This window comes from Heteronotia binoei, chromosome 1, assembly GCF_032191835.1.
Source record: "Heteronotia binoei isolate CCM8104 ecotype False Entrance Well chromosome 1, APGP_CSIRO_Hbin_v1, whole genome shotgun sequence".
In the NCBI taxonomy this organism is placed as follows: domain Eukaryota; kingdom Metazoa; phylum Chordata; class Lepidosauria; order Squamata; family Gekkonidae; genus Heteronotia; species Heteronotia binoei.
In genome coordinates this window covers 153,354,746-153,424,083 of record NC_083223.1, presented here as the reverse complement: position 1 = coordinate 153,424,083, position 69,338 = coordinate 153,354,746, and the positions used below count along the sequence as shown (strand labels likewise).

The 69,338-nt window shown below is 42.9% G+C and overlaps 1 protein-coding gene across 1 annotated transcript; it reads left to right on the top strand.

The window, feature by feature from the left end:
• Nucleotides 1-23,810: 23,810 nt before the first annotated feature.
• COG2 (component of oligomeric golgi complex 2) lies at nucleotides 23,811-69,132 on the top strand. Its single transcript, XM_060242779.1, has 18 exons — nucleotides 23,811-24,039; nucleotides 29,806-29,967; nucleotides 30,900-30,965; nucleotides 31,777-31,857; nucleotides 36,169-36,272; nucleotides 37,234-37,342; nucleotides 40,037-40,216; nucleotides 40,691-40,815; nucleotides 46,564-46,690; nucleotides 53,273-53,412; nucleotides 58,821-58,882; nucleotides 60,325-60,476; nucleotides 60,607-60,807; nucleotides 61,631-61,703; nucleotides 62,597-62,739; nucleotides 65,108-65,247; nucleotides 66,976-67,156; nucleotides 68,660-69,132. Exons 1-18 carry the CDS (start codon nucleotides 23,968-23,970, stop codon nucleotides 68,759-68,761), a joined length of 2,220 nt encoding a protein of 739 aa, XP_060098762.1. The 5' UTR covers nucleotides 23,811-23,967; the 3' UTR covers nucleotides 68,762-69,132.
• Nucleotides 69,133-69,338: the final 206 nt, after the last annotated feature.

Genomic DNA, 69,338 nt, shown 5'->3' with positions numbered 1-69,338 from the left:
CAGGGTTATGGGCCCAGCACGCTTCCGCTGCGCCTAGAACCTGAGACCTGAGAGAGAGGTGGTAAAAGAAAGGATGCTGACTTGCTCCAGAGGCTGCCTAGGAGGTGAGACCAGCAGTGGCTGAAAGGAGTCTGAGCAGAATGGCTACAGCAGCAGCTACAGTGCTGGTGGATAAGCTCACCACTACCAACTACAACACCTGGTCGCTGAGGTTAGAGCATTTCCTGAAGAAAGAGGGGCTTTGGGTCTGTGTGTCAGTTCCTCCAGCTAATCCCACAGCGGCAGAGGCCGTCAAGGATCAAAAAGCTCTAGCCAACATCATCCTAAGTGTTGCAGACGACCAGCTGGTGCATGTCCGTGGGCACCAGAAAGCAAAGGAGGCTTGGGAAGCTCTCAAGGCTGTGTATGTGCAGAAGTCAGCAGGCACGCTGATATCCCTATGGAGGAGGCTCTACAGGAAACGTATGCTGGCCGGGGAGTCGATGAGGGACCACCTCGACGGTATGTCTAATTGTTTCCAAGACCTTGAAGCAAGAGGGAAGGCCGTGGCTGAGGAAGATAAGGTGTACATCTTATTGAGCTCTCTGGACGAGAGATATGACATGCTGGTGTTAGCATTTGAAGGACAGGATGCTGATAAGCTAACTTTGCCTTATGTGACCGGCAAACTCCTGGCTGAAGAGCAGAGGCAGCTGGAAAGCAAGAGAGAGCAGACTCGAGCCAAGGAAAAAGAGAAGCCGAGGTCTGTCGGGGCTGGTTCCAGCTGGCAAGCCAAGGAGGAGGAAAAAGCCTTACAGGTGCGGAGGAGACGCTGTTATCTGTGTAATCAGCTCGGACATTTACAAAGATTTTGTCCCCAGCAACAGAGGAAGAGCCGGCAGCAGTCTTCAAGGACTCCCCAGGTGACTCTAGTAAGAACTGGTCCGGGACTGCAGAGTCAGCCTTGGGTTGTGGATTCTGGGGCTACTCAGATATTCTGCTGCTGTGAAGAGGAGCTGCAAGACTGCAAGCCAGCTGAGCAGAAGACTGTCAGCTTAGCTGATGGGAGACAAGCTAGTGTTCTTTGCCAAGGTGCAGTCTATTTTCCGGGACTTAAACACAGGTTTGAAAATGTGCTATGTGTCCCCGAGCTAGAAACTAACTTGTTAAGTGTCTCTGTTCTGGCAAAAGCTGGGTTTACCGTAGTTTTTGATAAGCAGGGCTGTGCAATTTTGAAACAGGGTAAACAGCTGGCTAAAGGCACTCTAAAAGCCAATGTGTATGAGCTCATGCAAAGTGTGGGAAAAGCTCATACTGTGTGGAATAGGCAGCCACACAACAGGTGCATACATAGGTTGCATAGAAGGCTGGGTCACGCCAGCTATAATACAATAAACAAAACTCTAGAAATATTAGAGGGAGTGAAGGTTGACAAATGCAATGCCTTTTTAGATTGCAATGTTTGTAAAGAAGCCAAATCAAGGGCAGTTCCATCGACCAGAAGGAGTGAACGAGTGTCGGAGAGACCACTCCAGTTAGTACATGCCGACCTGGTGGGGCCGTATGCACCCAGCGTTTCTAAAAATAGGTTTGGCTTAATTTTGGTTGATGACCACAGCAGGTTTGCGTGGGTATATGCCATTAAACACAAAAGTGATGTCTGTGCCACCTTCAAATACTGGGCAAAGAGAGTGCAAAAACAGCTGAATGCTAAAATTGCCTCAATTCAGACTGACCAGGGGGGTGAGTTCCTGAATAAAGAGTTTGCCAACTATTTGAGGCAAGAGGGCATAGAGCACAGGGTGGCCAATGTTTCCTCTCCGTGGGAAAATGGGATTCTGGAACGGAGAGCTGGAGTACTCCAAAGTATTTGCCATGCTTTGTTGCAAGATAGTGGTCTCAGGCAGGCATATTGGGGTGAAGCCTTAAAGGTGTCCTGTTATATTTCCAACCGTTTGTGGACAGAGGCTATAGACGATATACCCTACAGGGTTTTGTATGGGAGAAAGCCATCCCTAGATCACCTCAGAATATTTGGCTCAAAGGCTTGGGTGAACATCCCTCTGGATAAGAGAAGAAAGGGAAGTCCCAAAGCCAGAAAGCTTGTGTTTATAGGGTACCAAAATGGCATGAAGTCCTGGAGGTTTGTGGACAATAATGATTTAATTAGGCTGAGTAGGTCTGCCTCGTTTTGCGATGATGAAAACTGGTCAAAGATACATGCCAATGAAATGCCTGGGGAAAATAAACTGCAACTGTCTTTAAGGAGTGAGGAGGGGCAAAAGTCAGAAAGCTCACTGAAGCAGGAGGAAGACAGTGACAGCAGGGCAGGCAGCAGTCAACAGCAAGAGACATCTGAGGCTGTAAAAAGGGAGCCGGTCAGAGTCTCTGCAAGGAAAAACAAGGGTGTGCCGCCAAAAAGGTATGGGGTTGACACTGATGTGAATTATCTGGGCAAGGGAAATAGTTTGCCAGATGGAAAGCCAAGGGGCTGTGTAAGTGCACCAGAGGTACATGTGGATACTTCCTTCACTAGGGAGGAAAATGGTTATACCTATGTATACGATGACCATCCTAAAGCATATCCCAGTGTGTTGGAACTGTTAAATGAGATGTCTCTTGGAGAGGAAGGAGACACATGAGCAAAGCCTGCAAGGAGAGGCTGTAAGCAATAACTGAATTAAAGGGTGCAATGTACAATGAATAGGTGCTGAAAACAATGCTGTAATGTTAAACAAACTTACTGTTTGAATGTATGTATTAAGCTGTAACTGAAAATGATTGTTTGTAAAAACTGAGCTGAGATGTAACAATTTCAAAACTGTAAATGTCATGCTATGTGTAAAAGCTGTGTTCTGTAAAAAGTCTGTAAGAAATGTAAATGTCCATCTACATGAAACTCCACAGTAATGTATGTTACTAACAAGTCTGGGAAACAAGCCAGCAAAAAGATAAGGCAAGTGCTCAGTCTGGGCAGAGAGCCAACTGAGGAGATATGGTCAGTCTGGGCAGAGCGCCAACTGATAACAATGTGCTTGCAGGTTAATTGGCAAGCGGAGAAAAATGTGTGTGTGTCCAGGAAGAGTAAAAGTAACTGAACTGTAATGTATATATGGAAAGCTATGTAATCAATGTATTGATGGAAGAATTAATCAATATGTATAAGCAATGTTGCAATGGATGGATGTCAGCACCGCTATAACCTGAGGAGGGGTGTCACTATTATGTGTAAACAGACAGCTTATAGCATGTGCTGCAAAACAGAAAGTAGATCTGAGAGGCTTAGATGATCTACCTGACAGCTGGTGGCTGGCTGCCAGAAGGATTGCATCAGCCAAGCAGAGTCAGCATGACACAGCAAGTTGGCTGTCCCATGTATAAATGTACAGAGCAACTGTGGTGATTGTGGGATAAAGGAGTTGGAGTGCAGCGGAGCGTTTTGTCAGTCAGGAGAGTGAGTTGGTGTAAATAAATGTATATAGTGGTTTTACAGCTACTGTGTACAGCCTTCATTCTTGCGTCACTAAGCATCACCCTCTGGGTCTCTCTACGCGCATCGACAGGGCAACCCCCCCCCCCAATCAGTGGCCTCTCCGAGGGAATGCCTGGGAGGGTGGGCAGACTTGGTTTTGGGTGGGTACGGTTTATGAGCCGCCACGCTGCCCCATGTGGCTGGACAAGGGAGGGGAGTGTTGCCTCTCAGCCTGCCTGGGCTGAGAGCCTGCCCAACCCCACAGGGCTGTTGTGTGCAGAGCACTAAGGGGAGGCTGATGAAGTGGACTCAGAGTTCTGCGGCTGATGCACTCGCACTCTGAGTTCTGCAGCCCCCAGGGGAGGTGTTCCGTGCACACGGCAGGGGGCGTCAGGACAAAACAGGGGGTCTCTGGGTTGGGGGGGTGTCTGCTGCTGGGCTGCTCACTCCCATACACACATTCCAACTGCTGTCTATGACAGCGAACTCCTGTACTTGACACTTCCTGCTGTCTGCCTGCCATTGGCAGAGTCTCTGACAGCTGGAGGGTGTGAGGGGATTGACGGCTTCTCTGAGGTCCCGTGCAGGCCTGTCTCGCCCCCACCCCTGCCTTGCCACCAAACCAGGCTTCTCGTGTGCACATGCCCAGCATCACTCCTGTTCCCTCCCCGTGTTGGTGGGACGTCTCTCCTTTGCCTTTGATGGTCTGCCCATCACTGGCTTCGTTCTCTGTTTGGGGACGGGTTGGGGATGTCTATCAGCCTCTCTGGGGCCGCCTCTCCCCATCCCTGACTGTCATGAGCCGCGGCGCATGAGCCAGGACTGGCCAATGGGGGGGTGGGCTGGCCCTCCCCTCTGGCTGCCTCCGCCTCCCTTGCATGCCTACGCCAGCGGCATTGCCATGGCAACCGTCTCCCTCAAGGCAAGCTATGCCTCTCCCCTCCCCATACTCCAGTGTGCCAAAGTCCTCAGGAAGTCTATTAGCTATGCCACGGCCGGCCACCACCTATGTCTGGATTGGGCTGCCCATGGTGCAGTGGCAAATGAAGAGGCTGTAGGAAACAATTGTTGCTAGCTAGCAAATGAGCTAAAATTGTTTTACAGCTTTCCTGCACAAAGTGATAAGGCAACAAATAATAGGGAAGCTTCAAGACACAATTCATATTAAATGGGAGGTTAGCAGACTGTTTGCTATTAGAATGGGCAGGAATGGTCCCAAAGCAATGCATATGAGAATTTTAGCAGAATACATATTAACTGCTGGCCCAGAATAACAAACAGAACAGAAAAAGGAATATGGTGTCTACAGCGGCTTTCATCTATCTGCACCTTCTCACAGGGTATGCATTACAGTTTAACCATTATAGTAATGTCTAGATCCCACATTTTTATGGGTCCATTAAGAGGACACCTTTTTCTTTCAAAGTGTTGCACGGAGCAACTCTGGTGAGTGCCAATTCAGATGACTAGATGAAGTTACAATCTATCAAGTTAAATATAAGGCATGGAATAATTAGCCAAAAAAAATGAGGCAGTGAATAGAGTATGAATAACCTTCCTTAGATAAGAGGCTCTGACCAATTTTCAGTCTGTTTCCATAGCTGTCTTTTGGAGCAAAGTAATCAATACAGCAAGTTCAGGGATTATTAGATGACACATCTGTCCTTGGTCCATTTCAGTCTAGTCTGAGCCTTGGTTTGGGGACAGAGAATATTTGATCACTTTGACAAATAGTCTCCACTCACAAACTGAAGGGGGATAACACATCTTTTCTAGTCCTGCTTGATTTATCTGCAATCTTTGACACAGTAGACCAGGGGTCCCCAACCCCCTGGTCGCAGACCAGTAAGGGTAAGTGGCCTGTTAGCAACCGGGCGGTGGAGCAGGGCAGAGGTGCTTTACTGCTCTTTTCACCTGCCTGGAACATGAGTGGATGAAAGAGGCAGCACGACCTCACTCCAAAGCACCACTTCTTTCATCTGCCCAAGTCCTGGGCAGGCAGAAGAGGCAGCATGGCAGCAACATTTGCCTACCCCTCATTTAAAGACCCCCATGGGGGGCAGGGACAGGGCAGGGGGCAGCCTGGAGTGGCAAAAACCCTACCACCACCAGTCCATGGAAAAATTGTCTTCCACAAAACCAGTCCCTGGTGCCAGAAAGGTTGGGAGCCACTGCAACAGACCACTCCAGGTCTACTGCAGGAGGTCAGGAGGCTATCTTCAACCTCCCTCCTCCCAGCACAGCGCTGTTACTTGAACTGAAAAGTTCTGAAGATCAAAGATTTCAGGTTTTCACGGCTGGTAACATCATTAGGGTTTGTAGAATCTTTCGGGATCAAGTGCCGTGTTCTACTGGAGAAAGTTTTCCTTCCAGACGTTTCGTTCTCAGCTGCGGAGAACATCCTCAGTGGCGTTGCAGCCGGAGCAGGCGCTCAGACCTTCTTGGCTGCTGTGCATTGAGTGGGGCCAGGGCTGCTGGAGAGCTGCTATTTCTAGGCTGGAGGGGGTGTGATGAAAGGGCAATTGGTTTGTGGATGTGCCCATTGTTAGGTGGGGCTTCCTGGAAGGGTAGTGATAAGGAAACTGGCTGTTGAATGTGACCATTGTTCTGTGTTAATTGCTGGGAGGGTTGGAAGGGGTTTGAAGATAAGGAAGATGGTTGTTGACTGTGCTGATTGTTCTGTGGCATTTGCTGGTTATTCTGAGACTTTCTGCAATTTATAGTCTGTAGGGTGTTTTGCACAGCTGTGTACCAAGATTCTGAAGATCACTATTTGGTCTAGGAATGGACATGAACCGGCTCATGAATTAAAGTTTGTGATGAATTTTGGCCAGTTTGTGGTTCACAAAATGAAGTTTGTTGCGGGTCAACCATCACGAACTTTCCATGAACTTTCAAGCTGTTTGGGGCAGTTCATGAATGGATACTTTTCTAGACTCTGTTCAATCTAAATGTTTACCAAACTTCAAAATAAGACAGAGGGGACTTGGATGTAGAAGAACATCTAGGGGGTTCCCTGCAATATTCCCTCTAAGTTGCAGAGTCTTGTGAGCAGAAATTCTACTTTGTAAGCTACTGGCCTTAAAGTTGTGAGCTACTTAATAAATTCGTGTGCTCTGGGGTCATCTTTCCTGAGCTAAGACAAAAATGTGTGAGCTGGAGGCTAAAAAGCTAGCTCACACTAACTCAGCTCAGAGGGAACACTGGTCCCCTGCAACTTTGTCTCTAGCTTGCATAGAACCCATTCTATACACTCCTGAACCTGTGCCTGTCATTTCCTTAGAAAGCACTTTCCTAGAAACACATAGCATAAGAGTTGCCATGCTGAACAAGGCCAATGGTCCATCTAGTCCAACACTGTGTCACATAGTGGTCAAAACCCTAGTGCCATCAGGAGGTCCACCAGCAGGGTCAGAACTCCAGAAGCCCTCCAACCATTGCCCTGAAGCACCAAGAATACAGAGCATTACTTCATGGAGCTTAGTATGGCATGCATAATTTTCCTTCTTCCCCTTTTATACTCACAATAGCCCTGTGAGGTAGAAAGGGCTGAGAGAGAACCTCTGAGAGAGGGTCTCCTAGCAAGCTTTATGGCTGCACTTGGGTCTCTCAGATACTAGTTCAGCACTGTAACTACTGTGCCATGCTGGCTTTGAATACAGCACTTTTGTTTTGAATGCTTATAGTTGTCAGCTTGCCATGCAGGTGCAGTAACCACAATATCAGTTGTGTTCACCACAAAGACTGAGATGCTCTAACATACAAACTTGTAAACTTGTTTCATGCTACACTTATTTCATTATGATGCTTAGTAGAAGTCTCTGTATCTTAAATATATCTCTGTATCTATTTCCACTGCATGAACCACAGCAGGCCTGCTCCTGAAATCACCAAGTACTCTTTTTTTTTGTGGGGGGAAGGGACATGTCAGGAGAAACCCTTTGAAATAGACTAGAAGAAAAAGGGGGGAGGTTGGCAGTCTAACTTAAATAATATATTTTGGAGGGAGAATATTTCAGAGAGAGTAGATTACTCACTGGAATTTGTCAAGGGAATGTCAAGCATCAATATTTCTCAATAATCAGTCTTTTGTTATTAAATCAAAAATTGCTTTATTGTAGAAACTGCATAGCTTTATCAAGGACAAAAGCCTTGGAAGTAATGATGTGTACAGACTCACATAGTTACTTTATAGGATAGCTTCAAAGGATAACATACAGATGCAATTTGAGTCACGAGTTCAAAGGTTACTACTATGTATCTTTTTTATGTTAAGGAATGCAAGTAATAGAAACATCTCCCTTTCTCACACTGTCTGTGTGAATCTGGGGAAGAGACATATCACACTGTTACCAGCTAAGTTAACCTAAACATCCTTGAGCCACATGGATTTATTATTGCCCTTAGGTTGTAAAGGAAGGGGGGGCAGGAGAGCTTGGTGTCCTGTTCTTTGTCTGAGGAGCTACAACGGTACTCAGAAATATGCATGCTTGACATACTGCCCTCCCTAAAACCCTTACCAGGGCTTATTGGGATGTTCAGCATAGAATTCCTTAATTAATGCTGGTGCAGTTCTGGTCGCAGTGCTCGACCCACTCATCATGTGCTATAGAAAAGTGTTTCCATCTAACTAGAAAATACAATACACCTTGCTTCAGTTTTGCATCTAAAATTTCTTTTACTTCATGGTGATTCTGATCCCCAACTGGAATAGGCTCTGGAACTTGGGGTCGAGGATGCCAAGGCGTAGCTCCAGGGTCCCTCCAGAGTAAACTGCAATGAAAGATGGGGTGTATCTTACTAAACATTTTAGGCAAAACGAGTTCTACTGTCACTTTATTGATTACCTGTTTAATACGGAATGGTCCCAAAAACGTGTAGGTCAATTTTTTAGAAGAACATAAGAACATAAGAGAAGCCATGTTGGATCAGGCCAACGGCCCATCAAGTCCAACACTCTGTGTCACACAGTGGCAAAAAATTTTATATACACACATACACTGTGGCTAATAGCCACTGATGGACCTGTGCTCCATATATTTATCTAAACCCTTCTTGAAGGTGGCTATACTTGTGGCCGCCACCACCTCCTGTGGCAGTGAATTCCACATGTTAATCACCCTTTGGGTGAAGAAGTACTTCCTTTTATCCGTTTTAACCTTTCTGCTCAGCAATTTCATCGAATGCCCACGACTTCTTGTATTGTGAGAAATGGAGAAAAGTACTTCTTTCTCTACTTTCTCCATCCCATGCATTATCTTGTAAACTTCTATCATGTCACCCCTCAGTCGACCTTTCTCCAAGCTAAAGAGTCCCAAGCGTTTCAACCTTTCCTCATAGGGAAAGTGCTCCAGCCCTTTAATCATTCTAGTTGCCCTTCTCTGGACTTTCTCCAATGCTATAATATCCTTTTTGAGGTGCGGCGACCAGAACTGCACACAGTACTCCAAATGAGACCGCACCATCGATTTATACAGGGGCATTATGATACTGGCTGATTTGTTTTCAATTCCCTTCCTAATAATTCCCAGCATGGCATTGGCCTTTTTTATTGCAGACGCAAACTGTCTTGACATTTTCAGTGAGTTATCTACCACTGTGTTGTGGTAATGTTAAGTTCTTGGTCAATAGAAATTCGGTGTCTCCCACTTTAAAATCCCAAGCAGGGGTATGGCTCTTGTCATAATGTTTTTCATATGTCTCTTTGGCCACTTCCAGGTTCTCTTGGATATTTTTCCATGTTTTCCCTAGCTTTCCCCATCATTGTTCAAGTGATAAAGGTATTTCAGGCAAGCTTCCCCCCGGTAGGAGGGGGAATGGTTTTCCTTCATAACCATTTACTACTAGAAAAGGAGAAGTCTTTGTGGAGCTGTGCACACTGTTATTATATCCATACTCGGCAAAGGGGAGAAGGTCTGCCCAATTAGATTGTTGGTAGTTTACAAAGCATCTTAAATATTGTTCTACCAAGGTGTTTATCCTTTCCGTCTGTCCGTCCGTCTGGGGGGTGGTACGCGGAGCTTAATCCTTGTTCAATTCCAGTTAGTTTACAAAACTCCTGCCAGAAAGTGGCAATGAACTGTGGGCCCTGGTCGCTAATCTGTCCGGAAACGAGTGTAATTTTCCCATGTGTTGGAAAAACAACTGTGCCAATTTTTTAGCCGTTGGTATTTGTGCACAGGAAACAAAATGAGCTTGCTTAGAAATAGTGTCCACTACTACTAGTATTATGGTTTTTCCCTGGGAGGGTGGCAGCTCCACGATGAAATCTAGTGAGACTACTGACCATGGCCTGGTGGTCATTTCTAAAGGTTGCAACAGTCCGGGAGATTTCCCTCCCCTCCTTTTAGCCGTTATACATATTGGTCAAGAGGCAACGTAGTTGGAAAAGTCTCTTTTCATAAATGGCCACCAAAATTGTCTGCTTACTAAATGTAGGGTTTTTACATAGCCAAAATGCCCTAAGATCTTGCTGTCGTGAAAAAATTGGAGCACTTCTTTTTGGAGACTTTCTGGCATGTACAGTTTACCGTCTTTATACCAGAATCCTCCTTCACCTTTTACTACTCCTTCAGGTCTGGCTTCTCCTTCTTTTTCTACTTCCTTGAATAGTCTCTCTCCCTTCCATCTCTTTGCTAATTGTTCGCACTTTGCTTTCGAGCGTGTAATCACAGCTCCCCCCAATTGATTTGGAGATATGATAGAATCGATCACCTCCTCCTTTTGGCTGTTGTGCTGAGGGAGTCTTGACAATGTGTCTGCTAGGAAGTTCTTGGACCCCGGGGGGGTATGCTTCAATGTATAATCAAATTTGGCAAAAAATCCCACCCACCGGATTTGTCTCTCAGTTAGTTTCCTGCGCCCAGTTAGGGCTTCCAGGTTTTTATGATCTGTCCATATTTTGAACGGTACCCTTGCCCCTTCCAACCAGGATCTCCAAGTTTTTAGCGCAAAAGTCACTGCAAAAGCCTCTTTGTCCCATACTGACCAATTTCTCTGTTCATGGGAGAATTTCTTGGAAATGTAAGCACAGGGTTTCAAGGCCCCCTCCTCATCAGGTTGCATCAGAATTGCCCCCACAGTGATGTCACTGGCGTCACATTGAACCACAAAGGGTTTTAATTCATTGGGGTGAATTAGGATGGGTTAGGGTGACCATAATGTCTGAAGGCCAGCCAGGGACACCTTGGGGGGGGGTGGAAGGTAGGGATGCGCGCGCGCCGCCGGAAACAGGAAGTGACGTCACTTCTGGTGACGTCATGCCACCGCCGGAAACAGGAAGTGACACCACTTCCTGTGACATCATTTCCCCGCGTCACCTGCCGGAAACGGGAAGTGACATCACTTCCGGTGATGTCATGCCACCGCCGGAAACAGGAAGTGACACCACTTCCGGTGACATCATTTCCCCGTGTCACCTGCCGGAAACAGGAAGTGACATCACTTCCGGTGACGGCACTTCCGGTGACGTCATGCCACCGCCGGAAACAGGAAGTGACACCACTTCCTGTGACATCATTTCCCCGCGTCACCTGCCGGAAACGGGAAGTGACATCACTTCCTGTGACATCACTTCCCCAAATGACATCATTTCCCCCAAATGCCACTGCCGGAAACAGGAAGTGACTTCACAGCACTTCCTGTGACGTCCCCAAAAATCCCCCAAATATCACCGCCGGAAACAATTTTGTTCTCAAATCCTGTATATACTTCATCAGTATATGGGATAAGGCACTTTCTCAACTGTGCTGCATAATGCAGCCTATTTATTTTGTCCTGTTTGCTCTGTTGGCTCTATCTGCTCCACCTTCATCACTTTCGGTGTGTGGATCCCCCAGTGGGGTGGTCTCGCGACTCCCTCTGCCAGCTGTTTCTGATAGCCCTGCGCCCCCTCTTTCATTTGATATATGTCCCGTGCGGATGCCACCCTCCCGCCAGGAGATGCCGCAAAATGAGCCCCCTTGAGGCTTATGGCGGCAGGGCTCGGGGGAAGCGAGCTAGACTGCTGTTCTTTTGAGGGGTTATAGAGTGTTTCGAGCCCGTCCCTGTGGCATCGGTCCCATCATTGTGGGACCCAGGGGGCCGGCGCAGCAGCACGCCGAAGCAGCCTGTCACAGGTCGAGATGCAGGACAGGAACCCGGAAGTGACCGACAGGCTGCTTCAGCGTGCCGCTGCGCCGGCCCCCTGGGCCCCACAATGATGGGACCGATGCCACAGGGACGGGCTCGAAACACTCTATGACCCCTCAAAAGAACAGCAGTCTAGCTCGCTTCCCCCAAGCCCTGCCGCCATAAGCCTCAAGGGGGCTCATTTTGCAGCATCTCCCGGCGGGAGGGTGGCATCAGCACGGGACACATATCAAATGAAAGAGGGGGTGCAGGGCTATCAGAAACAGCCGGCGGAGGGAGTCGCGAGACCACCCCACTGGGGGATCCACACCCCGAAAGTGATGAAGGTGGCGCAGATAGAGCCAACAGAGCAAACAGGACAAAATAAATAGGCTGCATTATGCAGCACAGTTGAGAAAGTGCCTTATCCCATATACTGATGAAGTAAATACAGGATCTGAGAACAAAATTGCACCAGAAGACACAAACACAAAGCTCCCGTACACTCAATCAGTGCTTGGGTCCACCAAAGTCAGTATTGTCTACTCCAGTCACAAACACAAAGCTCCCTTACACTGAATCAGTGCTTGGGTCCACCAAAGTCAGTATTGTCCACTCCAGTCACAAACACAAAGCTCCCTTACACTGAATCAGTGCTTGGGTCCACCAAAGTCAGTATTGTCCACTCCAGTCACAAACACAAAGCTCCCTTACACTGAATCAGTGCTTGGGTCCACCAAAGTCAGTATTGTCTACTCCAGTCACAAACACAAAGCTCCCTTACATTGAATCAGTGCTTGGGTCCACCAAAGTCAGTATTGTCTACTCCAGTCACAAACACAAAGCTCCCTTACACTGAATCAGTGCTTGGGTCCACCAAAGTCAGTATTGTCCACTCCAGTCACAAACACAAAGCTCCCTTACACTGAATCAGTGCTTGGGTCCACCAAAGTCAGTATTGTCACATAAGAACATAAGAGAAGCCCTGTTGGATCAGGCCAGTGGCCCATCCAGTCCAACACACTGTGTCACATAAGAACATAAGAGAAGCCCTGTTGGATCAGGCCAGTGGCCCATCCAGTCCAACACACTGTGTCACATAAGAACATAAGAGAAGCCCTGTTGGATCAGGCCAGTGGCCCATTCAGTCAGGAAGGGAGGAGGGAGGGAGGGAAGGAAGGGAGGGAGGGAAGGAAGGAAGAAAGGAAGGAAGGAAGGAAGGGAGGAGGGAGGGAGGGAGGGAAGGGAGGGAGGGAAGGGAAGGAAGGAAGGAAGGAAGGAAGGAAGGAAGGAAGGAAGGAAGGAAGGAAGGAAGGAAGGAAGGAAGGAAGGAAGGAAGGAAGGAAGGAAGGAAGGAAGGGAGGGAGGGAGGAGGAGGGAGGGAAGGAAGGAAGGAAGGAAGGGGAGGGAGGGAGGGAGGGAGGGAGGGAGGAAGGAAGGAAGGAAGGAAGGAAGGAAGGGAGGGAGGGAGGGAGGGAGGGAGGAAGGAAGGAAGGAAGGGAGGGAGGGAGGGAGGGAGGGAGGGAGGAGGAGGGAGGAGGGAGGGAGGGAGGGAGGGAGGAGGGAGGGAGGAGGGAGGGAGGAGGGAAGGAGGAAGGGAGGAAGGGAGGGAGGGAAGGAGGGAAGGAAGGAAGGAAGAAAGGAGGGAGGGAGGGAGGAAGGAGGGAGGGAGGGAAGGGAAAGAAGGAAGGCCCCCGCCAGCTGCCCCCCCCCCGCTTTTGGCTTACCTGGATCCAGGGCGGTGGCGGCCTCTCCTCCGGGCTGCTGGCGGGGCTGGCGGCGGCTGCGGAGGCCGGAGAGGCCGGCGCTGGTCTCTGGAGGCCTCCAGGGACCAGCGCTGGCCTCTCCACGATGCCTCCGCTGGCCTCTGGAGGCCTCCAGGGACCAGCGGAGGACTCTCCACGAAACCTCCGCTGGCCTCTGGAGGCCTCCAGGGACCAGCGCCGGCCTCTCCACGAAGCCTCCGCTGACCTCTGGAGGCCCCCAGGGACCAGCGCCGGCCTCTCCACGAAGCCTCCGCTGGCCTCTGGAGGCCTCTCCACGAAGGCGGGGAGTGAGGCAGCCAGCGTCCCTGCGCGTGCGCACACCGCTGTGCGCACGCGCAGGGACGCTGGCTGCCTCACTCCCCGCCTTCCCAGCCCGCCGGCTCCCCGCTGGCTATACCGGGACTTTGTAATGGTCCCGGTATAGGCAGCCCGGGAGCCGGGAATTGGTGGCCAGAACCGGGAAAGTCCCGGGAGACCGGGACGGTCTGGCCACCCTAGGATGGGTTCACTAGTAAACAGTCTTTTCAGTTTATTGAACGCGTCTTGGCATTGGGCAGTCCATTCTAATTTTGCCCCAGGTTGTTTAGCCTCTGGACCTTTCCCTTTTGTTTTCAGGAGGTCCATTAATGGAAGCATAGTGTGGGCAAACCCCTGTATAAAATTATGATAAAAATGCACAAATCCGATAAATGATTGGAGTTGTCTACATGTCCTCGGGGGTTCCCATTCTACTACTGCCTGGATTTTGGCTGGATCCATGGCCAACCCCTTTCTCGACACTCAATAGCCTAGGTAATCCAATTCCGACTTATGGAATTCATATTTGGATAGTTTGGCATACAATTGGTTGTCATAGGGGGTCTTTAGGACTTCTCTAACCAATTTCACGTGAGATGGTAGATCCTCCGAATAGATAATGATGTCATCCAGGTATACCACCACCCCTTTGTACAAATACTTCCATAGCACTTCATTTATGAAATTCATGAAAACTCCTGGGGCCCCTTGTAATCCAAAAGGCATGACTAAATATTCAAACTGTCCCATCGGTGTGTTAAATGCCATCTTCCATTCATCTCCCTCTTTTATGCGTACCTGGAAGTAAGCATCTCGTAAGTCTAATTTCATGAAAATATTTCCTTCTGACTAAGAAAGACTAAGTAAGTCTTTTATTAGTGGTATGGGGTACGCATTGGAAGTCGAAATCACATTAATCCCCCTAAAATCCATGTAAAGCCTAAGTCCCCTGTCTTTCTTTTTTCTGAAAAGGCAGTGTGGGGGGTGGGTCGTGGCTGGCCTTATGAAACCCCGTTTCAAATTTTTGTCCAGAAATTTGCATATTTCGGATTTTTCTGCCGATCCCATGGGATATAGTTTGGCTCGTGGTAGGTCCTGGGATTAGTTCGATCGCACAATCAGTGCCCCTATGAGGTGGGAGCTCATTTGCTTCTTCCTCACTGAACACCCGTTTTAGGTCTCTATACTCCTCGGGGATAAATTTTACTTCTTCTATGGTCAGACACAGTTTCTCATTCACTGGGGGAGGTTCCGGACCCCAATCCATGTTCCAGTGGTGCTGCTCACACCTCCTGTCTCTGAAATCTATTATCTGATCTCCCCACCTTAAATTGGGTTCATGCTTAGCTAACCATCCGACCCCCAAACCGATGTCAAAGGATGAGGATGGGGCTTTTACAAATAATTCAGTGTCCCAATGGTCTTCTATTCCCATTGGTACCGCTTGTGTTTGTTCAGTATAGGGTTCCCCTCTCATGACAGTTCCATCCATTGTATTGGATGCGGTAGTGGGCTCTTAGGGAGTCCCAATGCTTCCACCAATTTGAGGGTGATTATGTCTCTAGTGCACCCCAAATCTAGTAAGGCTCTAGCATGTATAAAACGTTTCAGGCTGGGGTTTAATAAAGTCAATGGGATGAAAAACAAAATTCCTGTTATTCTCACCCGCAATGGTGCCGTTAATTCCACGACCTGCTGCTCGACACCTCTCAGTGCAGGTCGTCCCCGTTTCCCGATGGTTCATTCTCCCAGTCGTTTTCTCCCATCTCATCCACTACGATAATCTCCTCCTCTCTTGGAGCTGCCGACGCAGAACTACCTTTCGCGGGCTCTTTCGTTCGTCCTTCCGTCTTCTTCGCTTTGGGTACGCTGGAGCAAGGAGGGGGCCTCGAGGTCATTCTGGGCAGTCAGCCGCCAAGTGGTTTGGGTCGCCGCATCGAAAGCAGGCTCAGGGGGGTAGCCAGTTTGGTAGCTCCCCCAGTTTGGCTTGCTTTCTTCCCTTCAGGTTTTGCCCCTGACTGAAACTCACCCCCTTACTCCCTTGCTGCTGTTGATGCTGGAGAGCCACTCGCTTCATATTAGTTTCAACTTCGCCTGCTAGTTGCACCCACCCTACCAACGTGGTAGGGCTAGCTTGTTGAATGGCTCGATCCAGTACGCTCGCATTTAGACCTCGCTGGAATTGCTCTATCTTCATTTGCTCACTCCATCCTCGTACTTTTTTCGCATTGGCTCTGAAGTCAGCTGCATATTCTCTTAACATTTTGGACCCTTGTTGTAGGTCTCGCAGTGTAATGAGGGCTCTTGTTTCTTGCAGGGGGTCTTCATACTGAATCAGTATGGCCCTCAGGAACGCTGCTACATTGTCTAACTCAGGGCTCCTGGTCTCATACAGGCTCACGTACCACCGCTTAGCCGCTCCCTTCAGTTTCGACCCCAAATAGTCCACTCTGCTGAACTCGTCGAGGAAGGTGTTCCCCCAGTAATACATAAAGCTATTCGCTTGTATGGAGAAGTACTCTACCTCTTCTGGGTCCCCTTCAAAGGTAGCATCCAAGTCTCAACCCCTCCCATAGTCGCGTGGTAGCTGTAACGGTGGCGGGGGTTGCAGCTGTGGCACTATTGGGAGCGGCGGGTGAAGGAGCAATTCCCCTCTTGGAGCAGGTGGTTGCAGTGCTCTCTCCAACTGCCTTCTCACCTCTTGGAACATGAAGGTGGTATTGGTTTGCATTTCATCTTGCGGTCCTTTGGCCATCTCTGCCATCTCAAACCTCGCTGTTTGGAGGAGATCCCGGGCGTCGGGATTTGGTTCTTCCTCTTCCTCCTCTTCTGGGTCTGGGTCTGGACATGGCCGTTCTCTGTCATCCTGGCCATCTCCCCCGCTCGCCTCCGAAGTGCCCTGGTCACTATCCTCTCCCATTCTTGCACGTTCGGGGGGCAGTGCCAGGATTGCTTCTCTCCGGGTGGGTGCTCCGTCCAAGAGGGTGGTGGACTTCCGAGGGACCCACACCTTGGGAATGATGAACAGCCACTGGATGTGTAGCAGAGACCCTCTCCCTGCCGCTCTTCTTGCGGTGAGGATGTGCCACGGAGGAGTTTGTAGGCTGGCAGCTTCTCCTTACTCTTTGTCTAACAGCTGCTTTAACTTGTTTGGAACGTCTCCGTTGTCTGGAGCTCTCTCTGCCATAGGGTTAGAAAGTTGCCAGTTCGGTTACGTCCCTCAGTAAGATTACTTCCAAAATGTCAAGCATTGATATTTCTCAATAATCAGTCTTTTGTTATTAAATCAAAAGTTGCTTTACTGTAGAAATGGCATAGCTTTATCAAGGACAAAAGCCTTGGAAGTAATGATGTGTACAGACTTTATAGGATAGCTTCAAAGGATAATATACAGATGCAATTTGAGTCACGAGTTCAACGGTTACTACTATGTATCTCTTTTATGTTAAGGAATGCAAGTAATAGAAACATCTCCCTTTCTCACATTTTCTCTGCAAGTAGATAAGACTGCCTGTGTGAATCTGGGGGAGAGGCATATCACACTGTTACCAGCTAAGTTAACCTAACATCCTTGAGCCAGATGGATTTATTATTGCCCTTAGGTTGTAAAGGAAGGGGGGGGGCAGGAGAGCTTGGTGTCCTGTTTTTTGTCTGAGGAGCTACAATAGTACTCAGAAATACGCATGCTTGACAGGGAAAGATTATTCCATTATTAAGAGAAGAGTAACTTTATAACATCAAGGTAGATATACTGAGTTACTGATGAAGAACTATTATATCTTGCAGTAGCAGTTCACAGACTTTGCAAACCTCTCCAGTCTTTCACAGAATTTGGTAACACTTCTGCCACAATAAAATAATTTTATTGCTCCAATTGTGGTTTTCCCAAGGGCTTCTACAGGGACAGGTATCTATTAATCCAGTGTCATCCAAGGAAAGTAGGCCAAGCACCTGAAAAGTCCCCTGAGAGCTAATTAAAAACACAGTTTTGAATTTTCTGTTTTGAAAGGAGTTTGTGAGAGATCTCTCCATAAACTGCAGCTGGACTTTTGCGTCGCAAATGTAAACTGGTTTTTGGCGGTTTACATTTGCAATGCAAAAGCCGCGGGACTTTACGGCTCTTCCGGGTTCTGCGGAGCAATTGGTGCGAAATCCGCACAGACGCTGTGCGGTGAAAAGGGACGTCGCTCCAGAGTAAGGTCAGTGCGAAAATGCCCTAAGTATCTATTGGGTGAGTACAGAAGTAGGAAACCCACTTGCCAATCCTTCCATTGCCCCATGGATGCAGCAAATAAGGTGATACAGAACCCAAAGGTACACATCTGAGGTTATCTCTCAATGTTACACAGAGTCCAAATCAAGGGCACAGCATGACTCCACAGTATGCCAACATTTTCATGAAAGATCTAGAACAGAGTTTTCTGAACTCCTACCCACCGGCACCTCTCCTTTACTTGAGATTCATTGATGACACTTCCATTGTCTGAACCCATGGAAAAGAAGCCTTTGAGAGGTTTCACTAGGCTTTCTACAACTTTCACCTCACCATTAGTCTATACTTTACTCTACACAAGGAATAAACTTCCTGGACACCACAGTAAGGCTACCAGAAACTGATAGATTAGAAAACATATCTATATCTCCAGCTACCACTCCAACCATTTCAAACAATCCATTGTCTATAGCCAAGCCCTGCACTACAATTGAAGAAGACTGTAGATTTATACCCCACCCTTCTCTCTGAATCAGAGTCTCAGAGCGGCTTACAATCTCCTTTATCTTCTTCCCCCACAACAGACACCCTGTGAGGTATGTGGGGCTGAGAGAGCTCTTCTAGAAGCTGCCCTTTCAAGGACAACTCCTGCGAGAGCAATGGCTGACCCAAGGCTATTCCAGCAGCTGTAAGTGGAGGTGTGGGGAATCAAACCCAGTTCTTCCAGGTAAGAGTCCACACACTTAACCACCACACCAAACTGGCTCTCTGTTCCAACCCTGCAGGCAAAGATACTCACTTGAAGGATCCACAGCAGACTTTTTTTTAACTACAATCAGGGCTTTTTTTGAGCAGGAATGCAGTTCTGGCTGGCTTGGTGTCAGGGGGTGTGGCCTAATATGCAAATAAGTTCATGCTGGGCTTTTTCTGCAAAAAAGCCCTTTGCAAAACCATGGTGCCATTAGGGGATGTGGCCTAATATGTAAATGATTCCTGCTGTTTTTTTTCTACCAAAAAAGCCCTGACTACAATATTCTCCTACTATGATGAGAAAGATTACTGGAAAGGCCAGAATGATGCCCAGGGAAGCTTTCTACAAGACAGACCCAAAGAAGAGGACTACAGAATGCCACTGGTGGTCACATACAGCTCACAACACATGCCAGTTCAACATATTATTAACAACTTTAACCCAGGGGTTGTTTTGTAGAAAAATAGGTGGTGGAGCTCATCCAGGGATTGTTATGCAGCTGCACCTACTATTCAATGCACAAGGTGGGAAGGAGGAGGTGGAACTCTCAGAAAAGTTCAGGAGCTGTGCTCCTGTGAGCTCCCCCTGAATCTGAGGCCTGCCTAAGCCCATCTTGAATAGTTACACTTTCCCAGGGCTTTTTTTGAGCAGAAGAGCACAGGAACGCAGTTCTGGCTGGCTTGATGTCAGGGGGTGTGGCCTAAAATGAAAATGAATTCCAGCTGAGCTTTTTCTACAAAAAAATCCATGCACAAAATGGTGACATAAGGGGTTTTGCCTAATATGCAAATGAGTTCCTTCTGGGCTTTTCTACAAAAAAAGCCCTGCATTCCCTCATGCAGGCACTGGGCTCCCCGACCTCTTCTTGCTTACAGACAGCTTGCTAACCTAAAGCCATGCCTGGCACATGTGAGTAGGCCAAGTAGGTAGCTGACTCAGGTGCCACCTGGCCTAAGCTGTTCCACCAGGCATCCCTTCAACCCACGTGCGGCATGTGTGCTCCTTGGAGCCTGCCTTCCCCAATGGAAAACAGGCTCCAAGGAGCACACACGCCACTGAGCTGCTTTCGCTTTCCCCGGGTCTGAATGCAAAAGCAGGCGACACCTGTTCAGGCTGCTTTTGCTTTCTCTGTAGCACAGACCCAGGGAATGTGAAGGCCTCAGGAAGGCTGAGCAAGGTTGGCGAGGCACCTCAGGAGTGGGCGCACTCAGAGCCTGGCTCTGAGCACGCCCACTGCTGCCCTGACCTTGCTCAGCTTTCCCGAGTTCCAGGAAGCCTGAGCAGGATCAGGGTGGCAGTGAGCATGCTCGGAGCCTGGCTCCAAATGCACCTGCTGCTGCCTTGCCCCAGCTTCTCGGGTCCCAGGAAGGCTGGTCGGGGTCGAGGGGGGTGCAATATCAGGTGCGCTCAGAGCCAGGCTCGGAGCATGCCCGCTGCAGCCACAACTGTGCTCAGCCCTCCAAGGACCCAGGAAAGCTGAGTGAGGTTGGAGGGGTGGCAATGGCAGCCAAGCTCTGAGTAGCCTGCTGCCGCACCTTCACCCCAGAAGTCAGGGGGTGGGGCTCTGCCTGGGATGGCTGAACCCCCAGCACCAGTACTGTTTAAAGCAACAACTCATATGCAATGATAAACTACTTAACAGAAACATGCACTCTGGTACCAAAGCCTGCAACAACGCAAGGTGCCAACTTTGCTCTCATATAGATCGTAGCTGTGGACCCAGCAACATCAGCCATACCATCTCAGGTTCCTACTCCAGCTCATCCTCTAATGTAATTTATGCCATCACATGTCCGCAGTGCCATTCCACCCTCTACATTAGACAAACAGGCCAGCCCTTTCAACAAAGAATAAATGGACATAAGTCTGACACTCAGTTCAGTTTTACTATTATAGTCATTGACCATAACATTTTAGTCTTTTAAACTTAGAAGTACCTTTAAAAAGTCCCACCAAGAATCTGCATGTTAACATTTGATAATTTAACGGTTATGCCTGTAAAGGAGAATAAATAAGATTACCATTTATCCTTGAAACCATTTAAAAGTCACTTTAAAATTTGTTAAGAGATTACAGCTTGACTTATTTGCCTTGCTTTTTGCATTCCTTATAAACCTGAGAACAGAACCTAGCCGTCTGTCTTAGTCTGACACTGGAAACCACAACATTAAAAAAAAAAAAGTGGGGGAACATTTTAACCTTCCAGGACATTCAGCTGCTGACCTAAGAGTAGCAGTTCTCTTACAAAGGAATTTCAAAGGGAGATTATAAAAAAGACTGCTGAATTGTAATTGATAATGAAGCTCAAGACAATGTATCCTCCTGGACTGAATCAAGACCTAGGTTTCCTGCCTCATTACCAGTGATTTCTCCACATACACTACCCCTCTGAATATCACATGTAATCCAATTGCGCCTGCTATTGTCATTCAGCATTTGAAATCGTTCTACTCTCTAATTATAAGGATATTATAAGGGGCTTACATTCTAGCTGTATCTGTTCTACAATATAGTTTTTTCTGTTCTACAATATAGTTCTTGAATGTCTGTGATGCATGCTAGTTTTTTTTTGTGGCAGCCCTGGTTGTTTGATGCCCGTTCTGGGCTGTTCTGGGATGATCCGGAGGCCTTTTGCCCCAGAACGGGGTAATAAGGACATGTGAGTTCTGCTTTTGCTGTTCTAGAATATTGTTTTCGGGTGCCTGTGAGGCATCAAGTGTTTCTTGTAGCAGCCCAGGTTGCTTGATGCCCGTTCCAGGCTGTTCTGGGGTGTTCTGGAGGCATTTTGGCCTGGAACGGGGTAACAAGGACATGTGAGCTCCGCTTTTTCTGTTCTAGACTATTGTTCTCAAGTGTCTGTAATGCATGCCAGTTTTTTTTGTGGCAGCCCAGGTTGTTTGATGCCCGTTCCAGGCTGTTCTGGGGTGTTCTGGAGGCATTTTGGCCTGGAACGGGGTAATAAGGACATGTGAGTTCTGCTTTTTTCTGTTCTAGACTATAGTTCTCAAGTGTCTGTGATGCATGCCAGGTTTTTTTGTGTCAGCCATGGTTGTTCGATGCCCGTTCCAGCCTGTTCTGGGGTGTTCCGGAGGCATTTTGGCCTGGAACTAGCGTTGCCAAGTCCAATTTAAGAAATATCTGGGGACTTTGGGGGTGGAGCCAGGAGACTTTGGGAGTGGAGCCAGGAGACTTTAGGGGTGGAGCCAGGATCAAGGCTGTGACAAGCATAATTGAACTCCAAAGGGAGTTCTGGCCCTCACATTTAAAGGGACGGAACACCTTTTCAATGTCTTCCTTCCATAGGAAGTAATGAAGGATAGGGGCACCTTCTTTTGGGGCTCACAGAATTGGACCCCCTGGTCCAATCGTTTTGAAACTTGAGGGATATTTTGGGGGAAGGCACTAGATGCTGTACTTAAAATTTGGTGCCTCTACCTCAAAAAACAGCCCCCCCCAGAGCCCCAGATACCTGCGGATCAATTCTCCATGATTTTCTCTGGGAATAAATCTCCATAGGGAATAATAGAGTTCCCAGCAGACATTTCCTTCCCCTCCCCCCACTTTCTGACGACCCTGAAGCGGGGGGAGGGTCTCCAAACCGGGGGATCCCCTGCCCCCACCTGGGGATTGGCAACCCTACCTGGAACGGGGTGATAAGGACATGTGAGCTCCGCTTTTTCTGTTCTAGAATATAGTTCTTGAGTGTGATGCATGCCAGTTTTTTTTTTTTTGGCAGCCCAGGTTGTTTGATGCCTGTTCCGGGCTGTTCTGGGGTGTTCCTGAGGCGTTTTGCCCAAGAACGAGGTAATAAGGACATGTGAGTTCCGTTTTTTCTGTTGTAGAATATAGTTCTTGAGTGTCTGTGACGCATGCCAGTTTTTTTTGTGGCAGCCCAGGTTGTTTGATGCCCTTTCCGGGCTGTTCTGGAGGCCTTTTGCCCCAGAAGGGGGTAATAAGAACGTGTGAGTTCCGCTTTTTCTGTTCTAGAATATTGTTTTCGGGTGTCTGTGAGGCATCGTGTTTCTTGTAGCAGCCCAGGTTGCTTGATGCCCGTTCCGGGCTGTTCTGGGGTATTCCAGAGGCATTTAGGCCTATTACGGGGTAATAAGGACATGTGAGTTCTGCTTTTTCTGTTCTAGACTATTGTTCTCAATAGTCTAGTAATGCATGCCAGTTTTTTTTGTGGCAGCCCTGGTTGTTTGATGCCCGTTCCAGGCTGTTCTGGGGTGTTCCAGAGGCATTTTGGCCTGGAACGGGGTAACAAGGACATTTGAGTTCCGTTTTTTCTGTTCTAGAATATTGTTCTCGAGTGTCTGTGATGCATGCCAGTTTTTTTTGTGGCAACCCTGGTTGTTTGATGCCCGTTCCAGGCTGTTCTGGAGGCATTTTGGCCTGGAACGGGGCAATAAGGATGTGTGAGTTCTGCTTTTTCTGTTCTAGAATATTGTTCTCGAGTGTCTGCGATGCATTCCAGTGTTTTCTGTGACAGTCCATGTAGTTTTATGCCCATTTCGGCTTTTACCCTGTCCCCAAATTAGTAGTGCCCAGCGCAAATAAGAGTTGAGGTAAGCACTGAACGCACTACAGGGTTATTTCTTCTATATCAACCCTAGTGAGTTCCAACAACAGCAGTGACCTGTACTTAAAAGCAGCAAGACTTTTAATGTGAGAAGTAAGTAAATATGGAAGCTTCGTCTCAGAAGGGAAATTATAATGGGCAGCCACGGTAACTCTTAACTGGGTGTTTTGTGCCAGTGAAATGGTAAGAACGCCTTCCATGTTGTTTCCAGGATTCTCTGAAGACAGCCTATATAAAGGAAAGCCTCTACCGTGAACGCACTCTAGCGTCTTTAATCCCCACTTGGGAATCTTCCAGCTCTCACCAACCTCTTTCTAACCGCACTTTTCTGTCAGACCTCCCCTTCCCACCACCCCTCAGGAACACGGCAACAGTTTCTTAGGTCAGAGCCATGGGCTGTTGGGAGATGTAGTTCCTCACAATTCCCACTACAAGGCATCCGCCACCCTCTTTTCCAGGCAGCCCGTAGCGATTTTCTAATACTCTGGATCTGAGATCTCGTTTGTAAATCAGAGTTCGGGTCGGGTCTGGGCGTTTCCCCCCGCTTTACGCCTGCGAGGCGGGACCGGAAAGTTCCTCGCGAGGGGCCTGAGGCACTGAATGACGCTGACTCCCCTGCCGTCCTCTCTCAGCAGAGTCTGCAGCAAAACAGGTGGCCGCTGGAGGCCGCACTCGAGCGGAGGCTGCGTCTGATGCCGGGCTCGTTGGCGGAAGCGGTGCTCGCGTACATTTTGTGTCAACTGTGCAGCAGTCGAAGTTGAGGGGGAGACGTGGCTGCTGGGTAGGCTTTTGCCTGCAGTTATGGAGGCGCGGAACATGAACCTGCCTCGGGGACCCGAGAACCTGTGCTTCGACAAGGACGAGTTCATGAAGGTGAGGGAGCACGGCTGGATGGGCTCTGGGCTATAGCTGCTTCCCGGAGGAGGGGCAGAAGCGGTGTGGGGGAAGCAGGGGCGACAGTGCCCTGTGGTGTAGAGAGTGGGGAGGAGGGGGTGACGGTCTGAGATCGCCGAATATGGGGCTAGGGATTGAACTTGTTAGAAGTTGCTCCTCTTTTTTCCTTAGTAGTGTTCCAGTTGCCAGATGTACGTGTGTATTGCTGTTTGGGTGGTAGGGAAGGAACAAAATCTTTGTAATATTTTTATTGGTGCCAACCCAAATGATTCAAAATGCTGTGCAAGCTTTTGAGTTTATCAGAACTCTTCATCAGGCAGTTGTCACAAAATAAAGAAGGCAAACAAGCAGATTTTCTAGTTCTGGATTTTAAGACCCTGTCATGTCAACCTCTGATATTTGACATTGATAGGCTCACAGACTTCCTTATCAGCTGCTAATGTGCAGCAGTAGTTACTGTTTGGTTTTTTGCACATTACCAGAAGCTCTCTAGTTTGCCTTTTCAGCCTGTAAGTGTAACCCCACCATGAGAGGTTAAATGTGTGAATTGTTGCATGTGCATTTGATGAATGTATATGTAGTCTTGTTGAGTCCATCAATCAACATTTAAGAATATTGAATAAGGATATTTAATACATGGAACTGATATCCTTGTAGATCTCAATCTACAAGTTAATCTATGAAATGTTATTTTGGATAATCTATTAATTTTTTAAACATTTATTTTATTTTATTCCATTTTTAGCCTGCGCTTCCCGTAGAACAGACTCAGGGTGGGTTACATCATAAAAAGACAATCAACAGTTAAAAACCAATTAAAATATATAAGATCTAAAATTACAGAGTAACAGTAAAGTCTAAAATGGCAAAAAATGTAAAGAATCTACATGTGACACTTCTAGTGTGCTGGTGGAAAGTACCATCAAGTTGCAGCCAATTTTTGGCAATCCTGTAGGGTTTTTAAAGGCAAGAGTCATTCAGAGGTGGTTGCCATTGGCTGCCTCTGCATAGCAACTCTGATATTCCTTTGTGGTCTCCCATCCAAATACTAAACAGGGTTGACCCTTGCTTAGCTTCCAAGATCTTGTGACACTGAGCTAGCCTAGGCCATCCAGGTCAGGATGGCTTTTTTAGTAGCTGTACATATTTTGCCTGGCAAAGCACCAAACTGCCATCATGAATGACTGCTTTTGCTAACAAATTACAGCATCTGTGATACAATAATAATACTTCTGCAGCATGGCCAAATTCAGTGCTGCCATTGGATAATATCTGCAGGAACAAATAATTGACCCATCATGGCTCAGTCAAAATCTCTGGCCTCCCATTGGCTGACTCCCCTGCCCCCACCTACTCAGGCCCAGGAATGTCGAGTCTGGGTGAGTGGGCATCATTGTGGCAAATGAAGTTCAGTGTGGCCAAGTGCAAGGTAATGCACATTGGGGCCAAAAATCCTTACTGTAAATATACATTGATGGGGTGTGAACTGGCGGAGACTGACCAAGAGAGAGATCTTGAGGTCGTGGTAGATAACTCACTGAAAATGTCAAGACAGTGTGTGACTGCAATAAAAAAGGTATGCTATGCTGGGAATTATTAGGAAGGGAATTGAAAACAAATCAGCCAGTATCATAATGCCGCTGTATAAATTGATGACGCAGCCTCATTTGGAGTACTGTGTACAATTCTGATCACCATACCTCAAAAAAGATATTATAGCATTGGAAAAAGCGCAGAAAAGGACAACTAGAATGATTAAAGGGTTGGAACATTTTCCCTATGATGACAGGTTAAAACGCTTGGGGCTCTTTAGCTTGGAGAAACATTGACTGAGTGGTGACATAATGGAGGTATACAAGCTTATGCATGGGATAGAGAAGGCAGACAAAAATGTACTTTTCTCCCTTTCTCACAATATGAGAACTAATGAACACTCAATGAAATTGCTGAGCAGTCGGGTTAGAACGGATAAAAGGAAGTACTTCACATGAAATTCACTGCCACAGGAGGTGGTGGCTACAAACACAGACAGCTTCAAGAGGGGATTGGATAAACATATGGAGCTGAGGGTCATCAGTGGCTGTTAGCTACAGCTTATTGTTGGAACTCTCTGTCTGGGGTGGTGATACTCTGTATTTTGGTGCTTACTGGGGGCAGCCATGGTAAAGCTTCTAGTGCCCTGGCCCCACTGATGGCATCTGGATTTTTTTTTGGCCACTGTGTGACACAGAGTGTTGGACTGGATGGGCCATTGGCTTGATCCAACATGGCTTCTCTTATGTTCTCTTATGAATCTCCAGTGGTTCTCTGTCTTCTCTGTCAACTGACCTCAGAAGGGCCTGCTGTTTTACTGTGGCTTCACGAAAGTCATCATGGCTGCAAGTGGCAATAGACCTCTGCCACCCTATCAATGGCCCACAAAGAAAGCGTCCCACACACGCAGCCTCTGAAGGCCGCTGAAATAGCCAGTGAGCCTGGCACCACCAGGCGTTTCCTCAGAAGGCATGCCTGTCCCACTTTTACTGTCTTTGCCTCTTTCCTGTCACTCCCTCTCTCCCTCCTCCCCTCAGCCTCGCCCCAGGATAGTCGCCTGAGAAGGAGATAGGGAAGCCTCACAGGGTTGTTGTTCAGATCATAGGAGGGGAGAGGAATGAGGAGAATGATATAAGCTACTTTGCCCCCAAAAAAAACTGTGAAGAAAGACTGTCCTTTTCCTATGTAGAGGCTGCATGGTTGCCAGCTCCAGGTTAAGAACTGCCTGGGGATTTAAGGGGTGGGGCCTAGAAAGGGTGGAGTTTGAGGAGGGGTGGGACCTCAGACAGGTATAATGTAATTTCCTCCTGGGGAACCAGTGTTGCCAACCTCCAGGTGAGGGCTGGAGATCACTCAGAATTACAATTGCTTCCCAGATGGCAGAGATCAGCTACCCTTGAGGGTTTTTTTTTTTGGGGGGGGGGGAGTGAATGCCTTCACTTGGGTGGGTGGGAAGACAGCAAGGTTGAGGGGCACTCACCCAGAGCCCCTTTCTAGAGCCTGTTGTATTTTTCTTCACAACAGGCCTTATTACTAGTAATGAAATAAAATGGTAAGCTAACAGTTTTTTTCTTCATGGAATATTTGACAGTATTTAATGGTGGTCAAATAATATGTGGTCAATTGACTGTTTTGTTAACTATAGAGCAGTAGAGCTCATTCTGTGGCTCATGGAGAGCCATATTTGTATTTACCATCAACCAAAAGAGCCATGTGACTACTGTATGCACCAGACAAACATGCACATTAGTATTACTTTTAATGTTAAATTTGTAACTTACTTTCAAAACAACCATGGTACCTCTGAGCATGTATGGCTGCCTCTCGCTACCACTGTTGAACCTTAGGCAGCCCTTGTGTACCTGGAGTTAGGGAAAGCATGAGGCACAATAGCTCAGGCAAAAGAGTGAGACTGCCATGGTGTTTGGAGAAAAGCAAGCTGGCAGTAAGAAAGAGGAGAGAAACCATCACCATCCCACTGTGGCCGGGCTGTCTTTTTCCCAGTATGAAAATTTAGGTAAGATGCCATACAGGATTAGATATTACTGCCTGTATACCCTGTAGACATGCCAATATATCTACTTCTCATTATGACCAATCTGCAGATACTTAAATCCAAATATTAGAGTTCCTTTCTATGAATCTGAAAATGCCCCAGATTTACAGAAGAACATGATATTTTAAAGGAAAAAACATTGGAGGTTAACACCTCTTAATAATATAAGCAGCACCTGTAGTGTAGCTTTAAGAAATAAATGCCCTCACTGACTGTTGCTAGGCAAGCACAAGGCCTGGTTTTTGTCAATAAAGGTGGAGGAGAAAGCAGGGACCTTTCCAGAGTTTTGGTCTTTGAGGGAGAACTCATCTAGGTCAGGTCTGGTAGCAGTCATGAGCAACTTGAAGCTGTGTGATTTGCATGACTCACTCAGGCCCAGCTGCTTGCTACTGCTCCACAGCAGACAGCTATGAAAGCCAGTGTGGTGTAGTGAACAGAGTTTCAGACTAGGATCTGGGAGGCCTGGGTTTGAAATCCCCATTCTGCCATGGAAACTCACTGGATGACCTTGGGCCAGTCACACATTCTCAACCTACCTCACAAGGCTGTTAGAAACATAAAGTGGAAGAATGATGCAAGCTGCCTTGGATTTCTGTTGTGAAGAAAGATGGGGTATAAATGAAGTAAATAAAAAATAAATATAGCTGAAGGTGGGGGAGCAGATGAAAAGTAAGTTGCTTGGTGCATGAGGGGGAAAGAATCAGGCAAAGTTGAGGACATGGGGTTTGCCATGAGGAAATAGTGTGGGCAGGAGGATCCAAGGGAAAGAGAGGTGCTCTCCACAAATCTTTGCAGGTTTCCTCTGAATTAACTGTGCCTGGTGACTGGCACTGCACAACTGGACCTTGGGATTCTTTTTCCAGGTAACAGAATGCCAGGGGGGGGGGGGGAAGGAGAGTATCTTGAATATAGGGTGGCACATAAAGGTAGGCTACCTTGTGGGTGAGAAGGAAGCAGAGAAAATGGAATGGCTGTGTGGAGGGAAAGTAGTGTTGGAGAGTTTTAACCTGCCCTATCTCTCTTCCTAGAGAACTATATTTTCCAGGATGTATAGTTATGCATGTGTGTTCATGTGTGTGTGTGTGTATGTTTGCTAAGAATTTCTAGCAGAAACATGTTGGTAACTAATCAAACTCTCCCCCATTCGCTCCACTGCCCTCCCTTGCATGTAAAGATTTAGATGTAATTTTGAAGCTATGGAAGGAAGGAATGAGAAATTTGGGCAAAATTGAAATATATGCAATACTTCTTCCCCCCATCAAGCCTGAATTTCTTTTACTGCTTTAACAATATAAAATATGTACCATACAGCTTAGCATGTTAAAATCATACTATATTTATGGATTTAGAATTATAAATGCCATAGCTTCCTACAAGCAAAAGTGTGCATATATCTAAAACTTGAAAAAGGGAACTACAGACTGCTGCACCCTGTGCTATTTTAGCACATGTATCTGAGGGCCAGTCTGCATAACACAATTTATCAGATTCTTGGCTGGTGACATGGTGTCTGGCAAGAAGACTTGCTCTGGAGGTTCCATGTCCCATGGGTTATTATGAACTACTCAAAGGAAGTTGTAGAAGCTATTATTTTGAAGGAGAATCATAGACACACAGTAACTGCTTGGTAGCCTCCATTCTTTTTGATGGTTTGGAATCAAAACTCTACAAAACTCAGTACTAAAAGCTAGCTTTATTCCTGGGACCCATAAGCAAACATTCGAATTGCTATGCCATAGAGGATATGATCAAGAAAGCTGTAAAACAGAGTTGGGTTTTATACCCTGCTTTTCTCTCTCTTAAGGAGTCCCAAAGCTACTTACAGTCTCCTCCCCTTCCTCTCCCCATAACCTTGTGAGGTAAGTGGGGTTGAGAGAGTTCTGAGAGAACTGTGACTGGCCCAAGAGCACCCAGCTTCATGGGGAGGGGACTGGGGGATCAAATTTGGTTCTCAGATTAGATTCCTCTGCTCTTTAACCCCTACACCGAACTGGCTAGATAAATACATGATAAATAATCAATAATAAAACAATATTGTTTCTTTAGGTACAGTGAAAAGTTATTAAAATACAGTATGCTTTTCACAGGGAATCCCAAGCTTCTATGTTGTAATGATTCATAACTCCCTGTGCTTTTCTTTCCTTTCTCATATGCAGCCAGACTTCGATGTTGACCACTTTGTGTCTGAATGCAGAAAACGTGTTCAGTTGGAAGAGCTCCGGGATGATCTTGAGCTCTACTACAAACTTCTTAAAACTGCCATGGTGGAACTCATAAATAAGGATTATGCAGACTTTGTTAACCTTTCCACCAATCTGGTAAGTTTTCCAATTGGATTTTACGTGGTTACTGTTTCTAATTATGCTATTTACACAGGCTATGAGACTATAATATTGAACAAACTGTCTGTAAGTGCAGCTCTTGATACTTTAAATAGGGACTAGAAGCCTTAAAACTTGATGGGCAGAGGGATGTTTGATAAGTAAGCAGTCTTCAAGTAGCACAGATGACTAGCAAAAAAAGTCTCTGCCTAATACACAGGCTACTAACAACCATTTTTAGCTGTTGTGACTTCTTCGAGTTACACACATCTTGCATCTAACTTTGTCTGTCAGCAAGTTTATCTGCAGCTTAGCAATACATCATTCTGAGGCAGTATTAAAGGGTGCTCCTTATTTTCATCAGATGCTGGGTATGTGTTACAGTTCAGACTCTGCAGTACTCTTGGCTCTCATCTGAATTGAGGGAAAGTGTGGAACAAGGATCAAACTGTTTGTGGCCATGGTTTAATTGTCTTGTGTGTGTTTTTGGAGGGGGGCAAAAACTTTTACCCCTGCATTAGACTCTGTAAAGATAGACTCTTCAGAAAGAATCATGATTGAGCTTTGACTTATTAATGCTTTTTTATATAAAAATAATTTGAAGTGCAGCTAAGGAAGGTGAAAATTTTAATTATTTCAAATTGCTTATAATTTTACGTGTTTTTATAGGTGAACTATGAGTGTAGCTGCTGAACTCATAGACTTCTTTCATGTCTTCAGCTTTTGTCCTTTGTTTTTATTGCTTATTTAAACATAATTTTGGATAGAATAGCAGATTACCCTCCAAAATTTTACTTGCAAGACAGGAAGCACTTGGGGGGGGGGGTTAGTAACAGCTGTGAGCTTTTTAAGAAAATACTTTGCAAGCATACTAACATGATTTGTTTCAGCTGTTGAGTAATTATAGCATGTTCTTGCAATTTCTTTAGGTTGGTATGGATAAAGCCCTTAATCAGCTTTCAGTGCCTTTGGGACAGCTGCGAGAAGAAGTAATGGTATGTCCTAAAGTCATGGTAAAGCCCTGTAAAATGTCTACTGCGTACTTAAAGGTTTTGTTGAGAAGTCAGTCCAGTTTTTGAAAGTGTTAAGAAAGCAAGTGGTATGCCCAAATTCTATATGGTGCTGCAACATCAGGCTTCTGTGGAGCAACATAATTTCATTTCCCCCCCAAGGCTAAATTTTGTAGACTATTTTAGATATTCAGTTATGGTGAGAAGAGAAATTGGATTGCTGTCAATAGAAATGAGAGTTTTAATTACTGTTACTCCTCTTGCTTAGACTAAGTCAAATGTCAAAAGGTTAGGGTAACAGGCTTCCAAAGTGAGTTTCTGTGTTGATTCAGGTGAGTAGTTGTGTTGGTCTGAAGCAGTAGAACAAACTTTGAATCCAGTGGCACCTTTAAGACCAACAAAGTTTTTTTTCAAGGTGTGAGCTTTCATGTGCACGCACACTTCCTCAGAAATAGTGAAATGAGACTTACTAGCCCATACATATAAGAGGTTGAAAAGCAAATTAGCATGCAATATAATGAATACAAACAGGAATACCAGCCTAAATTTATAAGGTAATCATTGTTCGGATTTAATTCCAGGGGGAAATAGTGAGGCAAATAATTATGTAAAAATATCACCAATAATACAACTTGCCCACACACTTTAAACAGTTGTATTCAAGTTAAGAGAAGTGCACTGATTTTTTTGAGGGGGAGTGTTGCTTCTCGCTAATAATTGTTTCTGCAATTCTTTAGGCATCAACTGATCTATTTAAAAACAGCTCCAATTATTTCTCTATTTACTAATATTTTAGAGTCTTAAATCATGTGTCAGTGAAGGTATCAAAGCAATTGATGAGCGTGTGTCTAAGCAAGAAGATATCAGAAGAAAAAAGGTATAGCAATTTTTTTTAATTTGCATTTTTGAACCAAAGGGCCAAAATTAATTAAAAACTATGTTGTGTGATCAAAAATGTGATCAGTTGGTTTGGGGCACTACAAAATATTCCAGAAGAGCAAAATGAAGAGTCAGATTTGTTTCACACCATTGTTGTTTGCTTCTTAATCTGTTTCTACTGATGTTGTATAATGTGCATTTAAATTGAAATGGGCTAACATTGTATTAAACTATGATAGGTTCTAATGCTTTGTGTGCTTTTTCTTGGGCTTCCCTTTGAATGAGTTTCTTTGATGGTGCTGGGCAGTGATTTCACCCTCCCTCACAGAATTTTCCTTTATATTATTCTTACCTGAGCAGCCCCTTTTTTCTTTCTTTGTTATTCTCTGGCTGTCCCACCCAATCATTTGAATGTATATTGGTAAATGTCATCCCAGCCTAGGAAACTGAGGGGAGAAACTAAAATCTTTATTTGTCCTTGTCTGATAAAGGCACACGAGAGGCTGATGGTAAATCAAAACTAGCAAACATTTTTATTTTACTTTGAGGGGAAATGGTTAGGTAGCAGTTAGGTTTAGGACTTATGAAGTGAACAGGCAACAAGCGCTGAAGTAACCTTGTATAGAAATAAACACCAGGTAATTTGCCACAAACAAGTGACTGTTTCTGTTCAGTCAGATCTTTAAAATTTGAGGAGAGGGATTTCTTGGTAGTCTATGCTTACATAAACAAGCACAAGCTTCTTGGTCTCACAGATAGTAAAGTTGGTGAAGACAGGAACATTCACACAGGTTCCATTTTCCTTCCTTATTCACTGGCTAGAGATCTTCAAAAGGTGACCAGAACAACTGACAAGTTTGGCCTTGGAGAACAAAATGAAGCCAGGCAAAGGTTAATACAGTTTTGTCAAGAGAACAAGCTGGTCATAGCGAACAGCCTCTTCCAACAACTTAAAAGGCGACTCTACACGTGGGCATCACCTGATGGGCAACACAGAAATCAGATTGATTATTTACTCTGAAGTCAAAGATAGAGAAGCTCCTTACAGTCAGCAAAAACAAGACCTTGAGCTGACTGCGGCTCAGATCATGAGCTACTCATCGCAAAATTCAAGTTTAAACTGAAGAAAATTGGGGAAGCCATTAAGCCATTCAGGTTTGACCTTGATCACATCCCTTATGAATATACAGTGGAGGTGAAGAATAGGTTTAAGGAACTAGAGTTGATAGACAGAGTGCCTGAAGAACTATGGACGGAGGTGCATGACATTTTACAGAAGGCAGCAATCAGCACCATCCCAAAGAAAAAGAAATGCAAGAAAGCAAAGTGGCTGTCTGATGAGGCTTTACAAATAGCTGAGGAAAGAAGGAAAGCGAAAGGCAAAGGTGAAAAGGAAAGATTCACCCAACTGAATGCAGGTTTCCAGAGAAAAAGCAAGGAGAGATAAGGAAGCCTTCCTGAAGGAATAATGCAAAGCAATAGAGGAAAATAATAGAATGGGAAGGAGAAGAGATCTATTCAAGGGAACATTTTGTGCAAAGATGGCCATGATAAAGGAGAAAAACGGTAGGGACCTAACAGAAGCAGAAGAGATCAGGAAGAGGTGGCAAGAATACACAGAATAATTATACAAGAAGGATCTCAATGTTCCGGACAACCATGACAGTGAAATCGATGACCTTGAGCCAAACATCCTGGAGAGTGAAGTCAAATGGGCTTGAGAAAGCATTACTAACAACAAAGTGAGCAGAGATGATGGTATCCCAGTTGAGCTATTCAAAGTCCTAAAAGATGATGCTGTTAAAATGATGCACACATTATGTCAACAAATTTGGAAAACACAACAGTGGCCACAGGATTGGAAAAGATCGGTTTATATTCCAGTCCCAAAGAAGGGTAATATCAAGGAATGTTCAAAACTATCGCACCATTGCAGTCATTTCACATGCCAACAAGGTCATGTTAAAGATTCTACAAGCTAGGCTTCAGCAGTATGTAGATCGGGAACTACCAGAAGTTCAAGCTGGGTTTTGGAAAGGTAGAGGAACTAGAGATCAAATTGCCAACATTCGATGGATTATGGAGAAAGCACAGGAGTATCAGAAAAACATCTATTTCTGCTTCATTGACTATGCTAAAGCCTTTGATTGTGTGGATCACAACAAACTGTGGCAAGTCCTTAAAGAGATGGGAGTACCAGACCATCTCATATGTCTCCTGAGAAACCTGTATAAAGGTCAAGAAGCAGCTGTCAGAACTGGATATGGAACAATTGATTGGTTTAGAACAGGAAAAGGAGTTCCACAAGGATGTATATTGTCATCCTGCTTATTTAATTTATATGCAGTGTACATCATGTGGAATGCCGGCCTGGATGAAGCACAAGCCAGAATTAAGATTGCCGGGAAAAACATCAACAACCCCAGATATGCAGATGACACTACTCTAATGGCAGAAAGTGAGGAGGACCTGAAGAACCTCTTATTGAGGATGAAAGAGGAGAGCACAAAAGTAGGCTTGAAACTCAACATCAAAAAAACTAAGATCATGGCATCTGGCCCCATCGCACCTTGGCAAATAGAAGGGGAAGACATGGAAGTAGTGACAGACTTCAGATTTCTGGGATCAAAGATCACTGCAGATGGTGACTGTAGCCATGAAGTTAAAAGACATTTGCTCCATGGGAGGACAGTTATGGTGAACCTGCGCAGTATAATAAAAAGTAGAGAGATCACCCTGATAACAAAAGTTTGTATAGTCAAAGGGATGGTATTCCCAGTAGTAATGTATGGCTGTGAGAGCTGACCATAAGGAAGACCAAGCGCAGAAGAATAGATGTTTTTGAGCTGTGGTGCTGGAGAAGAGTCAAGAGTCACTCTCGACCCTTGGACTCCAAGAAGATCCAATCAGTCAGTCCTAAGGGAAATCAACCCAGACTGTTCCCTGGAAGGTCAGATGCTGAAGTTGAAGCTCAAATACTTTGGCCCCCAAATGAGCAGGGAGAAGATCCTGATGCTAGGAAAGACAGAAGGCAAAAGAAGAACAGGACAGCAAAAGATGAGATGGCTGGACTGTGTTACTGATGTAACAAACAAATTTCAGCAGACTTCGGAGGATGGTGGAAGACAGGAGGGCCTGGCGTGACTTTGTCCATGGGGTCACAAGGAGTCGGACTCGACTGTGTGACTGAACAACAACAACGAGATCTGGGTGCTAATAATTTTAAATTGTAACCTGTTTTAACTTCTTAATTTGTGATTGTTTTATTGTTTTACTGTTGACATTATGATGTTAGCCGCCCTGAGCCTGCTTCGGCGGGGAGGGCGGGATATAAATGTGAAAAATAAATAAATAAATAAATATTTCACTCCAGCTTGATAGGCTCACCCCACCCCCCAGGAGCTGTTTCTCTAAGTTTTGATAGGGATGGTTTCCCAACCCACTTCCTTAATGCAGGATCCTTCTCAGCCCATGCTACAGCATTAACTATTTACAGTCTGTCACGTGTCCCACCTTTTTTCTTATTGCTTCAGGAGAGGTTCTTTCAGGCCTCTCCTATGCAATGCGGTGTATCAGATGTTTGCATTTTACATTTTTCAAAATCTCAACAGGTCAAACTTCCTATATAACCATATATAATTCACACTGATTTTACAGCACCTTTAGGTATTTCTGCAGCAGCAACTGCATTCTCTTTACCTCTTACATACACAATATCAAAGTTGAAATCCTGTAATAGAAGAATCCACCTAATTAATTTGCTGTTCATACTTGTTGCATGGTTCAACCAACATAATGAGGAATGGTTGGTACACAATATGAATTTCCTCCCCCAGATGTGTAGTTTTAGCTGCCTTAAAAAAGTGGTGCTAAATAACCTCCTTTGTCCTCTGCGCGAGCAATCACCAGGCATGCTTGGGAGCTGGATCCAGTTACTTAGGCTGCAGCCTTGACGGTGCTTTCCTGGAAGTAAGCCCCATTCAATAAGGCCTATTTTTGCTTTTTTAACCCACTGAGTAGACCTGTTTTAAGATGACTTCTATAACCTCTTAGTTAGTAAGAAACGAGAGTGTCAGTGGTATCTAGATCCCAGGTATATTGGTGTTTGCCATGGCTCAGCTGCCTGTACTGGCATGTGGGATGCAAGGCCAGATAGGCACAGTGGGGATCATATCACATAATACAGTGACTTCCCTTTTCAGCTTCTGTCTCTAGAAGATGAGAAAGGATCTTTCTTACACATTAAGTTGAATAGCTTTGGAAAAAGTTTTCTATTCAACTTAAGTTTTGCTTTGCTTTCTTTAAACAGATGTGTGTATTGAGACTTATTCAGGTCATCAAATCAGTTGAGAAAATTGAGAAAATTCTGCACTCCTCAAACTCTAAAGAAATATCATCGCTAGAAGGAAGCAGGTATGGCATTGTTATTTGATGCATTCTGTAATTTTTGTTCTTTAGGTATGGTTTTAAAATTATTTTTATGTTAATTGTTCTCGTCGCAGTAAAATGACAACCAGTACTATAATATGTAGTAACATTTGTTTGTAGGATCAATAAAAGTGTCATAAGGTAGATCTTCAATTAAGAGAGGGCAGTGTTTGCAAAAAAAAAATGTTTTCAGACTTAATAGAAAAGACCTTAATATATAACAAGCAGTCTTGAAGTGATGTACAAGAGATACTGCAGACTTAATGAAATTATTCATGCAGCATGCTTTAATCCTTCTCTTTTTATAAGGAGCTCAGAGCTATATACATGTTTCTCTTGTTAGCTTAAATGGTGTTGGATGTGGAAAAAGTTTTAAAGTGCAAAAATCTTATCAGTTAAAGAAGCAAAAAATGGCCATGTTTCCTTTGAGAATATAAAAACCAACACTTAATCACATGTTTTTGTGTACTAACATAGTTCCTTGTAGTCTCAATAAACTAGTTGTAGATTGAGGCCATACAAATTTTAATTTCTTGTTTTCTTTCCCATTTTGTGGCCTGCTATAATTGTGACATTTGTTCCTATTTGGGTATTGCTTCTGTGTTCAAAAGACACAAACTGAAATTAGTAGTTTCTACATAAGCTAATATTCACGATCCTAGACTTGTCTGAGCCATCTGATTTAAGTATAGATCCATCCTGCTTCTGAGTTTTTGGTCGCTCTAAAGTGTTATAAAATACTGGGAAATTGCTTTATTTTAAAGATTAATATCCCATCTTTCCATCATAGGCCTTCAAGACTGCAGACAATTGTATTCCTTTTTAATCTCAGCAGTAATAGGTTTCTAATACATTCCATCCTAGAATAAATTGGGGGGGGGGGAATGCTTGAGATTAATTTAGCCAGTTTATAAAATACTGATCTTATATGTGTTATTTTTGCAAGCCCTCTTCTGACTGGGCAGATTTTAGAGAGAATTGCCATGGAATTCAACCAGCTACAGTTTCATGCAGTACAGAGCAAAGGAATGCCCCTTTTAGATAAACTGAGGCCAGTAAGTATATTTTTACTTCACAGAATACTTTCAGCAATAATGGTTCTATTTTGCTGTGTAACTTAAACAAAACCACTTGTTTTAAATAGTCTTCAGTGATTATGCTTGAAATTATCATGCAGCAAGCAGAATACAAGAAATCTGTTTATCAAATGAGTAGTCATGCAGTATTCTTTCTTCTCCTAGTCCCTGAAATCTTGTTTCTGCAATCTTCATTGCAAGCCTGTTTGATTTTTGCCTGCTTAGTTCAGAAATATCTCACTGAGGCAGGCTTCTTTTTAATGTAACATAATTAACAGTACTAAGGCATGGTTGCCTGGCCCCCAGCAGGGGATCCCCCAGTTTTGGGAGCTCCTCTCCACCGCAGACCCGCTAGCTGGTAGGGAAAACTGCTCCCCTAAACAGGGACATCGTGTGGGGGACACTGTGGTGTTTGGGCAAACTCCATGGTTTTGAGGGCAAAAAATTCATAGAGTTTTGCCTAAATACCAGAGCGTCCCTGATGCAATGACATCACTTCTAGGTGACATTGCATGATGTTCTTGCCCATCCCCAGAATACCCCACAAATCCCTCTACCAGGCAGGAAAGGGGACTTGGCAACCTTAACATAGGATTAGATTACTGCAATGCACTCTGCATGGTGCTGGTTTTGACCTTCAGAGCCCTATATGGTTTGGGACTAGCATATCTGAAGGACTGCCTAATCCCTTGCAAACTTGTCTAACTATTATGGTCATCTTTGGAGGCCTGCTTTGGGTGCCCCCACCTTCTAAGATTAGGTAGATGGCAACCTTGGAAGAGGGCCTTCTCAGTCATGGCACCAAAGTTGTGGAATTCTCTCTAGGGAAATTCATCTATCCTGTTGCGTCCTCTGCCAGCAGGTTAAGACTTTTTTGTTTCATTTGGCATTCCCTCAGTGATCCCTCCTTCCAAACCAATGTTTTATGTTTTGTATGTATTGTAACTTTTTTTTATTTTAAAAGTTGTTTTAATGAGGTATGTTTGGGAGGGTGGTTTATTATAATGGTATTATAATATATTTTATAATGAGTATTTTAAATTGTTAGCTGCTTTATAAGGACAGAGAGGCAGGGTACAAATTTTGTAAATAAAATAAATATTGTTCCAGTTTGTAATAAACAGTCTTCCTTCTGAAATTATTTGTTTGCTTGGCTTTAGAATTTAAGCCCAATACTGTTTGCCATCATGAGCTGGAGCAATATCATTGCAGTATTCCTGTGTTTTTAGGGTTGCCAAGTCTGACTCAGGAAATATCTGGGGACTTTGGGGGTGGAGCCAGGAGCAAGAGTATGACAAGCATGATTGAACTCTGAAGGGAGTTCTGGCAATCACATTTAAAGGGACTGCACTCCTTTTAAATGCCTATTGGAGGATGGGGCACCTTCTTTTGGGGCTCATAGAACTGGACCCCTGGTCTAATCTTTTTGAAACTTTGGGAGTGTTTTGAGGAGAGGCACCAGATGCTATGCTGAAAATTTGGTGCCTCTACCTAAAAAAACAGGGCCCCCCAGAGCCCCAGATACACATGGATCAATTCTCCATTATATACCCTATGGGGACCAGTTTTTATAGGTTATAATATTTCCAGTATTATAGGCCAAGCAGACATTTCCCTCCCCTCACCCCCACTTTCTGCTAACCCTGAAGCGGGGGAAGGGCTTCCAAACTGGGGGATCCCCTGCCCCCAACTGGGGATTGTTAACCCTATGTGTTTTTAATAATCATTTTTTTTATTTGCATTGCAAAGTGCTAGGTAGAAGGGTAGCTAATAAATGTTTTAAATAAATAAATTTGTCACCAGTACAGTGGACTTACTCTCTTTCATTGGGACAATCTTTTTGTCAGATTTTGGGTTTAATATTACTGCTGTAATGATTCTATTGTTCACATAATCGAGAGGGGTAATTTTTGGATTATATGGTATGAAAGGTTAAATAAGTCTATACAAAGTTTATTTTCCCTTGATGCTTGTAGCTAGCTTAACCAAGATGCATGTTGTTGCTGTTCCTATAGAAACATTGCCTTTGACTGTTTAGAGGTTATTGTTGTATGTTTTTCAGCCTGTTAATAAGTAGACTGAATTTTACTAGTATGATAATCCTTGGCAGTGATTAATCACTTCTGTTAGGAACTTCAAAGTGCCTTTATTTCAAGGACAGGGTGCTAGAGATTGTTACCACTTTTCATGTAGTTTAGGCCTAATAATTTTTACATATGAGACTTTTCAAAATACACTGAATTTCTTTGCTTTTAACAAAATGCAGTTAAAATAATGAGGTCTATCCTGTAGTTATTTTGGTTGTACCAAACATTTGTGCTGGGTGAAGGGAAATTTTCAGTGATATGAACATGCACACACACGCCTTCTCCTGCTTCATTCTGGGCACTGTTTCAGGGGGTGTTTTGGATCTTGGAGGCAGCATATATTACAATGGGAGAGGAAACTCAGGGAAGTCCTGTTCTTTGAGTCCTGGGTGGATGCAGCCCTTCCATTTAATTGTAAAGACATATACAGGAATAGCCCAGATATACAGGAAATAGCTTGAATTTCTGTTTTCTAATGTTGTTCTCATGCAGCTCTTAAATAATAATTAAATGCTGTGATAAAATTAAAGAAGCTTGCCAACTTTGCTTTTGTAGCTAATGATTTCATTCCTTTTGAACACCTTAGCGTATAGCTGGGATAACAGCTATGTTGCAGCAGTCATTGGAAGGGTTGCTTTTGGAAGGCCTTCAGAGTTCCAGTGTTGACATAATACGCCATTGTTTGCGAACCTATGCAACAATAGACAAAACCCGGGATGCTGAAGCATTAGTTGGCCAGGTGCTTGTGAAACCCTACATAGATGAGGTAAATAATTATTGTGAAAATAATTTGTGTTCTCATAATAAAGGTACCTAACCTTTCTGGCTTATGAAAAATGATCAAATAATGGCAGGTAAGCTACAATATAGCAGAAAACAAGCCATTTATCAGTTGCAAGTGGATTTAAAAGTGCATATATGCTACTGGAATTGGCTCACAACAATGCTAGAAAAGGAAATACATGTGCACAAAATGTCTGAAAGCATGTGGTACAGTAGAAGTGAAGCTAAGAATATCTGGGTCCAGTGGGTACTAGGATGAGAGATTTTTCACTGTCCATCTGAGTTCCATAGGTGTAAGGTAGAATATAGCTACATTAAATTTAGAGGTGTGTGTGGGGGGGTCTCCTTCTTTAGAACTAATGAGGATAATTTTGAACATTGCATGTGTGGGTAGGGTTTACATTTGAATTCTTTTCTTGCACGCTGATTGAGTTTGATTCTGAATATTTTTTGACAGGTGATTGTGGAACAGTATGTTCAGTCTCATCCTAATGGCCTTCAAACAATGTACAATAAATTGCTAGAGTTTGTTCCTCTCCATTGCCGTCTCTTGCGTGAAGTAACAGGAGGAGGTATCTCAAGGTAACACAAACATATTTTTAGCAAGTTTTGTGAAAAGCTATTATAGTTATTTAATTATGATGTGTTCAAGGTTCCTGATAATATTGGTGGGATCTCAATAAATCAACATTCTGCAGTAGGAAATAGTGATGCTATGGTCTCCTGAGAATAGTTTTGATGGAAAATATATCCATTGTTACAGTTGTAGGGAATCCTGGATCCAGTTCATCCAAGTATCTTTTCCGCATGCGTTGTAGAATTAGCCACGCCATCATCATGGTAATAAAAATCAATAAAAGAACTTGCTGTTTGTAGTGAAGATGAAGTAAGTTAAGGGAGTATTTTTTGCCAACAGCACCAGTTCTAGGCTTCCCAACCCCCCCGCCCTGCCGGGGGACCCCTGAATAAGCAGCCTAATCCCCCGCTCCCTAAAAATCTAATAGCGGGGGTGGGGGGCGTGGAACGGCATCATGTCTCTTTTCCTGCCTGGCTTCAGGCTTCTCCCTTCCTCCAAGTCACAAGGGATCCTGGGATCCCTTCTGTCTCTTTGATTGGGTGGGCAGGCCGGCCTCCAGTCCGGCCTCCTTCGCGAGGTGCATGCTGGGACTTGTAGTCCTTGCATCCTCTCACGTCTGCTGAGCATTATTCTCTATGTGGAGATTGATTCTCATAGAGTATAATGGGGAATTGATCTGGAGGTTTCGGGGGCTCTGGGGGAGCTGTTTTTTGAGGTAGAGGCACCAAATTTTCAGTATAGTATCTAGTGACTCTCCCAAAGTATCTCCCAAGTTTCAAAATGATTGGACCAGGGGGTCCCATTCTATGAGCCCCAAAAGAAGGTGCCCCTATCCTTCATTATTTCCTATAGAAGGAAGACATTTAAAAAGGTGTGCGGTTCCTTTAAATGTGATGGCCAGAACTCCCTTGGAGTTCAATTATGCTTGTCACACCCTTGTTCCTGGCTCCGCCCCGATGTCTCCTGGCTCCACCCCAAAGTCTCCTGGCTCCACCCCCAAAGTCCCCAGATATTTCTTGAATTGGACTTGGCAACCCTAAGCAGTTCCCATCATTTACTCATTAAGAATGTGATATTAGGTAGGTTTAGGTATTACCAAAGATGCATTAATTATATTATTACTGAAAAAATACAGCCATTTATAAGATTGCTTCCTTACTAATTTCTCAAATTCCCTCAGTAAAATTGCTGAGAATTTGTAGCGCTCCCTCGAAGGTTTTTGTATAGGGTTCATAATTTTATCCGGCTAGCCTGATAAAATATCACTTAAATTCCAGAATACTATTTGTACACATGTGTGTGTGTGTGTGAGAGAGAGAGAGAATGCTAATGAGAACAGGAATGTTTTCATATTATGTTCGGTACATGCACATACAATCTCAGTCTTGATAGGGATGTTTTAGCAAGTGTGATCTAGTGATTTCAGTGTCAGATTAGAATCTGAGACCTCAGTAAAAAATTCCCATTTAGCTATAAGTCTCAGGGTTGATCTTGGGCTAGTCACTCTATCAGCCTAAACTACGTCACAAGTTGTTTGTTGTGAGGATAAGATCAAGGAGGGGCATCATGATCCTAGGCCTAGTGAGGCCTATAGGCTTCAGGGAAGCCTGTATTAAAGTAGCTACAGGGTTTGCATTTCCTGGGATCCCTTCTGTCTCTTTGATTGGGTGGGCAAAAGTTTTGGAGGAGCTCAGTGGAGACCAGAGACATGGGACCTGGAAGGAAGGAAGGAAATAAAAGGTCTACCTGGACAGGAAGCAGGGTTCTCTCTGGAACAGCTGAGCTGGAGAGAGGCTGCAACAGGACTGTTCCCTGATCCATAGTGGGGTGAGTCAGTTGGAATCAGAAGGAGGGGATGTTTAGTTAGTTGTGTCATGACTTTTTTTTTGTAGCATCTTTGCTGCTCTTTCCTTGTTCACTGTTGCACTAAATAATTAAAACCCACTTGAAGCACTTAAAGTAAACTTAAAGTAAACTTATTATTGTTATACTGGCTGTGTCCTCATATCTCTTTGGTCATGGATAAAAGGTGTTTGTTAAGAAGGAAAACACAGGGGTCAGGTGGGTGCTCTGGGATCTCCCAGACAGACCTGTACCAGAGTGGTGATAGCGAGTAGAGGCCCTCCCTGGTCTCTTGCTTGTGACAAGGGGAAAAACCAAGTATGCTGCCCTGAGGAATCCTTGCATGTAATAGTTCCCCACACACCGCTCCACCCACCCTGCAGATTAGCTACAATATATTTGTTGGATTAGAACAGTGATACTCAGTGGCTTGGGAACCACAGGTTTCCCTTTGATATGTCAGTTGTACATCTTCTGAGCACCATACCCCAATGTGGCACCCACCTCATATTCCAGGAAAGTGGCCAAGCCCATTGCCCAGTAGGGCTTTTGGTTAACTGCTGGTTCCCACTGCTGAAGGGACAGGAGAATGGGTATAGTAGACTCTATGCCAGGCCTCCACATCCTGGGTGGTCGTTAGAAGGATAGCAAGCTGACCACAGAGAAGAGAAAGTAAAATTACTACCCTGGCAGCCATTTGGAAAAAGAGGAAGCTGGCCACAGTGGGGTGGTAGTTATAATTTTACTCCCTTACCTCCACAGCTAGCTTGCTTTCCTCTAGGCACTTTGACCATCTCACTCTTTCACCTGAGCTACTGTGCCGTGTGCTGAGGAGAGTAAGAAAGCAGAGAGGGAAGACCTTCCCCTCACTCCAGGTACACAAGTGCTCTCTAATGCTGGTAGGAAAAGACTAATTGTACATTCTCAGAAATGCTCTGGTAATGTAAAAGGTTATAGTTATATATCTAGTATTAATAATTATATAATTGTATGTGTACTTTTGGTGGTGTAGCACCCAGGCCATGTACATGTCATGTGGCATTTTGGTTGATGGGAAATGCAAATATGGCTTTCCACAAGTCAAGGAGTGAGTACCACTGGATTACACATTTGCACTGGATTTAGAAGGTCTACACAAACATTATGCTGGAGTTGTAACTCAGACTTTTAAAGGTGGCACAGTGCCACCAGCAACAGAAACTTGTAAAACGTCTGAACTGAAACATGAGTCATAGATATAGAGTCTGGTATACAGTTCTATCTGCCTCACCCATGGTATGTTACTTCTTTCTCTGACTCAGTAGACTGGAGGCAAAAAAAACATATCAGGCCATTGGAGACTATATACATATTATTTTTTTATTTGTTATTTTGGGTAATGACACAATCAAAGCATTAAAAGCATAGTATACATATTATTTCTCTTCTCTTGAACTTGTCTTTAAGTATATTTGCAAAAATGCTTGCTTAATATTGTTTTACTTTATAAAAGCTGTTGTGTGTGCCCCTCTTTAAAATGTAATTTCCCAAGGTATGTTAGGTATTAAACATTAGTAAAGTATTAAATGAGGTATTAAACAATATACTCCCTTTACAAAAACAAAAAGGTGCAAAATATTAGGATTTCCTAAAAGATTGTAAATCTGCTTAGTTGAACTGCACATTTGATTTGCATTCTGTTTTGTATTATCTTCTCAACTGAGCACATGATTCATATTGCAATTAAATTGCCTGATTTGAATTTAGGCCATCTAAATTGAATCCATTTGTTTCTTAACAGACCAGTTATCACTGTACCCTATTGCAATTACTGGTGCCTGGGATTTAGCTTTAGAAGCTGCAGAAATACTTTTCTAATTAGCTAGGCACTGCAGCACTTTTCATATGACTTTATATTTTGTTAGTATTTCAGTTCTCTTAATCTCTCAACAGGTTTTAAGTCTGTTCTTTAATAAATTAAAACTGTTAATATTTGCTGACATGTGATAAATAAGAACTATGATAGATTTTCTTTTCTCAAACACTGCCCCCCCCCCCCAATTTTTGAATTGGCAGATAGAAGAAAAATTCCGTATGTTTGATACCAACTATATTTAGAAATTAGAACCATTTTAGGACCAACTGAGATTGATGAAATAACCAGGTGTATTTTTCACAAATCTGCCATGTGTAAAGTAAAGTGGGACACGGGTTAAAAGAAACTTGGAATTGCGGAGAACTGCATCTTCCTTCTTACCTCACTGTCGTCTGTTGCTATAGGTACTTTTTGCCCAGCTCACTTCAGAGCTGTGCTGTAGGAATGGTCAAAGATGAGGAGGGACAAATTCAGTCATGCTTACCTTTTGATATTAAAATTAGAAACCCATCTAACCACCTACAGACAAGATACATGAATTGTGGGTACTCCATTGCACATCTAGTTTGGCTCTAGGTTTCTGCTCAGGATGGAGTTTCTGTCTGCAGTGAGAGCAAATTATTTTCTATTAAAAGTTATTTTCTATATCTACAGTTCAGGGGTGGGTGGGTTTAAGTATCCAAAAGTATCTAGCCTGAACACTCTCTAGAAGCTAAACTGACTAAACTGAGGCTATCATACTTTGGTCACATTATGGGAAGACAAGAGTCACTGGAAAACACAACAATGCTTTTAAAAAATTGAAAGCAGCAGGAAAAGAGGAAGAACAACATGAAATGGTTTGAGTTGATAAAAGAAGCCATGGCCCTCAGCTTGCAAGACCTGAGAATGGCTGCTAATGATAGGACATTTTGGAGAACGTTAATTCATAGGGTTGCCGTAAGTCTGAAGTGACTTGATGGCACAACACACAGACAATTGAAATACTTATATACTTATATAGAAGCAGATTAGGGTTGCCAAGTCCAATTAAAGAAAAATCTGGGGACTTTGGGGGCGGAGCCAGGAGACTTTGGGGGTGGAGCCAAGAGACATTGGGGGTGGAGCCAAGAACAAGGATGTGACAAGCATAATTGAACTCCAAGGGAGTTGTGGCCATCACATTTAAAGGGACAGCACACCTTTTAAAATTCCTTTCTTTCATAGGAAATAATGAAGTATAGGGGCACCATCTTTTGGGGCTCATAGAATTGGACCCTCTGGTCCAATCGTTTTGAAACTTGGGGGGTATTTTGGGGAGAGGCACTAGATGTTATACTAAAAATTTGGTGCCTCTACCTCAAAAAATAGCCCCCCCCAGAGCCCCCAATACCAACGGATGAATTCCCTATTATTCCCTATGGGAATCGTTCTCCATAGGGAATAATAGAATGCCCAGTAGACATTTCCCTCCCCCCCCCACGCTTTCTAAAAGGGGGGAGGGCCTCCAAACCAGGGAATCCCCTGCCCCTTCCCTCTCTCACACACACACACACACACTTACCAGATCTTCTTCCGGAGAACTCTTGTGAAAGCGAAAGCAAAAGAAAGGGCGGGGCTGTTCTCCCAAGCCCTTCCTGCTCCCTGCCCAGCCTTAAAGGGGCAGACATTTTACAAACGGCTCAGGAGCTCTATAATGAAGCCTACAGGTATGTTCTCCCCCCCCTCCACCCCCCCACCCCCCGCTTCCCACTTCTTGAAGACCGGGAGATGAGGCTGCAAACCCAGGGGACTCCCGCCAGAGCGGGGGGGGGGGGTTGGGAAGCCTAAAGCAGATACTAATTGGTATGATTTTAGTGATAATAGCCAAGTGTCACAAATATTAAAATGATCAGAATGGTAAAATAATATGTGCTATTTAGAAGTGTTCCTCCTTCTGCTAGTTAGAAGTATTCCTGCTTCTGAAATGCTGTGCTGTAAAACTGACAGCTTTACATGCTGTGAAATATTTTAGTATCTTTACTGTCCCTCTGTTATAAAAGCATTTCTAGGAGAAGTTTCCATTTTTATCTTGCAGTGAAAAGGGAAATACTGTTCCTGGTTATGATTTTTTGGTCAATTCTGTGTGGCCTGAAATAGTTCGTGGCTTAGAAGAAAAGCTGCCATCGTTGTTTAATCCTGGCAACCCAGATGTGTTTCATGAGGTAATTTAAATATGTACATTAGCCATAGCTCTTACATGATGAACCATAGCTAGGGAGATCCAGGTCTTTAGATAAATAGTCATGTTGGAAAATGTAAATTTAAAAAGAGTTCTTAAATTCTTTTTTAAAACAATTATTTAGTTTATATAAACTGAAAGTTCTTAAATTCAGCAGCTGAGGGCTGCATCATGGCTTGCAGTTTCCTGTGCAGAGGTTAAAACTGATGGAAATGAAATTGTTTTCTGGCAGCATGTGAAGCAGCCTTAAGTGAGAAGCATTTGGCTAGTTGCAGTATGAGTCATTATGAACTCTTTACCTTAAAGATTATAAAAATGCTAGTCTGATTAATTTAAAAATGTACCTTCTTTATCATATTCTTGTAAAGATATCCAGATTAGGGTGCACAATAATGGAAAGCAATACAGCAGAAAAAATATATTCCAATGAGAGAGAGAGAGACTCCACAAAGTAATTATAGATAAGCACTACAGGCCTTCTTTCCTAATCAAGTGGTTTTGCTGACCCCCAGATTCATCTTTCTTACTTCCATTTTACCTTAAGCTCAATGGGTGGGGCTTTCTTTTAATATACATCAGGTTGGATTGTTATGTTTAAAACAATTTTATTAATTCACAATATATTGTTATAGTATTCTTTTAATTTTTTTAAAAAAATAATACAAATTGAAAACAATACATCACACTTTCCCTCCCCTTTTCTTGTCCCCCGCCGGTGTTGTCTTAAAATTGCAAAAAATACAAGGTAATTTAACAAATCAAGAATCTCCATTTTAAAACTTTATAACACTAAAGAAGAAGTAAAAACAAAAAAATAAGAGAAGTTAACTCTATAAGTTCATCTTCATTTTCCTATTGTCAAAACCCACTAAATGTCCCTTTACTTTCCATTGTTTTTCAACATAGTTTTGAAATTTCTCCCATTCCTTTCTAAACTTCTCCAAATCATAGTCTTTTAAGATTCTTGTAAGCTTGTCCATTTCACTCCATGACATAACTTTTATAATCCAATCCCATTTTTCTGGTATTTTATCTTGCTTCCATAACTGCGCATATAATCTTTCAGCTGAAAGCAGATACCACACCATCGTTCTATCTTGTTTTGGAAAACTTTCCATTTGTAATCCCAACAAAAAAGAGTCTGGAGATCTCTTAATGTCATAACCTAAAATTTCTGACATTTCTTTCTGAATCATTTGCCAAAATTGTTTTGCTTTTTCACAAGTCCACCACATATGGTAGAAAGATCCTTCATGTTTTCTACATTTCCAACATCTGTCTGACACCTGGTTATTCATTTTTGCCAGTTTCTTAGGTGTCATGTATCATCTATACAGCATTTTAAAACAGTTTTCTTTAATATTATAACATGTCGTTATCTTCATAGAGTTCTTCCATAAATACTCCCAAGATTCCATTTGTATTTCTTTGTTAAAATTGATTGCCATTTTATCATTTGAGATTTAACTACTTCATCTTCCGTAGACCACTTCAATAATAATTTATAAGTCCTTGAAATCAACTTTTCGTTATCGCCCAACAGCATTCTTTCCAATTGTTTGCTCCTGTCTTATACCTTCATTTTTGATGTCCTGTTCCACCAAACTCTTGATTTGTTGTAGTTGAAACCAGTTATATTTATGTTGTAATTCTTCAGCTGATTTTAGCTCCACCTTTCCTCCCTGTATCTTTAATAGTTGATTATACGTTAACCACATCCCTTCATCTGTTTCTGAGGACAATTTTATTACTTCAGTTGGCACAATCCAAAGCGGCTTTCTCTCATCACCATATTTTTTATATTTTAACCAGGTGCTTAGCAGATTTCTTCTTATATAATGGTGTGAGAAAAAAACATCCATCTTATTTTTCCCATAAAACATATATGCATGCCAACCAAAAATATTCCCATGGCCTTCTAAAACCAGCAATTTTTTATTTAATAACGTCATCCATTCTTTAATCCATACCAAACATACCGCATCATGATACAATTTTAGATCCGGTAACTGGAAACCTCCCCTTTCTTTTGCATCAGTTAAGATTTTCATTTTGATCCTTGGTTTTCTTTCAGCCCATACAAATTCTGAGACTTTTCTTTGCCATTTACTAAATTGTTTATTGTCCTTCACAATTGGAATTATTTGAAATAGGACATTCATTTTAATTGCAGCGATTCTGCCCAGCATAGACAAGTTCAATTCATTCCATTTTATCAAATCTTCATCAATTTTCCACCAAAACTTCTCATAGTTATTTTTATACAAATCTATATTTTTCATGGTAACTTCCACACCTAAATATTTTACTTTTGAAGTGACCTCACACTCTGTTGCCCTTTGCAGTTTTTCCTGTTGGCTCTTTGTCATATTCTTACACAAAATTTTCAATTTTTCTTTATTTATATAAAAGCCTGCCAATTCTCCATACTCTTGTATTTTGCGAAGCAGCAATGGTGTCACATGTAAGGGATTTTCATTAATAAACATTACATCATCAGCAAACGCTCTGTATTTATAGGTAAGACCTTTCAGTTTCAACCCCTCTATTTCTTTGTCATCTTGTATTTGCCTAAGCAATATCTCTAGTGTCATTATAAATATCAATGGAGATAGAGGGCAGCCTTGCCTTCTTCCTTTACCAATTATCATTTTCTCCGTCAAATCTGCATTTATACAGAGTCTTGCTTGTTGCTCAGTGTATTTCGCCTTAACCATTCTTATAAAATCTTCTCCTAATCCCAGTTTTTCCATCACAGCAAACATAAAATCCCAATTCACATTGTCAAAGGCTTTCTCTGCATCTACAAAAAATAGTGCCACTTCTTTTTCAGGACACCTCTCATAATATTCAACAATATCTATAACAGTTCTAATATTATCTCTAATTTGTCTCCTGGGAAGAAATCCTGCTTGTTCCTCTTTGATAAAATTATTCATACGCTGTTTGAGTCATTCTGCTAGTATCCTAGCGTATATTTTGTAGTCATTGTTAAGTAATGAAATTGGTCTATAATTTTTTACATTTGTTGTATCTCTTTCTTCTTTCGGTATCAACGAAATTATTGCTTCCTTCCATGTATTTGGTATTGTCCCATCAGTCCTTATAATATTCATCAGCTTCTGAAGTTTTGGCACTAACGAGGACTTTGTAGAATTTTGCTGTAAAGCCATCTGGACCCGGTGCCTTTCCCATTTTCATCGAATTTATAGCTGCTTCAACTTCAATTTTTTTCAGTTGGTTCATTTAATACTTTTTCCATGTTTTCTATTAAGGGATTTACTTGAAGTTTCTGTAAATATGCATCTATTTTTCTCTTCTCCACCTTTTGAGCTTGAAATAACTTAGCGTAATATTTTTAAAATTCCCTTTTAATTCCTGCTTGGTCAACAATTTCTTTACTTCCCAGTACAATTTTGTTTACAAACTTATTTTCCCTTTTTTTTTTTTCATTTGCCAAGCCGGGTATTTTCCAAGCTTATTTGCTCCTTCAAAAGATTTCTGTTGTAGTCTCTTCAAATTCCATTCTACCTCTTTATTTAACAAGTAACTCAATTGATTCTGCAATATTGTAATTTCCCTTATTATTATTTTTTCCCCCGGTCTTTTTTAAAATTCTTTTTCTTTTTTCCCCAATCTCTTTTTGAATGTCCAGCATTTGTTTCTTTTTAGCTCTATCTTTATTATTCATTGTAATTAAAAGCCTCTCATTACTGCTTTGTATGCATCCCACACCATTTGGAATTGAATGTCCTCCTTTTCATTTATTTGGAAGAAAGCTTTAGTCTCCTTTTCTAGAAACACCACTATCTCTGTTTTTTGTAGCAAATCTTCATTTATTCTCAATCTCCTAATCTTTTTCACACTTTTTGCCGACCACATCAATGGATTGTGATCGGCCCCAACTTTAGGAAGAATCTCTATTTTTTTCGTCATAAATCCAAGATCTTTTGTAGTCCAACATATCAATTCTTGAGAAAGAGTTTTGCCCAACTGAATAAAATGTATAATCACGCACCTTGGGATTAAATTTCCTCCATATATCTTCCAAGCTTTCTTGTTTCACTAGATCAAAAAATGACTTTGGTAATTTCCCCTCCTTATTTCTTTTCCCTGATCTGTCCAGATCATTAATAATTGTTCCATTGAAATCTCCCATTACCATTATTTGTTCATAAGTCACTTGGTCTAATTGTTGCACAATGTCTTTAAAGAAGGAGTCTTTCGCCCCTTTTGGGGCATACAATCCCATCAACAACGTCCTTTTATCATTCATCGTCACTTCCACAGCTAAATATCTTCCATCATTATTCTTAAAAATCAATTTTGGATTCGGTTCCTGTTTAACATAAAAAATCACTCCCCTTTTTTTCTCCTTAGTCAAAGAAAAAAATTCCTTACCCAATTGTTTATTCCATAAAATTTATAATCCAGTTGTTTAATATGTACTTTTTGTAAACAAATTATACTACATTTTTGTTTCTTGATCCAATGAAATGTAGCCTTTCTTTTTTGCTGTGAATTTAGCCCATTTACGTTCCAAGATATTAATTTGTAATCCATAGCGATTCTTCTTTTATTCTGTACCCCGAAATCCCTCATTTTCTTCAAAAAATCTCCTCACTTCCTGTACATTTGTAATTGTAATCCTCTTTCCATCATGTTCAAAACTTAGACCTTCAGGTAGTATCCATCTATATCTCATTTCATTATCCCGAAGCTTTTCAGTTAGTTTTTTGTACAATCTTCTGTCATTTATAACCTTTCTTGGCAGCTCTTTCATGATTCTTACTCCGCTTCCATCAATTTCCAATGTTTTTTCAAATTGTTTTCTTAAGATCTTTCCCACCATGTCTCTTGAAATAACTTTTATTACCACATCTCTTGGTAGCTTGTTTTTCTTGGCATATAATGAATTGACCTTGTATATATAGTCATAAAGATGGCTAGATTCACCAGGTTCTATCTCCAAAAACTCAGCAATAATACTCATTATATATGTCTTTAAGTCAGATCCTTCATTCTCAGGTACTCTTCTCAAACGTATCTGGTTTTCCATTAGCTTACAGTCTTGCAGAGCTACTTTCTCCTGCAATTTATTAATCATGGAATCTTGATCCTTCACCTTATTTTCAACCACATGTACTTTATTTAGTGTTGCTTGTGAATCCTTTCTGAGATCCTCAATTTCTTTTTTAATTTCTGTCTTCACCACTTCTGCACTTGTTTCAGTGTCTTTTTTAATTCTTTAATTAATTGCTTCTTATTGTCCATTATTAGATCTTTCATCACTTTGACCAGTCTTGCCTCCATAGCATCCAATTGGTCTTGCGTTTTAGGCATTATGCCTTCTTCAAGTGAGCCAGATCTTGCACGTGTCTGTTTTGATGCCTGCTTATGATCAGACATTACTGTTTTCCCACTGCCAAAATAGGCTCTTAAATTGATCTCACCAAATTCAAATTAGACCATAGGATCTTATAGATTAGGAAATGCCCTTTTCAATGAGCCCAAAATCACCGTTCTCAGAGCTTCCTAACTTGAGATATTATTTTTTAAAGTTTTTGACCTTCCTTTAATGGCCGCCACAATTTCACTATGGTTTCAAGTCCTAGAAAAGGTCAGGAGGTTTAGAAAGTTCCCTTCTTCTAATGGCTCTTTCCTGCTTTTCTTGCCACGAAGTCACGTTTTCAGTGGTTGAGAGATCTCGCGATACTTGTATGACGCCACTTCCTGTGACGTCTTCCACTTCAGCAACTCAGTGACAATGGGTTTTTTTTTCAGAAACTGCAAGTATTCCAAACATTAGTTGTTTTTCATGCTTTAACTTTGCTTCTAAAATTCCAAAAGTCCCAAAACTTACCTCCTTCTCTTCTTTACAACTTTAGAATATTGTAGTTGAGTCCAAATTTTAATCCTTGTCTCACATAGAATTAATTTTAGTCCCAGAATGATAGATAACAATCTTCTTACCTTGCAGCCAAATATATCCTCCTTAACACCGTCCTTTCCAAAGATGAATATTTAGATATTAGTATAGTCCAAAGAAGGCTTGAATCTTGATGAATTTAAGTCAATTTAATGACCATGGAGACCCTCTGTAGATGCTGGAATGCAATTCTTCGCCGGGGATTCTTCAAAGCCTAAAAGAAACCCCACTGGGACTTCTCGTCAGCCAAAGTAAACCCCCTCAAAATTCTCCTAAGCATGTCTTGGCCTTTTCCCTCACTGAGAAAAGTAGGCAGCAGGCATTGGGGTCGCCTTCTCTACCCAGAACAGAGGCTCCGGTCCGCTCCTCTTTTGAGAAGCGACTCAATTTTCCATGATCCAACCCAGGAAGTCCATCAGGTTGGATTCTTAAGGTAGAAGACATAATAAGAATAGAACTGGAATGCTTCTGAAGATAGTGATATTTTTTCCTTTAACATGGACAGTAAACTGAATTAATCTTCTTATCGATCAATAATTGGATCTCTGCTATCATATATTCCAATGAGGGATGGCACTATCTTACTTTCTTTAAAGAGCATGGAATGCCACCTTAATGTGTCCTTTCTGTTAACAGAAATACTCTAAAAGCATGGATTTTGTAAGGAAATTTGAACGGCAGTGTGGCTCACAAGCCAGCGTGAAAAGATTGAGGTCACATCCGTCCTATCACAGCTTTAATGATAAATGGAACCTTCCTGTTTATTTCCAAATCAGGTCAGTGTTTATGTGAAGAAGGCTCAGTTCACCAGAATTATAAAACTTTGTGTAGAATAGATGGGTGTGTTCAAACAAAGGCACTTGCTAACTGCCTTGTGAAATCTAGCAGAGATTAAAATGGAAATGAAATGTGGCAGAAGTGCCCTTAAATATCATGGCATGTGTCATGTTCATGCAGATAGCTTTGCGTCTAAACAATCCATAAAGCAGCCAAAGATAATATTTTTAGGTGCATTGAACTTGTCCCTTGCTATCTAATTGTTGATAAGGTTGCCTAGGACTGGCATAAACCAGTTTTCAAATCTTCTACAACTTCTGCCACTATCCAGTTGTTTACTTTGTCAGTTTCTTAACATGATGAAAATGTCAACTGAACAGAAATACTTTCCTGGTATGGGTTTTTTGGTGGTTTAATAATTGCTATGCATTTGTATTGCCATGCTGTATCCTTTATAATTTGAAGGGGTAACTGATGAATGTTAAATTGTGTTTTATTTTTGAAAGACCATGTATTTTACTTGCATAGTTTTGTTTTTTAATAGATTGCATGCTATCCTAAGGGTCTGGTGATGTTGCTTCATTTATTTTACCGAAGCTTTTATACCACTTAGAAGCTTTCAAGCAATAAGGAAAGTTTTTATTTGTTTGCCGGGCAAACTTGTTATCCCACCCCTCTGCTCCAAAAGAATTACCCAGATCAGTTTATAGTAGAACAGATAAAATCATTGCTATGTAAACAGTAAACTAGTCTATAATATTAGAATTAAAAGCAGAAAATATGCAAGATACCTTTGTATAAATAAAGCAGCAGGATAAAGCAGAAGTTTACACTAAGACTGCTTACAATCTTCAGAAAGACTGCACAACCTTGGTGTACTGAAAAGCAACCCTAAAAAGCCCTGTAAAGAAGGAGATGAGCCTTCCTTTAAAGGGGAGAAGTTCCACAACTTGGGGAACATTGCTGAGAGAGCCCTGCTGTCAAAGTTCACTGTTTTGCTAGTTCTAGTTCCCACAGCAGGGCTTCATTAACTAATTTCATCCCCTGACAGGTCTATATGAGTGTGCTTTTAGGCCTTTAGTGCTTTGAAAGTCAACACCAGCATCTTGAATTGAGCCAAGAAGCAAAATTGTGTCCAAACCTACTCTGCAGAGCATTACCAAACAGCAAGCTGTTTACTGGGAGAGCGTTTTACAACCACCTTCCAAGCATGGGCCAAGAGAGGATGCAGGCACAAGTAGGTGCTCACTTCATTCACTCACAAAGTCTATGTTCGGGGAGCTGAACAGAGGCAAGTTGACCTTCAGGAAGACCAACTGCTCAGCTGTCCAGGGTTGCAGGCAATTGCGATGTGGGCAGACAATGTCGCCCATATGCGAAAAGACGCACTCGCTTTGCACGCTCATTGGTGGGCATGAGAGGAACGCCTTGGCCACGGAGGAGAGGGCCGGCCAGACCCCCTCCTTCGCAACCCAGTAGTCCAAAGGAGATGTTTCCTGCGACTCGTTGGGCTCCGAAAGATAGTCCCTCACCATCGCAGCACCCGTCTCCGCTCTCAGGGGCCTACCGCTCCCAGAGGGCCAACGAGCCACCCAATGAGTGTCATTTCAGCACTCTTCTTGGAGTGAGTCTGGTGGGAAACACTGCCTAGCTGGGGAGGTTGGGGATGAACAACAGCAGTGGAAGTGGCAGATGAGCTGCTTCCACCCCCCTCCTTCTCAGCTACTGGCACTGGGCCCGCCCTGACTCCGCAGTGCTCGACCTTCTGAGAGAGTTCGTCTTGCCAGTGATCGAGCTCATTGGCCCGCTCAGTGATCATGCCCTTAAGGTGCAGGTCCAACATGGTCGCCATCATGTAGACCTTATCCTGGGTGAAAGTCTGAAAGCGGGCCTCAAGCCCTTCCTGCAGCCTAACAACCAGGGTTTGCACCTCTGGAAGAACGTCTGCACGATCTTGAGCTGGCACTAGAAACGAGGCCAGGTTCTCATGGGCCATGTGAAACTTGGGGACAACCAATGCAATGCTCGCCATGTCAGACGAGAGCATTTCTGTGTGGGTCTTGAAGGGCCCAAGAACCTCCACAATCTGAGAAATGACCACCCAATCCTCTTGGGTGAGATGGTTCTCATCCCGAAAGACCCTTGTCTCAGAGACAAAGGCATCCTGGGATGCTCTCTGCTCCACCATGCGCTCCAGCATGGCACAGATGGAGTTCCAGCGTGTGCTGACGTCACGATCAGGCGGTGTCCTGGCATGCCTGTCAGTGTCTGTTTCTCATGCAGCCGATACGAGTCCGTATTGCTTTGTGAGAAGTGACCTGTGATGTGTTGACACTTCTGGAGCAGAAGTCAGTACTCATGGGTCGTGGCTAGATACCGACGATCCTGGCTTTTCATTTGGCCCAATGAGTCCTTAACCATGATGTGGAGAAGGTGGGCCACGCAAGGAAGGCGTTTTAGGCCCTGATGCTGGACAGCCGCCTTGATGTTGGAGCCACCGTCAGTCATCATGAAGCCCGTGGCGATGTCCCTTCTGCCTACCCAGCCCTCTAACTGCCATGAGAGGATGGCTCCGAGAGTGTCCGCCGTGTGTGGCGTGTCGACTGCTTCAACATGCAGTAAGGCCCAGCGATAGCTGGCCTAGCGGCCCTGACCCTGCCTGCTGCTGCTGCTGCTGCCACCCCCACCCTGCAGCTCACTGGGTTGCCACCAATGCACAGTCAGGGAGAGATACCCCTTGAACGCATGTTGGGAGCTCCAGATATCTGAGGTGAAATAAACAGTCCCCCCGACAGCATGGGACAAATGCTCCTTCAGCACAGATCTGGTCACCCTGAAAACAGATGGCACAATGGTCCTGCTAATGGTGGTTCAAGCAGGAACTTTATACCAGGACACCAGGTACTCTAGCAACCCTAGCACCCCAGGATTCTCAGCCACTGAAAATGGAAGCCCATGGGCAACCGACCTGGCAAGGTCCCGGCGATCACCCTTTTGCCATACCTGATTCCCTCTTTTGGCGCACAGGTGCCACCCCCACCAAACATCTCATGTAGAGATGCCTGGAATCCCTGCCCTGTTGCGGAACTCTACTGGAGAGCTCTGGAGGTAGTCGTGGTGGGACGGACCTCCTGGCTGGGTGGAGTTGGCCGCTTGGGCACCCCAGCAGCAGCCTGCTTCTCCCCCTTAAGAAGCACCGCCTGGTGGTGCTTCCACAGGTGGTTCATCATCCCCCCCACCGGAGTCAGGTGGGTGAAGAAGTACTTCCTTTTATCCGTTTTAACCTGTCTGCTCAGCAATTTCATCGAATGCCCACGAGTTCTTGTATTGTGAGAAAGGGAGAAAAGTACCTCTTTCTCTACTTTCTCCATCCCATGCATTATCTTGTAAACCTCTATCATGTCACCCCGCAGTCGACGTTTCTCCAAGCTAAAGAGTCCCAAGCGTTTCAACCTTTCTTCGGTTTATTCGGAGGTTTATTCGGTTTGGCCAAACCGAATGCACACTCCTAACCACAGCCTGTTTCAAAGCTGGAGTAAATGCCCCCCTCTCTTAAGGAACCATTAACTACTTCAAAATTGTATATGTTAACCAAGTTATAAGTTTATGTTTTCCTTGCTGTCTTCAAAATTTCTAGAAATGTTATATCTGTAATCAAATGTAGCGATAGGCTACTAATATAATGACCTGTCTTATTGCTATATGGATATTTTGCCATTGTAATGATGATATAAAGGCTATCATTTATTTTGCTATTTTTACATACAAACTTTATAAGGCTGAGGAGAGTTTAATTAAACACGATGAAGCAGTACTTGTAGAAGAATAGGTGAATATTTGAATTTTGATAAGCAAGCTTCCTACTTTTATTATACCAAACACAAAGTTCCAGATGAATGTTACATGTGGATACTTTTGCCTTCTGTGGAGCTCCTCCAGAGAAAGTGGTAGTAATTTATAAGGTGCTTACGTTGATGAAATCTATCTCTAAAATCTTGGCAGGGTGTGATAGTAGCATATGAAGTTAAATAGAAATGTTCAAGGTATCAGAAAGAACTATTGATTTTTATCCCCTAGAACTATTTGCACAACCTTGTGCTGGTGTCCATTAGCAAACATGTAGGAAAGAGTTGGTGCCACAGTCATGAAACCTAGCCATAGGTCATGTAAAGCAAATCTGAGAACTAGGTCCATCTCTGACTTTTGTATCCACATTTCTTTTTTCTTTAATGTTAAACAAAAACTCATTTTAAAGGGGACTAAGATATTAGGGGTATCTCTAAGAATTAGGACTTTTCCACACTACATTTATTAGGACTTAAATGAGGGGTAAAATTTCTGTGAGGTAACTCAATATAGTAAACGCTAAGATAAAAGCAGTACATGCGCAGACTTTAGTTATTATGTTTTAGGCAAATGAGAGGTTTTTAATCTATTCAGAATTGCTTAAAATGTTTATGAGAGGCTTTTGTTCTAGTATTTTCCCCAGACTCTCTAGCACTCTTTCTTTGAGTATTCTTTGACTCTTGATTTTCAGAAGTCTAGTGCACTTTTTCCAGTACCCAAACCTCTTCTCTTGAAACATCAGTACTTGTCCTGAGTTTTTAACTGACTCTTAAGATTTCTACAGGCAATTTCTAACCACACCGGACCAGAGATCTCTGTACTCTTCAGCGCTAACTCCCTGTTTGATTGGGTAGGGAATTTTCTTCTCTCTCTAGATGAGAAGATTAGCCCAATTGGGAGTCTTTGCCTGCTTCCCAAACCTCCTTGCCAACATTCCACCGGCTCTCCTGTCTGTGTTAAACTGTTCTCAGTCAGGGCTGAATTCCGAAACTGTTAGTACTCAACTCTTTTCAGCTCGAACTGAAATCAGACTGAATTTTCCTCAGCAATCGGTTCAGAAGTCTTTCTCTGCTCAGCTGATGCTAAGCAATCAGATCTCTTGGAGCAGCCTGTCTCTCAAGGCTCTGTGACTCTGAATAATTAACCCTTCACAGTCCTTTATCTCAGGGGTGGCCAACGGTAGCTCTCTAGATGTTTTTTGCCTACAACTCCCATCAGCCCCAGACATTGGCCATGCTGGCTGAGGCTGATGGGGGAGTTGTAGGCAAAAAACATCTGGAGAGCTACCGTTGGCCACGCCTGCTTTTTTTGTTTACACAACACATCTGAGCTTTTAAAAGTGCAGTCCATTGCAGCATGCTTAAATGGACAAGATCAAAGGTTTAATGGACTTTGCTTGTAACATATGTATGTATTGTATAGACTTTCTACTGTAGAGACTGCTGTAGAGATTTGGGGGATGTGTTCCACAGCTTGCAGCACTGAGCTACCAAATGCAAACTTTAATTGAAAGTACTTTTTCCTTGGCTCTCAAAGAAATTTTTTTTTATAATTTTTTCAGGTTTAGAGAAATAGGGGGGTCTTTAGAAGCAGCCCTCTCCAATGGGTTAGAAGAGGCTCCAGGTAAAGTGTTTTTTTGTTGTACTTAGGCTGAGTACCTTAATGCATTTAAGGGTTTTTTTCCATAATGAATGTCAAATATTCAGTTTCTATTTACATACAATTAAAGGTCTGCAAAATAATCCAGCATTAGTAGTGGGACTTTGCTTGCTTCCGGTATGCTATAAGAAAAAATTATTTATATTCAGTTTTTTGAGTCCTCAAGGCACTTAAAAAAATTACATGTATTTTCTGTCTCCTGCAGCTCTTCTCAGTATATTTGTCCCTGTTGCTGAGTGATTTTTTTTTAGTTCCACTTTTTGGGATGAGAAGTCTTTATGCCCTGAGGGCCAAGCAGGGATTAGCTCGGTGCTTCTCTGCCTTTTGATTATGCAGTGAGACCATAAGAAGAGCTGGATCGGACCAGTTGTTCATCTGGTCCAGCGGTCTGTTTCACATAGCAGTTGACCAGTTGCCCTGGAGGGCCACCAAATAGTATAGAGGCCAAGGTCCTCCACTGCTATTTGCTCCAAGTATTTGGTATTCAGAAGTTTGGTGCCTCTGAGTAAGTGCCTTTGCCTCTGTCATCTCTGAATGCCAGAAATTGGGTCACAGTGAGAAATTCTTATGTATAAAGATTCATTAGAGGCAAGGTGGTGTAGTGAAGTGGTTAAGCTAGCACTGGAGAGTCTTGGGTTCAAATCTCCCACTCTTCATGAAGCTCTTTGGATGACCTGAGCCATGGAGACCACATATGTCTGAGCTCCTTGGAAGAAGAGTGGGATACAAATAAACCAAACCCGTGAGTAAAAATGAGATGATTAAACATGTCTCAATGAGAAAACTTTTGCTTTCATACAAAAACCTAACACTTCTGCAGAAACCAGTCATATTTTCAGCCAATGGAATATGACTAGAAGGATCATTGTTGTTTGCATGCAAAGTGCTATGTGGATAAAATGTGAAAAAACATCCTTTGTGTCCCTGTTGATATTTTAATAGTGAGAGGCAATCCTCCTTAAGGATACTAAGCAGTTCCCTCCTTCTTCCCTCCCTCAGCAGCCAGGGCTCTGCTGTCCAGAAGTTGCGTAAGCTGTGCCTGATTCTTACCTGCAGTTTTTAATTTGGGCAGAAGGTGGCCACTAGGTCCTTTTCCTAGAATGGCAACTTTAGTAGTCAAGCGGCTGGGGATTTGCCTGTCAACAGCCCACAGGGTTCACTAGCAGCCGTTGAGCACACAATCCATCAAACATTGCAGCTAATCATTTTGCTGAGGTTTGCAGAAGACTTTTGTTGAAATATACAAAGGCTGCATAGCGTTTGTGGACTGGAAAGCTGAAAAGTGTTCATATGTTGGCAATGCATCGTTCCAAGCATCAAGATAATCTTGAAGTAACTAATGTGGAATTGTGCATTGAAGTACAACTAGTGTTCATGGCTTTTTCACCCGTGTTCCTTATTTTCAGCTGGAAGTCCATATTGCCTCTTGGCGACACATATGGCATGGGCAAGTCTGCAGAAGTGTTGGTCAGATCAGATGTTCCTACCATTGCTAACACACCGCCTATGGAAGCTTTCGCTACAGATCATAGCACGCTATTCTTTTTTTATCAATGAGGTGAGGACAGCCACAGGTTCCTCTTTTTGTCTCACATTTCTGCTTCACTCCAGCCTTTTACTTTTTGAGAAATTATCTGAACTTGATGTAACTAGTCCAAGTGTAATGTTGTTCTGGGCTGTTTGTCTAGCTTCTGCTCAGGCCTGTTTCCAGTGAAACGACAAAAGACAATAAAAAATCCTTTGCAAGCCTTAGCAAAGAATCCCCTCTGAACCCAAGCTCTGTTGAGGACCAAGAACTGGACTCTTCTCCAGAAGCACAACCTTTGCCATCCATCTCCACTGCTCAACTAGTTCTTGTTGCTGCTGATCTGGATAAACTTCAGGAATGGGTTAGTACATTTCATTGATTTAATGTCGAGGATTAAACGGCACTTTGAACCCAATATTCTGCCTGTCTCTATGAAGATGAATTGCAATTTTTAAAAATAAAACAAAGCCATGGCTGTAGTACAGTTACAGCTGCAGTTTCCAGACTTGGGGACAGTATAAATGTTAGAATGGATACTGTGCACATTATAAAGGCTGCAAATGCATGAATATTGGTTGCTCATGCTGACTAAGACATGGCTGGCTGAAGAGAATTCCCTTTTCACAATAGACACAAAGAGGCAGCAAAAGCAAGATGTAATGAAAGAAGATGTACTTTTCACCCGAGTGTTAGATTCTGCATCTCTTCCTTAACAGTAAATGGCTGTAGTGTGTTTTTTGGAGTGGGGAATGTGAGAAGTTCATTTAGCAGAGAGAAAAAATGTAGGTTACCTCGCTTTTTGGATTACCACAGGATTATTTAACTATTAACATTTGTTTCAAGACCTGAACATAATAGGTAGCTGTTAAGCTATAGTATTGTTTGAGAGTAACTTCTGTTCAAGATTAATTAAATGCTTCAAGGAGCAAATGTGCCATCTGAAGAAAATTTTCATCCATTTTAGACATCTTGCCTGGAAGGCTGTGATAGCATAGGGTCACTGAATGCAGAATCCTTCATTCTTATGTATAACTTGTGCTTGGTTGAATCTGCATTTTTTTTCATGCATTTGGCAGTAAATTAAACTCTGCAATTCAACATGAATAGTTCTCTCTTTAATGTGTTTGAGCAATGTAGATCTTGAGAAAATGTATTCAAATGTATTTCTTTTTTTGAAAATTCAGCTTCCTGAATTGCTGCAAATTATCAAACCAAAACTTGAAACAGTTGGCCTTAAGAACATAACCTCCATCTCAGGTAAAAAGCAGGTTGAATTATCTGTTTATATATTTGTTGTTATCTGTGTCTTCTGCTGAGCTTATTTTACTGGGCAATGTTGTACAAATCTGTAATTTAAAAAGGTAAAGTTAGTCCCCTGTGCAAGCACCAGTTGTTTCCAACTCTGGGGTGACGTCACATCACAACATTTTTACGGCAAACTTTGTACGGGGCGGTTTGCCATTGCCTTTTCCAGTCATCTACACTTTTCCCCCAGCAAGGATGGAAGGCTGAGTCAACCTTGAGCCAGCTACCTGAACCCAGCTTCTGCCAGGATCAAACTCAGCTCATGAGCATAGAGTTCGGACTGCAGTACTGCAGCTTTACCACTCTGTGCCATGGGGCATAAAAATTATTGAATGGAGGAAACATCAGTTGCAGGAGTGGATTTGAATCATGTTTATACAATTTTTTCATCATGCCACTGAGTGCCATGCATGTACCCTTTACTCTTCTTTGTCAGACTATGGTTAAGAGAGTGGGAGTGCTTACAGCCTTGCATTCTCTTCCCCTTCTTTTCCCTCCTTGTCATGTGGGAATTTCCTCCGTCTCTTTCTTGCCAGAGCTAACCAAGTTGTAACATTAAAACCTGTGCTAGCATCTTTGCTAATCATGATTAGTTCTGAACTGCATGAAAATCTGGTTTGAAGTGGTTTGTGAAAAAGTTGATGAGGGCATAATGCTGTAGTGTGGGTTGCTCTGAAAATAAAGCAGTGGCTACTCTTGCATTTCAAATAAGAAAGGAGTGGGGAAATAGTGCATAGAACACTTCTTCCTTGAAGGTCAGGAAATATTACTTCTGCACCAAGTCTCTGTAAATATTCAGGCCAGATCTGGGCAAATTAGTTTTTACACTGTGGTTTCTCTTGTAGAAGCACTGGAAGATTCAAAGGAGTCATTATTGAGTTGCTGGCCGATCTTAAACAGTAAGATTATAAAGGATTTAAGTGACTCTTGCTTCAGTTGCCTGAAAAGCGCCCTAGAAGTCCCAAGAATTTATAGAAGAACTAATAAGGTTAGTGTGTTGTGTGTGTGAAACGAAAGACTTATGAGAATTATGTAGGCTGTATTAGTCACTTAGCAGCCCTCAAAATCTGTCCAAGTCCCTTAACTCATGTTTTGACTCACTTTCTAAGAAATCCAGAAAAACCATTTCCCCACTGATATGTATATTCTTCTCTTCTAGTTCCACTTCCCCAGTCGTGAAGATTGATACATTCCAGCCAATCCTCCCCCACTAGTATTGGGCCATGTCCTGTCCACCCAAACAACCCACTTGCTTTCCTTCTTTTTAATGGACCAGACTATATTGGCAAAGATTAGCAAGTAAATTCTGATGTTTTGGAATTGTTCCCACTTTGCCTAAGAAAAATGATGATACTTGTAAATCAGCATACATTCACAGATGTTGATTCACCCTAAAAGACTTCTTCCCCACTCAGGGCACAAGAATATAAACTGGTGATCAATTTTGTCCCTGGAGTTGCTTCTCTTTGCCCCAGCCCTCCCCTCTAACATGTCGGAAGGCACATCAGCAGAACAACAGGAAGAAACTGCTTCTGCAGCTTCTGCTAGTACTGTGTCTGTTTTTCACTTAAATGAAGATCTTCTCACAAATGTCAAGCACTTTCATTTCAATGTGTTTAGAATTCCATATCCATGAACTGGAAAAGCAAACGATTGAGGGATGGATGGATGGATGGATGGGGAAAATATTGTTCTTAGTTCATTATGGTGCCTAAGAGCAAGACTGTTTTCAGGGACTCTGTTCAGCTATTTTGGTAAATTATGGAAAGCAAATCTTACTGATAGAACATGCCCTTGCAACCTCCTGACAGTTCATTTTTCTTTTTTGCCTAAGAATTACTTTTGGTTAAAGTGACTTTATAACTGAATATAATTTCTCTTGCTTGAGACATTGCAAAGTAACTCCATGAAATGGTGAAACATTTTCAGATTTATCCTGATAATGGTGTTAATATCATTTCTGCAGCAAAGCCAAGTCTCTACAATGTCTCCTAGCTCCATTTACAGCTTGTGTGCCCTGCTTCGGCTGTCATTGCCTTTGAAATTTTAGACTTGGTAGAATCTGAAGTGATGAGTTTAGTGAAGGATTGAATCCTGGTGCTTCAAATTGTGGCCCAAGCTATATATGATGGCAGCAGACACATTTGCTTTATTCTGGTCTTCCCCAATCAGGTAAAATGGAGCTTGAGCAAAAGCCATGTGCAGGTGATGAGAGTTGAACCTGTCTTGCTCCTTAGCCTTTCTTCCAAGGCCATTCAAGTTAAAGTTGCTTTCTTTCTCCCCTCTCTCCCTCCTCACTCCCCTGATTTATCTTCCTTCCTTCCTTCCTTCCTTCCTTCCTTCCTTCCTTCCTTCCTTCCTTCCTTCCTTCCTTCCTTCCTTCCTTCCTTCCTTCCTTCCTTCCTTCCTTCCTTCCTTCCTTCCTATCTGACATTCATGCCTTACAGCTCCCAAACATCTGACGTTTATTCTATGTGGCTGTTTCTTTAAGCAAGTTTGGCCACCCCGATCTAGGATAATACACTGTGGGGAGGTGCACTGTGGATGGAGGAAGATTTAGCACCTTTGCCTACAAATCCTTTTTTGTTTTAAAGGTTGGGGATCCCCTCATTTTATGTATTTGCTTGGTGTTGCCCACTCCTTCCACCTCTCCCAAGAAAGCTGGCATCACTCCTGAAATAATTTTTGCCTGCCTAGCAGTGTTCTGCTCAAGTTGTGTGCTTTCTGTCTGCTTATTAAATGCACCATTAACTACCAGTTAATGCACCTTAGCATGATCAGGGCAAATAGGAGTGGCAGTCCTTTCCAGTCATGTATCTGACATGCTTGGGATCCAGCAAGAACAGATTGGGGCAAATATCCAGACTCAATAAGGGACCTCAATTGAGGTTTGAATGGTATGCAGATGTGTTCTATTTTAATGGATTTGCTAAAGAAAAACCAGATAATTTGCCATCCAAGATGTTTATGTGGTTGACAACCTTACTTCTTAAATGTGTTTTTGTTTTTACATGTTGTAATTCTGCTGGGGAAGGAAGGTGGAAGACAGGTGTAATTTCAGTTTATTTTGGAGGCAGAGTAGGTTGAACAGGCTGAGCCCCATTTCCCTAGGGCTGTCTTAAATCTTACCTCACGTTTTCCATCTGCTTAGTTTTTCGACTGAGGCTGAATAATCCCAAACCTCTGTTGGGCATGAGTAAATAAATGAGCACACTTCTGAATCTTCATATACTGTAGCAGATGTGTGAGCGTGCTTTGCATTTCTCTGTTGGGAAGAGCTAGCCAAGCTCTAGATGCTAAAATAACAAGTGGTTCACTCTCTCGTTTCTCCCTTTGCCTCATGTGTCATTAACTAGGAGGTACCAACTAAGGCGTTGCATTATGTTGACAATGCCCTTAAATCCTTCCATCAGCTGAAGAATGACTACAAAGATACTTTGAAACCAGCTATAATTGAGCAGTGGTTTGAAGGTGCCCTCAGTAATAGCACTCAGAAGTAAGTGGAACTTAAATGCAATTATTCATGGTTGCTTCAGCATTAAATGCAATTCTTTCCATGCCCAGCTAAGAAATCCCATATTCAGTAAGAGCAATCATGCCTTCTCTTGTTATCTCTTGGGTTCCATTGCCAGAGAATATGAAGAGTGTGATAACTGTTATGCATGATGACTAATTCTAGCTCTTGGACACATTGATGTTTCCTATGTTTAACATAAATTTAGTTTTATGATAGTGGTTATATTAAAATAAAGCAGGCATTCTTTGCTGGCAAGGCTGCTTCAGGTATCCTTGTTTGTACCCCCCTGGAAATATTAGCAGGAAAGCCCATGGAAGATGGGGACCTTAGGTGAGGCACACAGTCTTCACGTGCCTCAGCTATAACTGCCTTCCCCTTGAAAATGCAGTGAAGCAGTTGCCATTATAGTGTCAAAGTATTGTTTTATTATTGCATTACATGCTTAGGTAAGAAAATTAAGTGAACAGTTACTAATATTTAAAATGTTGTATATGCCATTAGTCTTCTAAGAGGTTGAACATTAATTTGCTTTTTTCCTTTTCCACTTTGTCCCCTTTTCCTTTCATGTGGTATTGTTAGTAATATTTTGAATTGAAAACTGCCTTGAATAGAATGGAAGAAATAGTTTTATCAATAATTTTATCAAATAAATAGTTAATCTTGCTTCAACTTTGCAGTTCAATCTTAAACAGAGTCACACCATTCTAAGTCCATTGATTTTAATGGAGTTTGAAGGATGTAACTCAGCTTAAGATCATGCTGTTAGTTGCAGTAATTGTCAACAGTCAATTACATATTTTTATGTATAGATGTCTACAGATTGCCTGCAGTAATATTTAAAAGCAAATTAAAACTCTTTAGTTTGCTTATACAGAGTCACTTGCTTGTACAAAGCAAAAAGAATCAACTGACTATACCCACATAGTTTTCCCTTAGCCCTCCAGTTGCTGGTTAAACTGTATCTGTCTATAAAACTGGGCCTGGGGTCACCATTTGGCACCATTAAGCATCTGCCAATGCTTGTCACTGATGTCAGACCTGGAGACATGCTGGGAAGGGGGGGTACTGTTGACTGATTAAGCCCCATTCCCACCACTGTATATGGGAAGACCTCTTCTGACAGGGGAAAGAGAACCGAAACTACCTTGATTTGTTTGCCTCCTCTCTGAGCACTACTCCTCTTCTTTTGGGAGCACTAGAGCAAATCATTCCTGGCCCATTGCTTCATAGGCAGATGACAGACCACACATGCCTCCAAGACCCTCAGAATTTCACAAGATAAGCTCCTTTTCATGTTAACATAGGCAAATATCTCCACCAAACAGAGCCATTCTTTGCCTTGTTATATGTGCCTATAGCTGCACAAGATTCCATCTACCTTGCCCCAGCCTTGGGGCCAGTATCTATCTTATTACTGTGAAGTTGTGTAAATAAAGGAAGGATGTAACTATATAGGGTATGGAGACAGGTAAGTAAATATATGACTTCCTCTTGGATTCAGTTGGGGATCCCATATGAGATGGAAGGGCAGAAAAGACATGTTTTAATAAATAAAAAAGTGTCTAGGTTGTGCCTGGCTATCATAGAATTTTGTGTATTGCGTATCTTGCTCTTTTGAACACTTTTTAGAAATATTTCTGCCCCTCATAAAATGAATTGTATATATTTCATATAAAAACTGAATTGTCTCTCAATTTCTTGATTCAGGTACTTTGAGACTATATCAGACATTCTGAATTCTGTAAAGAAAATGGAAGAGAGTTTGAAAAGACTGAAGCAGGCTAGGAAAACTGTGACCACAAACAGTACCTCTCCAAATGGAGGCATGAGTGATGATAACAAAATCCGCTTGCAATTGGCCTTGGATGTAGAGTACTATGGAGTTCAGGTAACTTTGTTGCATGCACGCTGGGTGACTTTTGGCCTAAAAGAGTATATTCTGTAATTTGTACTAGCTAAAAACTTGGCAGTGCCAGGCTTAATGACCCCCTCTTTTATAATAACCTAATGATGAAATTGTTGTCTTGTAACTAATCCTTTAGAACCTTCTTTACTGTAGCTGCTTCTGTGTTTTCAAATTAGTAGGTTTGGTTGTGCAAGAACAGCAAACTCCCAAGGGTTTTGCAACCCATGTAATCATATAATTATAATTGTAGCCTGATTTCTATGCACTTGAACATCTTTAACCTTTTAATACTATCAAGCCACATAGTATTTTTGTACTGAGATGGAGCCTTTTGTTACAATAAAGTACGACCTAATATTAATGGCACCAGTGGCTGCTTTGGTTAAGACTATGCTAAATACATCACCAAATTGATAACTGCAGTTTGTTTCATATTTTTGTCAGAGTGTTCACATATGTTGTCTTCATGTATAAAGTTTGACAGGGAAAAAAAGAAGCAGCTTACAGGCATGGCATATACATTTTCTAAACAATACCACTGGTATTACTAGACTATCTCTTAACACCACATAAATTCTCTTTTACATTTTTACTTTCAAAAATTCAATTACAAGTGACAACCATTAGTCCTCAACAATGCAGATGCTTCTACCATTACAACAGGGATAAAAGTGGAGATAACATCTACTGCCGTATGTAACATAGGGCTGTGCTTTGTTGACTGCATACACAGTTCTTTCACCTTTGCTTCTAGCTTGAAAGCTATTGCATTTCAGGCTACAAGGAAGAATGGTGTGCACAACCACTCTTTTTCTCTTACGTCAGGGTCCGGATACTCAAGCTGCACAACACTGTGTCAGGCACCACTAGTTTTAAACATTAGGATGAATCCCACAATCCATCAGCATAAAGCACAGTGTGTTGCCAGTCTTCCCACCTTTCCTCTTTCCCCAGTAGTTTATCCCTTGAGGTCATAGGACTCATGTGGAGAAACAGCCATTCAGGTCAAGAAGCTGCAGTGGAAAGGGAAAAGAGGGCAAAATTGCTCCTTCCTACATCTTCCAAGTGCTGATCTCTGCTCACAGAAGAGGGATTGACTGTATCCTCTTCCCTTCCCCACCCACATGGCTATTAGTTCACATAGGTCCTGGGATCTGGGGATAAATATTCCCTGGTTTGGAAATGGCTGCTGTGGAAAAAGGAAAGCAGGGAAGATTTCATGGGCCTTGTGCTGGATTCATACTATTTTTTTCAAATTTGGCAAACATCAGCATATAAGCACCTATGATCTTGAAATAAATGGATCAAATTTTGGTTCTTGGGGAACAACTCATTCTGCAGCCAACAGCTTGTCAAAATGCATGTGAAATGAAATATTTTATTGTCATTGTAAGAACTTTTGCCTCTTTTTAGAACCTTCTGATCACGTGATATATCCTATTTCTACTACAAAAGCAGTCAAGTAATTTAATATTTTGTTTTTAGATGCAGAAGATGGGATTGCAGTTGAACAACATCAAAAGCTTTTCAACTCTTTCAGAGCTTGTTCAAGCTGCCAAGGATCAGATATCAGCAGAACAAACATAACACAGATTGCAGAAGTGTGATGAAAGCCAGTCTGGCATCGAAACAGGAGAGGGTTTATTTTTATTCCTCTCACCAAATACTATGTAGCGATGAAGAGCTTCCTAATGCAGCTTCAGCAATGTCAAACGTATCTGATCTAGACTTGTTTCACCAAAAAGGGGAACCTTTCCAGAGTTTATACTCTAGTTTTCCATTATATGGAAGACTTTATAGATTTCTAAACATTCTACCACAGAGCTATAGAAGTCTTTTTATTTTTGTTGTAAATCTTGTGAATGAAAGCTGATTTAATATGATTTAAAATAATGAAAGGCATTGTCTTCCTTTGTAACCTGTTATGACAGGGTTAGATTATTAAAGTCATGAACTTGTGTCTAGTCTGGTTATTACTAAAAGAAAATATTGGATTGGATAGAAGATAAAAGATACAGGCAGTGTTGAGATAAATTTTTTAAATGATCTTGTATACTGACATCAAAGTGGCATAACTTCACTGAGTATCACACACACAAAATCTGGAAGCTAAATATCTGCATCTTGTTCTTTAACAAATGAAAAATCTAAAGGAGAAAAATGT

Excerpts from the sequence above, each read along its gene's own strand:
- COG2 (XM_060242779.1), top strand. The coding sequence starts at position 23,968 with ATGGAGGCGCGGAACATGAACCTGCCTCGGGGACCCGAGAACCTGTGC. Across the intron at positions 24,040-29,805 it reads ACAAGGACGAGTTCATGAAG|CCAGACTTCGATGTTGACCA; the intron begins GTGAGGGAGCAC and ends TCTCATATGCAG. Across the intron at positions 29,968-30,899 it reads TTAACCTTTCCACCAATCTG|GTTGGTATGGATAAAGCCCT; the intron begins GTAAGTTTTCCA and ends CAATTTCTTTAG.